Raw genomic sequence first — 72,089 nt, forward strand, 5'->3', positions numbered from 1 at the left:
TTGTTCTGCGAGTTTTTAGGAGATGATGAAGCGGTTGAATCGAAGATGGGTTAAGAATCCAGTGCTACTTGAGATTTCAAGAAAATTATTGTTGTTCTAAAATTGTATAGTGCTTTTTTAGTGACTCTCAAGAAAACCTTATGTGCTTTTTGGAATGTAGGGTTTTTTTAGCTCAGGCGGCTAGTGATGTTAATTAATTACTATTAATCGGTAACCATAGACCTAGGAGTTAATGATGTATATACAGAGCTAGAGTTAGGAAATAGAACGATAAGTTTTTAGGTGTTTTTAAAGATTTTCTTAATATCAATCGATAAATATCTAATAAAAATCTTTAAAATCTTCAATAATTATCATAAAAGACATTCTATGAATTTATTTTAGACGTTTAATAGTCAAAATATATATAAAAACAATATTAGATTGTAAAAAATTACCAATTAGCACATGTTGAACCGATCGGCTCTGTGGAGAGCTGATTCAGCTCTACGCAGAGCCGATTAGCTCTAGAGAGCAAAAAAGTTTGAAATTTTTGTAATTAAGTTCTTGATTTTGTAGAAACTGTCATTTTACCCTCAAACTTAATTTTTTCTAACAATTAAATTCAAATTAGTAATAGAAAAGTGATTCTAAGTCTTCTCATATCATAATCTCGGATTCGCCTGCCCTCAGTCTCCGAAACTTGAGAAAAATAGTAACTTTTCTCATAGAATTTATCATAATTCTCTCAATATCTAGATCCGGAAAATGGATGTTGACATTAATATTTTTAGAAATTATTAAATTAAAATTAAGTAGATAAAATGGACTATCTTTCTTTTATTTCTTTTTATAATTATTTCTTTATTTAAATTAAATTAAGAGCGTATATTCTTTTTATTTATTCTTATAATTATTTATTTTATTTATTTAAATAGATTAATTGTATATGTTGTATTTTTTATTTATTTATTTTTATAATTAATTAATTTATTCATTTATTTAAATTAAAATAACAATCATAATTATTGTATACAAATTGTTAGGCTAATTAAGAAAATGATACAATTAAAAATGAAAAAATTAAATAGACCTAGGTGATTTAATATTATACCTTTTATACATAGGCTATAATTATGCTATGATGTATTAATAGTGAATAAATTATTAAGTAATAAAAATAAAAAAAAAATAAAAATATATTATTAAAATTATTAAATAATAAAATTATAGGTAAAATACATCACAAATAAAATTAGTTTTAAAATTATTTCTAAATGTGGCCATATTTTCTAGAAAATCCAAGAACAAAGATATTAAAAATGTAATTATTCAGGTGGTAACTTTATTGTCCAAACCAGGGTTAAGGTGTTCCCATTTAAGATGGAAAAATCTTTCTTTTTTGAAATGTTTCCTTTATTTTCTTTTTTTCTTCTTTTCATTAGGTTGTTGTGTAAACTTTAGAAAAAGTTTGGATATTTATTTTTTCAAGGCATAAACATCCTACAAAGTCATTTTGGATACAGAAATGGCATTGGTCCTGAGAGTAACCGCTGCAACCCCGTTGTCTTCTTCAAGACTCTCCACCAAAATGGCTCTGAGGCCAACTTCCTCAAACAAGACGACTTCCAATGTTTCCTTCACTTCAAAGAAAGGTGGCGGTAGAAAGCTCCCCATCCTCCTTTTTGATATAATGGACACCATCGTCCGCGACCCTTTTTACCATGACATCCCTAACTTCTTTGGGTACTTTCTCCACCTCTTTTATTTTCTTCAATCTCGCTCTATGATCATCAATCTCGAGTTCTTTTAGTACCCTGTTCTCTTTTTTTGGTCTTTTTTTATCCTCAGGATGTCTTTCGAAGAACTGATAGAATGCAAGGACCCAACCGCATGGATAGAGTTTGAAAAGGGGTTTATTGATGAGGTACTCTTCACTGGTTCAGAATTTAAATATGTGGGTTATTAGATCTTGGTATTGAGGCATCTTAACTGTTTTAGTGAATTAAGGGCTCAATATTAAATGTTGTTGAACTCTAATCTGTAATTAAACCACCAAAAGTGAATGTTAAACATCACACTTTTGGTCTGGAAAGTTTTAAATGTAACTCTGTTCAGTAATTTGCAAATTGCTCATCTTGCATTACTGGCATTATATAGCCTTTTTGTTTCTCTAATTTTCAAGATTCTGTTGGAAATTATGATTTGATTTCACGTGGTCCTTGGCAAATGGTTGTTTGACTGGAATTAAGGTTTATGTGCACAATTATGGCATAAAAGACTGAATAGGAAGTTGAATGGAGGGTTTCGAAGTAATTTGAAGGAGACCTCTCGTTAGAGTTTAGAGGATTTGTTCATTTATTTTGAAAATGAGGGAGCTTTATTGCAAATGCAGTTTTCTGTGAAAAATGCTGTCAAACATGGTAGAGGATTACTAGAAATGAATGACTTGTTGTGTCACCTTCGGTTGCTTGATGGCTCCCATAGACAAGCTGATGAATTTAAATCTTAAATATATTGCGTGATCTTAATGAATCCCTTAGTTGAACTTCCTTGCCAGTACTATTATTCCTTTTAATTATTTCATGTCAATCTTTGAGCAAATTTTTTTACTTTTTCTCCTTCAGATTGAGCTGTCCAAAAAATTCTTCAAAGATGGAAGACCTTTTGATTTGGAAGGTTGAGGACTTGGCTTTAGGAGATTTTATGTTTTCATTGATCTTGTTAGTGTTGGTTAGCATTTTATTTCATTTATCTGACTTTGCTGACTATACAATTGCTATTATATTTTAACCAAAAGTTTTGAGTTAGCAGATGTCCAAGTGATTTATTATGCTGTTTGGGTTTCTGTAATACAATCTACCACTTGTTTGTAATTTTTGCCAGTATCCTTTTTTGCATGATTATGGATTTTATGTCTACGACTAGTGCACATGTTAATACCGATCACTGATTTAGGATTTTGTTTGTCATGGTCACATATTTCTAAAAGTTCCACTCAGTGTGCAATATTTATTTAGGATTTTGCTAGCCATGGCCTCACATGCTTGTAAAAGTTCAACAATGTGCTATGCTTCAAACGTTGCTTTCCCACTACTACTAAGAGCACAGTGGTAATGAAGTCAAATCTTTATTTCATGCTCTTTCTTCCAATTTAATGGTTATTTTCTTTTTAGTCATTCACAGAATTATTATGATTCATGATGCATTCTGCTTTTGGCTCACTGGCTGTGGTTGAAGGTGCTATAACATTTGCAGAAAATCACAATTAATTTTGTAATATGCAATTTACAGTTTATATTTAAACTACTTAGCCACTTCTTCTATCTCATTCATTCTAGCATGCAAAATGAGCTCCGATCTCCCCATTAAATACAAAATGGAGGTTGTGGTGCAACATTTTTGTTTTCCTATATTTACTTTGTGATTTTAAATATGCTGCTTATACATGCTGCAAGTTTTAATATCTCTGCCTTTTCTATAGAAATTCGAACTTCATTGTCTTCATCATTTGTCTTTACAGGGCTCAAAAATTGTATGAGCAGAGGATATTCCTACATGGATGGTGTTGAAGACTTGCTTTGTGATTTAAAACAAAATAACTATGAGATGCATGCTTTTACAAATTATCCCAATTGGTAGGATGAAATAGATTTATCATATTATTGCTCATGTGGTGAAATGGCTCATCATTTTTTTCAGATTGTGATTCACAGGCACACGATGATTGAGGAGAAGTTAAATGTTTCAACATACTTATCCTGGATGTTCTGTTCATCTCTATATGGTATGTCCGTTGGCTTGATGTTTCTCTGCCATCTATGTTTGAGTGTGCACATGCATGTTTTGGTTTTGCCTCTTAATTACAAGTAGCTGAGACAGAAACTTGGTTCAATTCCATTGATCTGTGAAGTTATTCCTTTTGCTGTTGTTCAAATATGAGTGTAGATGTACATTCTGGCAATCTGCTATCCTTGTTAATTGGCAGTTTATTACTTCATTGATTTGCTACTTTCAAGGAAGATAAAGAATGCTATTTGACTTGGTCAAAATAACTATGATTGAATTTCATCTAATTAGACACCATCAAACTTTGATTATTGCTTCATTTATAAAATATTGCCTGCATTTGCCCTGTAGTGCTGCTTATATCATGGTTCTTGCCTGGACCAGGTGCATGATTGGCTACACTTGCATGACTGGACCTCACTTATAGTGTGAGATTCACTCCATGTGAGCATGGTGCAGGAAGACTCAGTCCAGGATAGAACTTCTCGGGTGTTCGAATCTAACTTTGTTTATGAATGTGATATAAATGCTTATTTTGAAGATTGTTTGTTTGTTTGCATGCGCCCTTTTGAGAGGCATTACTTCAATGTAGATTTTCTATTCCTTCCTTTTGTTGCTTATATGTTTAGTGGTTACATTTTTATTTATGACTCATCCTTCAGAAAGTTGAAATTAACTGAATTAACTGAATAAAGTGATCTTGATCTACTTTCCATTTCAGGAAAGAGAAAGCCTGACCCTGCTTTCTATCTAGAAGTGCTGAGAAATCTTAAAGTTGATCCAACAAACTGCATATTTGTTGATGACAGGTATTTTTTTCCTCTCTTTTGACTGAAATTTATGTTATGGATGATCATACAAATTGCAATTTCATGTTTAGGCAGGTGTCTTTTCCAGTCATTCTTACTAGTGCTACAACTAGTACGGCTAGGTAAGTATCTTGAAGTAAATGGTCATGAAAGAGATTAACAAAATGGTGAACAAGCTTCACCCTTCTTTCTCTTAGAAGTCAAAAGAAAAAATATACATATATATATAGTTCATGACTTGTAGGAATTCCTCAATTCATATAATCACAAGCCTTCATATTCCAGTTAAAGTCAAAAATGGTAGATATCCACATTTTTAGTAAGGCTCCACTGCAGGTTTTACATAATGGTATTTTGTGCCGTTTCGGTATCGAAATCACTATAACAGTATCAATCTCTATCAGATTGTATTGAACTGTATCGTCCACTGCTATCGTGAGTTTTGACAAACAATTAGCAAAATGTTCTAAGTCAATAGGACATGAACAAAACTAGTGCGAGTTATGGAAGTTCAAAGAGCTCATATGATAACTCCTGCATATGGTAAATTTAGTCCAAGTTTAGTTTTGAAAATTTTGTGCTAACCCGCAAATTGCAATAGTTCATTAATTCGTTTTCAAGCAATGACAACAATATCACCTTACACCCTTTATAGCAACTCCATTTTTTCTTGTTTTACATGAGTGTTTCAAAAGCAATTCTGGCTAGTTCTCTTTATTGCTTCTGTGTGAAGTTTGAATGTAGCTGCCTTCAAATAAACTCTTTAGAGGACATGTGTGTCTTTAATTCCTCATATACACGAATATCCTTAGATGACCTAACATGTAAGCTAATTTGCAAGCTTCACCAACTAATGTACAGCATATGATCAATACAGGCAGAGAAATGTAGAGGCTGCAACTGAAGTTGGTATTATTGGCCTACATTTCAAAAATGCGAAGGTGCTGCGAGAAGATCTCTTTCGGATGGGGATTGACATTTCAATAGAACATCGGAAAGCACATGATTAGCCCAAGCTTCAGTAATGCATAAGTTGATCTCTGAATTCATCCATAATTTTAGCTTTTCCTCGACAACTTTTGCAGTATCACTCTTTTTTATTAGCATTCTTTTCTATGAATATGCTGGCTGAGGTTTAGCAACACTTAAAAAGGAATAAATAACATAGTTTTATAGAAAATGCCAAAATGTCAAATTTATAGTCCCTTAATAAAAATTTCAATGTCCTTACTGAATAAGTGGAATAAATTTTTCTTTTTCTGAGCTGCTTTATATATTGGATATTTTTTCACTTAGAAATACACAAATGACTGTAACACTTGAGGTATTATCTCAAGGGATAACTACAAATATCTCAGGAGTATAGCTTAATATAGTACTCACCTAATAAGAGGTATCTAGTACCTATTCCAAACTCGTTTAAAAATTTAATTTCGTTATTAGTATCTATTTCATATCTAATTAGTGCTATCTGCATACTATCTGAATTGGTTCAGATTGGATTATATTTTAAATTTATAAATATATTTTATAGGTATTAACCAAGTAAAGGATATTTTATCTGTTAAAAATCTATTTACATAAATAAATTTAAGTAACTAAATGGATATCCGCTTAATAAATTTATATATTAATAAAATTAAAAAATTAAATTAATCAAATATCCTATTATAATAAAATAAAAATATTAATTGGATAAAAGAACTTTATAAAAACTTCAATCAAAGAAAAATCTAAAACTAAAAGTAAAATATTAATATTAAATGGATTCTTGCTATCGGCGAATAGAAAATTCGAATTCTATTTAAATTCATCACGGTTATTAAAAATTAAATTTAAACTCGCCTTATATACTTTTTAAATCCATTTTATTACGTTTGGATAAAGTAGATACTTTAGAAGTATTTGATCTATTGCCATCCCTAGGTCTATAAGAATTGGGAAAATGCTCATTTTTGCCCCTAATGTTTGGGCTGCGGAATAAATATGCTTTTAAACTAAAACTCGGGACATTTAAATCATGTTTTTTTTAGGGAAAATGAATGCCAGATGCCCTAACCTTTGAGCATTTTCGCGAATCAACCTTCACCTTTAAAACTTATCAATTTGGTCCGCCATGTTTGCATATTTTATCATATCTACCTACAAGCGTTTTGGCGCATGCCACTCATGACATGGCGTCCACACGTGGCAATAAATGTTGGCCTACATGACTCAGGACTTGAAGACCTCAAAACTCACAATTTCTTACCAAGATTTTCTCAATTTTTTCCCCAATTCTAATTTCTAAAGGGAATTAAAACTTAGGGTTTTCTTCTTCCTCTCATGACCACTTCGATATTATTCTTCTTCACTTAGAAACTTTAACCAATTAATGCAAAATGCAAAGGGCATCATCAAGATCTTCTGTTGTCAATAATCGATAGTATTTATGTGGGACTGAAGTAGCATCTTGTGAATGTGAGAGACCAGCGAAGCTAATGATATCAGGGACAACGAAAAATCTAAGGCGTCTGTTACGAGGTTGGTCGTACAGTGAGGTAAGCTTTGTTAGTAATGTTAGGGTTTAGTTGTTTTACTTCGGAAGATTGAACAATATATGCTGATTTCATTTCAATTTGCTCATGTAGGGGCAGAGCTGTGTTTTGTTTAGCCGTCCTGACAATTGGGTGAATAAGAGGAAGTTTGACAATTGGGGCGGAGCTGTGCTCTTACACTAACGATTGAACAAAATATGAAGCGAAGTTTGATGTTTTTCAAGTTCGGTTTCTATAGTATGGTTGAACATTGTAATGAATGATTGAAAAGCTGGAAAATATGAAGGGAAGTTTGATGTTTGATGATTAGTTTGTGGTGTCTCTGCCAGACAGGAGTTGCACTTGCAGAGGTTGGCAATTGACTAGAATTCCTTGCATTCATGGTCGGTTACAAGCTTTATGGTTGATGTAGCAAGGTGTATGATTTGTTTTTGTAGTAGACGGGTGGGGTTGAACCTTGTAATGAATGGTGAAATGAATTACCAACTTTTGTAATTGATTATGCAATGAAGCTCTTATTTTTTCTCTTGTATTTTGTTTTTTTATAGATATTTTGCATGTATTTCTTATGGCTTTTATGAAGTAAAATGAACCTGTAGTTATTATGACAGACATGTGGAGCCATATGTTTATTGGTTTCACATTTGGACACATAAAATAGGCAATAAACAGCCTTTTAACGTTACTATAATATAGAATCCTTACAAAAATCATGAGGTTTAGAAAACATACGTCTTTGGAAAAGACAAACACATAAAACAACTAATATTAAGGCAAACTAATTGATAAAAATAAAATGACATTTTTGTTCCGTGCAACTCTAAAATTACAAAAACACAATAATGCAACTTCTCTAAGGCAACTTCTTAAACTTCTGCATTAGCTTTGACAATACATGTTGCCCTTCTTGAATCACCAAATTTGCATTCTTACTAGCCTTTGCCTTTGTAGCTACCACCTTCTCTTTGCCTTTCGAACTAACTGATATATATTAGTTGCTGCATTTTTTTGAGACAATCTTTCAAACACAGTCACATTCTCTTTTGCCTTTATAGCTGTTGAAGTCTGGCTACAAACTTTCACACTTTGTTCATGAGTAGCTGTAGTTGATCTTTGGGTGTCAGACCTCTTTCTGGAATGCCTTGCTGCAGTTGCTGCTTCTGTATAGAGCTTAATGGTCTCACTAAGATCCTATTGGATTTTACTTAAGTTAATTAAATGCTCTAAATCTATAGTGCTTCACCCACCTAAGATTAATAAGTCAACACTCATCTCTAAGTGTAGAACTCCTATCTTCAATCTCCAAGAGGATTCACTCATTCTGTTGAGGGAATCTCTCACCTATTCACTCAAAAATACCCATAATCCCAAGAATTTGAAAATCCAACAATTGCAATTAGGTTTAGAGGTGACACTTAGAGTTGAAATGCATCTCCACTTAGCAAACCTATAAGGTTGGCATTTCATCAAGCACCTAGTGAGCAAACCTCTTAATTCACAACACTAGTAAGACATACATTCTTATTTGTTGGCCAAACAAAAGAGAGTAGCAATTATAACAGAAAACTTGAGTATAAATACAAAAGGATTTCAAATTAATTAAACTCAAAGTAGAACCCACAGCCCCCATCAATGATTTAGTTGTTCCTCATCAAAAGTGCAATCTCCAAAAAAGAAAACAAAGAATTTAGAATCATTACAAGATTATAAGATCACAAAGCACAAGGATTCAACCAAATTAAAGATAATAAACTAAAAAATAACAACTTTGCTTTCCAACTTCACTTGTAGAGCTGTTGATTTGATAAGACATGATTCTTTTGTTTTGATTGCCTTCTGTTAGTTTATGAGATTTAGGGTTTTGATTGGCTTCTGTAACTTTTATTTTAATTTTTTAATCTATTTTATCTCATTCTAATTAATTTTTAACATTTATATATGTAAAAATCGCTCTAGGGATGCGAGATTGTGCTGGCGATCGAAGAAAACTCGATGAAGCTTGCCTAAGGACCCTAAAATCGATCAGTTGTTTGTGCCAAACAACTTTTTTGTACTTTTTGATGTACTTTCGACCTCTGTATAGTTTTAGGTCTTTTTATTTTCGCAATCGTAGTTGTACGTCGGGTTGTAATATAATTAGGATTTTTCTTTCTGCTTTATTTTGTTTATTTTTGTTTATTGTATGTTAACTAATTACATGATTATATGAGTGAATGATTAAAATGGGCCATATAAACTTAGGGCTAAAAGTAGATCCAATATGAATCTGGTAGTCTAATAGGCTAATCAATCTTAACCGGGCCTGAAACCCTAAAATCCAAGTAGATTAGGGGACTTTGGCATGTTTACTTAGGGTTTGAGCTTAGTTAGGATTGAGATCACAATGAATGGGCCTTCTCATAATAATTAGTCCACTAGGTCTAAAGACTGGAATCCAAACAGCATAATATATAATTGGGCTAGATCAGGTGGGCCTTACGTATAATTGGTTAGTAGACTAAATCAACAACTCTAATGTGGGCTGGGTTTGACTAAACTAGGCTAGACTTAGGTGTATTTTCTGTTGTTTGGCATGCTTGCATATAAAGTTTTTGCATTTATAGGAAATAATTTGTTAAATAATAAAATTAAAGACTAATATATACAAATAAGGAAGTTGGCTTCCAGATACATCTCTAGACTATGTGGCGTAAGCTTCCATATGAAATATGAGAAATGCCACTCATTAGTAAAAGTGTCCCGGTGATTACCCGGGTGGCAACTCTCATCTTCATGCTAGTCTCAGTGATTAGTTAGCGTATTCCCGATTAGGTTGAAAAGCCTTATACTGCCATAGTCAACCACATCAAGGAAATTAGCTGTAACTTGCTTAGTAACCTCTTCTCGTATTTTCTTTGCCCATTTTTATTTTCTTTGTCCTTTCATTTTTTTTTATTTATTCTTTAGTATTGTATTTATTCTTGTGTTCTTTGGTTGCTGTTTATCCATTTCAGGTAGTTTAAAAAACTTGATAAGCTAATTGTGTAGCTAAAATCTAAGGCAGTGAACCTATCGATGTAGACTAGCACAAATGGTGAGTATCAAGGTCGTATTCTTGGGAAAGAGTGATCCTAGACCTACTGCAGCGTCTTATGTTTTCATCTAACTTTAACAAAATTGATGAAGTTATTATGCTATGATTAAATATGAACAAATGATTAACTAGGTGTCAAATAATCTGAAAGGATTTAGGAAAACAATCGAATGAGAAAGCAAACCCTAGGGGACCTAAGCTAGTTGGATTTTAATGAAGATAGAGATTATATTGTTACCAATTGCAATTACCTGTGGACGAATTCTTAACTGAATTTGGTCTCCCTCTCGAGATAACTGAATTCCTAAACCTAATAACCTAAAGTTCGAATCTCTTCCTAACGATTGATTATTCAATTAGCATTAAGCTTTAACCCGTCTATATTAAGCTTTGTTAATTCTTAATCCGGCTAGTCAATTACCCTTATCTCTAAGTGATCATTAACCAGCTCTTACTATTCAAATTTCCAATTAATAAATGAATTTCTCAATTATATAAAGCAATCTGAATACCACAACTCACAACGTCTCATGAATAAAGTGATTTCTCATTAATAATGAAAGCAATAAGAGACAAGCATTGATAATCAAAATCTCATAAGCATTAAAATCAATCCAACAACACAAGAACCCCAATGGGTTTGACAAATTTAGTTACTCATACTAATAAGCAACACAAAGTAAAGAATAGATTCAGAAAAGTAAATTGAAGGCATGTACACCCTTCTTCTTCAAGTTGGATGAAAAACCCTAAATTCCCAATTCAGAATGATAAACCCTAATTTGCCTCTTGAATGCTCCCAAATCTTATCTTTATCTTCAGTTTGATGTTAAAACAATTGTAATCATTTCTTCAATAGATGAAATGATCTTCTAAGGTCGAGCATTGAAGTCTAGAAGAAGATGGTTTAAGCTTGTATATATAAAATCAAGTCAGAAAATCGAACCCTAATTCAGCAAATCGTTTTTTCCTATATAATTCTTTCAGCATGGTCGTGGTCAAGCCTGTGCTGATCAGCACGGGCGGAGTCCAGGCCGTGCTGGACCTCCGCGTTCCGCAACTCGCGACTTTTTCCTGGTCATGCCCTAGCCGGTGCTGAGCCACCACGGGCCGTGGTGGCTTTGGAAACTGGCCAAAATGGCACTCTTGAAAGGCAACTATTTGATAGTTCAGTACGGCCAGAGTCCAAGTCATGCTCAACCTTGGAATGCTAGTCCTTGCTCAATTTGATGGATTCTGGTCCGTAATTGCACATATTTCCCTCGATTACTGATAATGTCCCTCGATAATGACCTGAAACGTGAAAGGAACCAAAACACAGGTGATTCTGGCATAAAACAAGATAACTATGCACAAAGATGTAAACAATTGGGCATGTAAATATGTATAAAATGATGCATATCACTTAGTAACCTCTTCTCATATTTTCTTTGCCCATTCTAGCCTCAATCTCCTCATCTTCTACTTTAGACCTGGCATGTCGTCATAGGACCAAGCAAATACCGCCTTTCTTTTTTCTATCATTTTCTCAAATTCTCTCCTCTCTTTAAGAGTTATATTTTGAGCTATCAGAATGTTATGTGGATTTGCATCTGTGCCTAAATTAAATGAATCAATTTGTATGGAATTGATATTAAACATGCACATGTCATGGTTATCAAAATGCACAATACCATGAGGAAGAACATCATATAAGTAAGCAAAATTGTTCATATCATTGATCTTAAAGAGAAAAGAAGCATTGTCCTTATAAATGTTAGACGCTATTACATCATCATCATAAAAAATATCAATGATATTATTCTCAATAAGAGCAGCTAGTTCCTCTTGGCTTATCTTTTCTAGTTGAGTGGCGAGCTCTTTTAACTTCAGTTCTTCTATCTTGGTGGTAACCTTCTCTCGGACTTCCTTAATACTCAGGTCAACCATCCTATCGATAATTAGGTTCTTGAAAATCTCAAACCCTAGTATCTCAGTCCTAGCTACACTAACAGGTTCGGGCTCCCTAGAGTAAGGCTTGTACTCTTGGACGAATACATCTTCTAGCATCCTACCCTTCGATTTGCCCTTGTCTTCCTCTTCATAATATCCCAAACCTCACCGAGTGTTCTGAACTTTGAAGTCCGGCGGCTCCGCAATATCCTACCGATTCTTTTCTAACCCCATTCCAGGCATGAAGTTCATTCTCTTGAACATGCTAGCTATTTTAGGATCCATGTAGTCCTCATAGAGAACTGCCACTTGGAATCTAGTAGGGGCATCCACCTCTTTAACGATTTCTTGGATTGTTGAGACAACCTTACCACCTTCGGTGTTGATGGTGAAAATTTCACCTTCATGAGAGGCTTTTACCTTATGATATACTGTGGAAAGGACTCCTCCTAGAGCATGGAACTATGACCTTCCAATAACAATGTAAAAGTTACTGAGATGTCTAGGACGGTGAACTCCACCCAGGATTCAATAGGACCTGTCTTCACCAGTGCTAAAACGTTCCTTCCACATCTATTTTCGTCTCATCTAGGCCCTTATGACCATGTCTGGTGATTTTAGCTCTTTCGCAGTCATCCCTAGTTTAGGGAGTATGCGAGAAGGACACACGTCGATAGCTGACTCATTATCAACCATGACAGATGGGGTTCTCTTCCCTTTTACTTTTGCTGCTATGTAGAAAGCCTTATTATGGTCTCTTTCCTCAAATGGTAAGTCTTCATTCAAGAAGGTGATCATCCCGATGGTCTTGCTAATTACTGTTTTGATAATCTCCTCAAGGTTAGTTATTGTGCTAACACTTATACTAGATAAGGCCTGAATCATAGCCTTTCTACTATCTGATGAATGCATCAACGGTTCCCAGATGTCGGTTGTCTTCTTCTCCTTTCTCCATTGTTCTAGTAACACGGTATCCCTATCTTCAGGTGCTTGTTTTTCTTGCTTCAGTTCTTGTACCCTGACTTTCTTGCCCTTACCTGCTGGCTCAGTTTCAGAATCATTGTCAGCCTAGATGTCTTAGCCTCAGCCTTGAACTTCACACTCATCCTCGGAGCTATACCAGATGTCGATAGCCGTGACTGACTTCTTTCCCCTTCTTTCTAGACCTATAAGAGACAAGGCTCACAAGTGGCTTGATCATCATCTAATCCTCAACCACTTGGCACAATATCCTCAATTTGAATATCGAAACTTGAAGTCATATTTGCCCAAGGACTGCCCAAGCAAGTCTTTACACTCATACCGAGAAAATTGCTCCACCTCCTATTCTCTAGAGTCGATTATGTCATGAACCTCATGCTTGAGATGGTTGCACTAGTCCATCACATGCCCGAAGGCCTAGTGATACTCATAATACTGACCATTTAGAGGCTTAGGACTGTCTTTTAGTGATTGGGGCTTAAGCTTCCTGCTCCATTTTAAGTGCCGGAACACCACGAATAGTGGTGTCCCCAGCTCGATAAAGGTTCTTTGTGGGCCATCTCATTTGGCTTTTGGCTCGATTTGAGGTATATCTATGAAAGTGTTCATGATCTCCTCTTCGCTGAAATCAGAGTTGATCATGGACACTTGATTTGAGGGTGTTGTGTTGTTGTAGTTTGGTAAGGGGTTTCTTCTAGTACTGGATTGGTCAGGGCCAGTGAGCTTTCTGACATTGATAAGGTCTTGGATTTCATATTTTAGCCAGACGCAGTTGTTAGTGTGGTGAGCGGGTTCTTGGTGGAATTTACAATAGGTGTTGGGTTTGTATCTGAGTGTGTTTCGATTAGGTGGGTTCTTTAGGGTGGTAGGTTAGAGCATGCCATTCTGAAATAATCTCTCAAAGATCTTAGAAAGAGGTTATTTGAAGTTGGAGAACTTCCTCGGTTGTTGCACAACATTCACATCTAGGGTCCTATTTCCTCCAGCCTGGTAGTTTACCCTTCCACTAGTTTTTACAGTCTTTCTTTTGTCGCTCTCTATCTCCTCGACCTGCAGCCCATCATCGTACAAATCCATAAAGGTTTTTGGTTCATCATCTACAACCTTTTAATCCATCTTGGAAGAACATTTCAGACCACCATATGAACTTGGTCCTTTTTAGAGGGTTTGTGCTTCATCAGTCCTGCCTTATTCCTCCATCTGATCATGAAATCAGAGAAGGACTCATTTGACTTCTACTTAGTGGATTCGAGATCCCTGATTGATACTTCTAAATGAGTGTTGTAGTCATACTTTTTGATAAAAGAATTGCATAAATCGTACCATTCAACTTTGGCAGACCTTTCCAGACCATGGTACTAGTTGACAGCGAGTCCTTCAAGTGACAGCACAAACAACTTGACAATTTGGGTCTTGCTTAGTTGAGTAGTTCCATTATGATTACATATTACTTTAGATGAACCTTGGGGTCACCAGTCATATTGAACTTGTTCATCTCGGGCATTTTCAACTTTGTAGGCAGCTTGTCTTCTCCCGTCATAACTAGCTCTTCGAATTCATAAGTTGGGTCCAAACCTTTGATTTTCAGCATATCCTGCATCTTGTCAAGCCGGGCGCTTAGACCACTCACAGCTTTTTTGGTGGCAAAGGCAGTTTTTCTCTTACTTTGGTCTAGCATGAACTTATAAAAGTCTAAAATATTGGGAAGCACTCCCCTTCTAGCTGGGTCTTCAGCATTAGCATTAGTCACAGCAAAGTAGAAGCTGTAGTGGCAGCAACAGTCTTAACGATAACCACAACCGGGTCAACAACAACAGGAGCATTAATCGGTGCAATGGGAGCAGCATGTGGGGCTTGGTTTGCAGCCATCCCAAGCAAGAGTTACTAGAGCTCTTTCCAAATGACACTGCTCAAGTGATCGATGACAGCATTCTTGAGGATCTCGAGGTCATGTTCGTTAGCTCTTTCATTGGCCATCCTTCAATGACCTGGAGTCTTGGTCTTTCTAGGTGCTTTAACACAACTCTGATTCTTGGAGAAAAAGACACTCTTTCCAACCCCCCACTGTCTTATCTCTTCCAATCCACATGAGAGTCTATATGGCTAAAAAATAAAGGTTAGTATGATCCATGCGATGCATGAGACGTATGTTGCACATGCAACAATTAGCACACACAGTAGTGTGCAGTTCATCCTTCCAACCTTATTACTCCCGCACATAGTTCATGGTAAGTCTTCTTTTCCTAGAATTTTGGTCTGGACTTTCTATCAATAAGGGATAGTAGGCTTGATGCGCATGCCATAAGCTCTCAAAGCAAATTTAAACAAAGAAACTGATATCTTTCGATATAATTATAAAAGCCTGCATATTTTGGGCCTGGAGCCTGGTTCCACATTTCTAGGCCAAGACCTTTCGATATTTGGGCTTAAGATACTTATAAAGAAAAACATCTCATATAGCAAGCAACAGGGTTCCTAAGGGAAATTACTCCGGTCATTACCATGAGCTAAGTCTTGGGTAAGGATAAAGGCTCCCACAAGTAAAAAGTGTTCTTCCTTAGCTTGCCTCCCCACTCAAGGGTCCATACGACAAAGGAAATTCACTCATTACTTGTGAATGATATTTAGCCAGTGTCGCAATTATAAGATTCGAGTGGAACCAAAGAACCACTATCCGAAGGTATCGAGGCTATAGAGACCAAAGTGTACAGTGTGTGATAATGCTGTAGTGATGCAAGAATAATATGTTAAATAATAAAATTAAAGACAAACATACACTAGAGTCAGCTTCTCTTATCTCTAGCAGAGTTGCCAGTATGGGCGGCCGTTTCGGGCACGCACCCAAGTGTCTTTAGCGACTACGACACTGTAAGGCTTTTCAACCTAATCGAAAACATGCTAACTAGTCACTGAGACTAGCGCGGAGATGGGAGTCGCCACCTAGGTAATCATCGGGACACTTTTACTGAGGAGTGGCATTTTTTAGATTCCATAAGGAAGCTTATACCACAAAATTCAGAGACGGATCCAGAAGCCAACTTCCTTATTTGTGTGTGTTAGTTTTTAATTTTGTTATTTAATAAATTATTCCCTATAAATGCAAGCAATTTATATACAAATATACCAAAATAATATATATAATTCACTATAGTCTAGCCCATTTTATTCAAACCCAGCCCATATTTGAGCTGTTAGCCTAGTATACTAGTTAATTATCATGTAACTCAACTAGTCTAGCCCAATTATACATTATGCTTTTGATTTCTAGCCTTTAGACCTAATGAACTTCTTATTATGGTAAGGCCCGTTCATTGTGATCCTAATTCTAATGAAGCCCAATCCTAAGTAAACATGCCAAGGCCCACTAAGTCTACTTAGATTTTAGGGTTTTAGGCATAGTTAATGTTAATTAGCCTATTGGACTATAATATTCATACTGGATCATGTTTTAATCTTAAGTCTATGTGGCCCATTTTAACTAATCAATTACATAATCACATATTTGATAATCATACAATAAACAAAATAAATAAAATAAAAGCGGAAAATAAACTTAATTATTACAACCTAGCATACAACTAAATTGCGAAGGAAAATACCTAAAGTTTAATACGGAACATCAAAATACATCAAAATAGATTAAAATCCAAAAATCTAGGACTAAAGAATGCACAACCAATTAGCTCAACACAGAGCTAATTAGCTCTGCATTGAGCCGATCAGCTCTAGGGTTCCAAGTATGTTTTCTACCGATTCATCAGTGAATCTCGCATCCCCAAAGCTGAATTTTACATGAACAGAGAGTAAAATTAATTAGATATCAAATAAAAAATTTGAAAATAAAATTAAAAACAACAGGAATCAATTGAACTATCAAAAAAACCTAAAATTGATAAAAACCCTAAAAACACTAAAAGCACAATAATAAAAAAAATAGTAAATCAATCATGCAATCCTATTAAACATATTTAACTACTGATTCTCAATGGAAATATAAATCTAAACATTAATCTTATTGCATGTATCTAATCAGATTCAAAACCCTAATTGGAAAAATTATCAGATTCAAAAACTTAGAGTTTTTATTATCAGATTCAAAATCCAATTAACATGTAGATTCAAAGAAACCCTAATCATAAATAATAACAATGGCCTTAATCATGTTTCTAAAAATAAATAATGAAAGAAAATATAAAAAAAAACAAATGAACCGATTTTAGGATGATAATGGATGTATGTTTGGAGGAACCCTCAGGTTGTTACCGTAGTTGATGGTTCTGCATGTCTCAGGTGATGAGAAGGCAATAGATTCAAAGATTAGGTGGGAATCCAGTGCTGGATCTGGTGTAGAGAAAACTTCTGTTGATTAAAAAAATAAGTTTCTAAAAAACAGTCTTTCTTGAGTGGCTTCTTTTTTAGTGACTTGAATCTTCTCAAGAATGATAATCTTTTTTCTCTCTAGCTTTTCTTCTGTTTCTGGTTATTGTTCTCTCTTACTGTCATATGTTGGTACTTATTTCCAGTTGCTAGTTAATCCTAACCCTAATCACCTCTTTCTATTTATAGAGGTAAGGTTTCAAGGGAAACCCTAAAGGAGACGATATTTTTAAAAAATAATATTGATAAATGTCCAAATTAATTTTTTAAATTTAAATAATTATCATTAAAAATGATGATTATCATCAAAAAAATCTTCTAGAATTTGTATCTACACGTAAAACCATTGAGAAAAATGACGTCGAAGTGTAAAAAATCCAATCAGCTCTATGTAGAGCCGATTGGCTCTCTGTAGAGAAAGTTAAAAAAACTTTACAATTAGGTTCCTGAATTTATGAAAACTGTTGTTTTGACCCTCGACTTTTATTTTTCTTGACAGTTGATTCTAGATTGATTTTGAAAAAGTAATTCCAGCTGGATTAACCTCAATCCTAGCCTCAGAGTCGTCTGTCCTTCATCTCTCGAGAGCCGAGAAAGCAGTAACTTTCATTATAGGATTATTCATATTTCTATCGATATCTAGATCTAGAAAAGGAGTGCTAACAATTGAGTTCTACTTTGAGTTTAATTAATTTGAAATTATTTTGTGTTTATGCTCAAGTTTTATGTTGTAATTGCTGTTCTCTTTTGTTTAGCCAAAAAATTGGAATGTAATTTTTGCTTGTGTTGTGAATTGAGAGGTTTGCTCACAAGGTGCTTGATGAAATGCTTGCCTTATGGGTTTGCTAAGTAGAGATGATTTTCAACTCTAAGTTTCACCTTTACACCTAATTGCAATTTTTGGATTTTTAAAATTCTTGGGATTACGGGTATTTCTTGAGTGGATAGGTGAGAGTTTCCCTCAAGAGAATGAGTCAATCTTTTTAGAAATTGAAGATAGGAGTTCTACACTTAGAGATGAGTGTTGACTTATTAACTTTAGGTGGGTGAAGTATTATATATTAGGAGCATTTAATTAACTCAAGTAAAATCCAATAGGATCTTGGTGAGACCATTAAGCCCTAATAGTACTTAAACTTGAAATTCTCCTTTTATCTCAATTATATAGAATTACTTAAGAATTTTAAATTAGTGTTAAAGTTGATTTTTATTTCTTTAATCCAATATTGATGGTTAGATATTAGTTAGCTATTTAATTTCAGTACTCATAAATTCAATCCCTGTAGGATAATCCTCACTTTATTATTTTTATGTGATCTATATACTTATGAAATTTCACAACAAGTTTTTAATGCCATTATAGGAATTAGTATTCAATTCTAAAGATTTAGGTGCATTAAATAGGTGTAATTTGTAGGTGAAATACCTTACATCACCTTTCCAAATTCCATCCACATCTCTTATCCTTTTTATCATTTTGCTTTGAAATAAAAATAAGGAAAAAAATGAAGGAGATTAGTGAACTTTACAAAAGGCTATGGACACTTTAGATACTTACATTTCTTTCAGTTTTTGTTGTTTGGTTTCCAAATAGAGAAGTGATAAATTAGGTATGATGAGTACGGTGAACGTGCATCTGACATAATCTTGGTTTGATTATTTTAAAATAACCTATATAGAACATATATTGCTTTGTTAGTTATTACAATTTTCTTTAAACTTTTTTTTTACTAAGGTTTAACTCTTACTCAGAAAGGTGTGTAACTGTTTTGGATTTTGAGTTGTAGTATTATTTTATTTTTTATTATCATGTTTAATTGCGATTATGCTATATGTTATAATTTTTTCTAGAAAAACTTATAACAATTTCGTATTTAGTTATTTTAATATAATTTATTTAATCTTTTTTAATATTATTTTAGTCATATATAAATTTTAATGTATGATATTTATTTTGAAAAAGAACTTAAGATTTATAAATAACTCAGACGGGAAAGCACGTAATGAGAAAGTAAAGAAACACTTAATAGATAAATTCAAATATTTAATTACAGTGGTGATGTGTCTTTTTTAGTACTCGCAAGTGCACGAACCGTTCCTATAGTAAGGGTAAGTTCACCACGAAGTCGATCTCTCAAGGAATTATGATGCCACTTATTATAAAGATTAATTATCAACACAAAACAATAAAAGTAAATCTAAACACTCTAAATTGTATGTTTGAGAGGATAATGATCATAAAGTAAAGTAACTAAACAATAAATAAATATGCAATGCAATACAAATGCAAATGCTTATGATCTAAAACTATATGCTAAAAGTAGTATTTAATCTAGCAATTTACTTAGTAATCTCCTTATTTTACTTTAAGCCTAGATCTAATGAATGAGATGGTGATGTGCCTTTTCTCTAAATCACTCAAGCTAATGATGCAACTTAGGTTTCTTATACCAACATAGATTAAAATAAAGATGATGTTTCTAATACTTTTAAACCTAAAGATTTTCATAACAATTACTATTGCTAAATTAATATGATGGTTAACTAACAATAATAACTGAAACTAATAAAAATATGAAGGTAAAGAAATCATTCATTAAATAAATAAATAACAAGTTTCATACAAAAGTAGAAAGACTAAATTAAACACTTATGAAAACTAGCCTAACATATTTAACCCAATGATCATGGTATTAAATAGAAAGACAAAAAATAAGAAAGTAAAAAGCTCCCTCAAGATCTAGAATTTCTTCAAGTAGGAAGAAGATTGGTCATCAGTCTCCACTTCTTGAAAAGCTCCTTAGATCCTAAAACAACAATGAAAACTAAAACTAAAGTGTTTATGAAGAACTGTAGAGAATTATGGAGAGAATAATGGTGGCAGGTGTAGAGAGCAGGTAGGAGAAAACTCCCCTCCTTCTTCCTTTCTTTCTCTTCTTCCTTTTTTAGGGTTTTGTAGAGATTTATATAGAGGAGAGTCCTCCTCTAAATAATTCTCTCTAGAGATGAATATACTAATATAAGTCTATCTAATAGATAAGACTTTAGGTATCTTAATATCCACCAAATACTATCTCATAAATAACTTTTAATATAAATCCTAATAATTATACAAAATAACTAAAATATCCCTTGGGCCTTATAATTAGCAGTCCATGCGTCTTAATCTTGGGCATTGACACGAATATATCCCATTAAGCTTCTTTTAGCTCCATATTTTTCTCTTTTTGCTAATATTCCTGAAAATAGACAACTAAGCTTAAGTGAGGCAAAAACACATATTTTTACCATTTTATATATAGAAATATATCATTAAAGCTTTAAAATATCCTTAAATATCTATACATAATTTGGACCGATCAATTGGAAGAAGAATAGGATGATAAAAAAATTTGATATTTTTGTAACAGTGAGAATATTTATTGTTTCGAACGAAGTGCCAATAATATTTTTTAAATTTTATTATCCTTTATGTTTAGGAACGTTAATAGTGGGGTGGAGCAGGGTTTGACACCTATATATATATATAGCCTAGTTTTAATAGGGATATTTTTTTTTTCAAAATTAATTTTATATAGTAAATCTATATGTTGTTTTCTACTCTAAAAGGCATGAAAGTTTCTGATTTTCAAACGAAAATCGAGAAAAAAATTTGTGTATTTCAAAGAAAAAACAAAAAGATATTTTTTGCTTTTCATAGAAAATTTGCAACTAGGAATCTCAGTATTTTAAAAGCATGTTCTATTTATGAAAATGAGATCAATATGCTGATAAAAGGGAAAGAAATTGAGTTATTATTTTATTAAAATTCAGTGAGATTTGAACTCTGATGCCTACAGTTAAACGGATATCATATTTAAAATAAAATATTAAATTTTCATTCTCATTTTTGTTATCCAAATTTTAATAAAGTTTTGCTATTTTGATCATTTTTTTAAAAAATTATCAATTTTGCCACGATTTAGTAAATTGAGTGCAATTTTAGCCTAATTAAGTTATTCATCAAAATTAAGTAATGTGAGCAATTACATGAATGCAATTAGGAAATAAAAAATCCAAATTGATGGTTCCTAATACCACATTAGTTATGCACGCTACTTAATTTTGAATTCTCATTTTCTAAATTGTGTCCATGTTACTATCCACGTTGTTTAATTTTGACTAGCAACGTAATTTGATCAAAATTACAATCAATTGGTCAAATCATGAATAAATTGATAATTTTAAAAGAATTGGCCAAAATAATAAACTATCGCAGAGGTTTGAATTTTTTAGATTGTTAGGCCAACAATATAATATATACTACTATTACCTGTCGAGCTCATTTACATGTGTAAATTAGTATTATTATAAAGTCAAATATAAAATATTTGATAAATTAGTATGTAATATAATTTATTAAAAATATTTAACTATTTTATAAGTTTTTTTATTGTACAATTAGAACTCATGTGTTATTATATATGTTATAAATTTTTAATGAATAATTAGACTTTAAATAAATTTATTTAAAATCATAAAAAATTTAAATTTTTTCTTTACTTTGATCTATGATTCTTTATCAATGTTAAATTTTATATTTTTATTTTATCCAATTTTTTATTAAAAATATTATTTTTCAAGAATAATTTATTCTGATTAAATAATTATTTAATTTATTTTCTTAAAAAAATTTATTATATAATTTTTATTATTTAATAAAAATATTGAAATAGATTCTCCATTTTAATAAAGAAAGAATATGAAAAAAAGTTTAATATTTTAGTTTTAATAATTTTTAAAGTTTTTAATTTTATAATATAACACTTTTAATAGTAATATTATTATAATTAAATAAAATAAAAATTTTATTTTTAAAGAAAATATTAAAAGAAATATAAGAGATGATTTCAAATTTTTAAGATAAAAATAAGTAAAAAATTAATAAAAATATTAAATAATAAATAATCCTATAAATGAAGTATTATAATAATAATGAACACATAAATTAATATATTAATAAAACAAAATTAAAATTATCATACATTTGTTCTGATTTCCTTATTTTTAGTTTTTATGAAAATTTATATTAAGTATTACACATATATATATGTATATATAATTTATTAATTTTTATGAAATTTTAATAAAATTAAAATTAAATTAGATTAATCACTGATTCTATTATAATTAAGAAATTAAATTAATTCTATATAGAATTAGAGTAAAATTAATAATTACTAATTAACTCTGATGGTATATATATGTGAACTCATTAAAAAGTAATAGAATTAGAATCCATTGAAGTCATACACACTTGCATTATCTCTCCAATGTCAATATTCATCGTAAATGAAGGTATAATTCAGTCATCTCTAGAATATACCTCAGAGTATTAGTAGATTTATTATGAGGATACCAATATAAAATAACAGTTTTTTCTTTTCGGAGAAGATCTAAACAACACTTATTGATATCATAGGCATAAACATAATCCTTCAGATATCTCAGAATAGCTGTCCTTCATATATGTAAATCATTTAGTATATAGGTGGATGGAAACATTTTCATTTACTGTTGGTTGTCAACACATATGTTCAAAGTCCTCTTCACAAATCTACTGCTATCTAAATGTATGGCTACTCTTTTTTCCTAATTTCTAGCACTCTATCTCAAGGCAATTAGAGTTGTCAAGATGTATTATTAAATTTCTAAATTTTTCAGTTTTATTTAAACGAGTCATATATTTTTTTTGTTTTTAATTTTAATTTTATTAAATATTTTAAAAATAAAAATAAAAATTTAAGAGCTGAATGAAAATAAACAAATATCTCATAACAATATATATATAGAAAATCATTAATCCAATTAAAATAAAAATATAACAACTCAATAAAAATAAAAAATAAAATTTAAAAAATTTAAAGACTTAATAATAAAAAAATTTTAAGGAATTTTTATAACAACTAATTATATTATCCGGTATTATTTCCTCCAATAGAGCTTCAGATTCCATATTTCACAACCCTCTCTTATTGCTTCTTTTTATCGGTTATAAGAAAATATTATAAAAAATTATAAATAGTACAAAACTGTATGAAAGAAACAGAAAAATTAAAAAATATTTACTGCAAGTGATATAAATTTACTATATTAGGAATATTAGTCCAACCGACATCTACCAATGCCCATTAGAATCTAGTCTTTCCTTGCAACCCAGAAAAAGAAAAGAAAAGAAAGATATGCTACTTCCCTAGTGCTTCTTTGTTTCCTTTTCAAATTTCTTAAAAATTATTGACATCCACTTGAGCAAGATTCATGATCCAAATCTTAAGTTGTAATTAAATTATGAGTTTCTTCCAACTAAATTAGTATTCACTAAATCCACAATACTAGAGATATAGAAAAGCCAAATGTTTGAAAAACCAATACATTAAAATAAGGATGTGGATAATTAAAACGAAAAAAATGTGGATACAGGAAGTTTATTTAGATTACAAGTTCCCCAAACATCGATATAAAATGCACCAAACAATTTAAAACTCCCAAAGAACAATAAAACAAAGTGAACCCTAATCTCCAATTCAAGGGAAAAAGGCATTAGACCAAAGAGAATTATGATTATGATCCCCAAAAGGAAGCATCATCTCATCCCCTATAAACCCCATATTTTCATGGGGGTTGATCAAGTCCATTATCCACTGCTGCCTCTGCATGGCTTCCATATTTACCTCAAATGCTTGCCTCTCTGCTGCCTGCTGTGATGGTGCAACCTCAGCAATGGCTTGAGCTGGCCCAGATGGTGGTGGTAGCTGTTGCGGTGGTGGTGATGGTGGTGGTGGTGCTGCTGTCACCTGGCGATTAATCTCTTTGCTAACTGTTTCAACCTTCTTATAAATATCCTTCAAGTATTGATTTATGATCCATCCAAGATCATTCAAATCCATCATGTTCAGGTTATTTAGGGTCTTTCCAGTCAGGCTTTGGAACATGACTTGTGTTACCTCCTTTTCACGGTTGTCCTTGCGCTGTTTCTTGAGCTGTTCGTTGGCTTTTCCAATCCTTTGCCTGAGAAAACTCTCTTGATTCACCATCTTTTTGCTTTGCTCCATTTCAGGCATGTTCTTGAACTGAGATAGCACGCGTTGGACCTCAATAGCAGAAGGCCAAACCTCAGGTTGAGCATCATAAGGGCTATATATAATTGCACAAGCATCAACACCACAAAGGGTACTTAGCTCGCTCACCTTCTTCATTAGACCCTTCTTCCTTTTCTTGAAGGTTGCTTTTCTTGCAGTGTCATTACTGATGTACGCAAGCTTCACCTTCTTTCTAGTCATGGTGTGATAGGCCAAGAAAGCAAAGAAAGGCCAATAATATGGAAGTTTTCAATCTTGTTCGGGTATTTTACTTTTCTCCAATTAGAGGCCATGCTATATATAGGACTAAAGAGATTACTCGGTTACTATAATCGAATTTTTTTTTACCTTTTTTGGATCTCGCCACCTATATACCTGACAGGTAGATAAATGATATATTATTAAAATGATTGAGATACTTATAAATCATCTACCGTTTAAATATAAATCACTCATAACAGTGTCACTCTAAATACTAAGAATTAAGTAGTTTTGGTGGTATTAAATTGACGATCCTTTTAATAAAAAAATTGACGACCCTAAATACAATATAATCATTGAAATTCTCTAAAATAGGTTAGGGAACTATCATTATTTCTAGATGTTTAAGCAAGACAAATAATGATTTGAAGGGGCAATTTGGGAAATAGTTAGTGGGTTGATTAGAGGTGCTATAATCAAACATGGTCTTAAATTCAGGATATGATGAAATCTATATTAATAAATTTGATGAGTTGGTATGAGGGTGCATTATATTCTTTTCACATTTGATTTGGTAGGTTTATATTAGAAGAAAATACAATCCAAGAATGAAATGGTTAGTAGTATAAAAATGCTTCACTGGTGCTTACTCATCGTACTTTGAACTGTATTTACTAATATGATCCTTTGCCAAAACTAGTTGTGCTGTTCTTGGTAAACCTGGTTATATAGTCCTTCAATTCCATTTATACAGATGGCAAAAATCTAAAGTAAATCTATATATATATATATATATTTATTTATTTATTTATATTTATATATATAACATTTGAATTTCTTAAGATTCAAATATGGAATTTAGGCACAACAAGAAATATTTTCATTTATGTCAGCACCAAAAATGATTTGGTAGGATAATAACATATTTAAGTCACTTCCTTAATCACAAGATTCACAACATATGGTTTTTATATATATTTATAAATTTATGATCTATGATATCCGATTATCGAATCTTATGATTTATGATGTTAAATCATCAATATGAACCATAAAAAAATTTGTATTGCACATTAATATTAATATTTTTAGGAATATTCTAAAAGTAGAAAATATTTATATCCATTACATAGAATCAGAGTTTGATTATAAAGACAAAAAATAATACGTGAGATAATGTCATCATTTTAATAGAAAAAAATAAAAAATATGAATTATGATTTATGACTTTGAATTTTAAAAGTTTTGAAAGAATATAATTTTTTTTTAATATGTGTACTTATTTTTTATATATAGAATTTAAATCGATGTGTGATTTTATAATTTTTAATTTATTTATTAATAAATAAATTACTTCCTAATTAATCAATAATTTTAAATCTAAAAAATAATATTTTAATTATATTCTAAGACTATATTACTTAAAATTAGTTTTCTAATTATTTTCTAATTATAGTCAATAATACGATATAAAACATTTTTAAAATATGTACATATGTTTACATATGGATTATATATATATATATATATATATATATAAGGGGACAGATCAAGGGGACAGACTAACAAGTTTTTAATGTGCAGGATCCTCAGACGAGGCAAGCACAGAGCATACACTTGTTATACAATAATGTAGATTGAAAGCTTTAAACAAATGAAAACATGAAAATAACAAATTCTTATTGATAAACAAATATACAAACTTTAAAATGAAAGCTTTAAATAAAGAAATATAACTTACAAGAGTAGTAGAATATAAGAGGAAGAGTTTTCTCTCTCTTTTTCTTACTAACACTCTCTTCTCACTATATTTCTGATAGTAGGACTTGAAGAATATAAGAGTTTCTTGTGATTTTTCAGTCTGCCTTCTTCTTTGGTAGCTGCTCTATTTATAGAGGTCTTTAGCTTTAAACCTCAATAATTCTTTCTTTGGATGCTTTTGATAATGGAGTGAGGGGCTCCATTTCTTTTCTGAAAAGAAGCAGGAATTGTCTGCCATGCTTCATTATTGAGGAATCTTCATCATTTTCTTTTAAAAAAGTAACGGTGCAAAGTCTTTTGTCTTTTTTTTCTCTTTTTTAAAAGACTTTTTTTACTTTTATTATTGGGTATTTGGCCCATTGCAGAAAATTAACCTGGGCTGCCATTTCTAGTTTTCAACCCAAGGTCTTTACAAGGATATCACTTAATGGGCTTAAATATCCCAAAACAGTCATCTTCATTCGAATCACCATCTAAATCAATTGCTGCCGAGCTGGTGTTGGAAGAGGAAGATGAAGCTTTAGATTTTCCTTTTGAAGAGGCGGTTTCTGATAACTGTTTGATTAAATATAGGAAATCTTCTTCTGTTTGAGCTGCCGCTAGCTTTGGAAGAATAAAAGACTTTTGTGCCAGGAAGGTAGTTTGTTCTTTGGCAAGAAGCTATTTTTTATAAGAAAACTTTGTACCATCTTTGAAGATAGTTTTTCTTGATGGTTGAATTTATCCCACCATTTAACTTTGAACCTTCGGGCAAGGATGATTTGTCCATCTGCTGCTTGGTTGAAATGGAAATACCATAAACATACCCATGGGAGGAAGAAGTTTGAACAAAATAAAAGCAAGGGAGGAAAACGTCTTTCTATTTTGTTGGATTTGTAGTGAGCTTTGAATAGATTAAACAAAGGGAGAACTTCTGGTATTTTGTTTTCTGGAACGTTACCATAATAATTCCACCATTGTTTAAACCAATATGGAATTTTTGGAAGTTTGGATTGTGCTTGTATCGAAATAGAAAAGCCAAGAATGGCTCTGTCCTTCATTTTGTAAGAGAAATGTATTAAAACAAGCTTGCTGGTAATCCCAATAGTTAAAAATTGTATTTAGGCTTGAAGGGTAGGTGTTTTGGAGGGAGGTTGGAAAAGATCTTGACGAGTGTAGATCCATTCCCCAATTAGAAGGGTGAAGGATTCTTTGGATGGTGCATGTGGAATAAGCTGGGTCTTTGTGGTCTTTATGCTTTTTGAAGTGTTTGAATTTTGCAGAACTAGTTATCTTTAGGATAGACTGGTAATAAGATTGGGGTTTTATTTTATTCCAAGGTTTAAAGTACCATCCTAGAGGAAAAACTTTTGAAACTAATTTTGAGGGATTTTCTGTACAGAATCCTTCCTTAATAGTTAAAATGCTTTGAAAGTTTTGCTTTTCTATGTATTCATTGGTTTTGAAAAGTTTTGTTTGAGACAAAACTATTTCTTGTGAGTTAGGCTTTGAAATACTTTAAGAGTTTTGAGATAGGTTCTGAGGAAAAATTACTATCTCAGATTTTGAAACAGGGATAGAGAGTATACCTTTGCCTTTATTTGAAGAGGAGGATGACTTTGGAGAAATTTCTGGCTGGACTTCAGCCACAGGTATTTTCTTTGAATATTCTTCAACCATCTTTAAAAACTCGGGAGTTTATTGTGCAAGCTACTCCTGAATTTGGAATTGCTTTTAGGCTGCGTCTTCTTTGCTTTTGTCTATGTCTATTTCTTCCTGGATGATCTCAGTCCAGGTTCTGATAGGATTTAAAGAGGAGGGAAAAATCTCATTTTTTGGGCTTTGAACAGCTTTTGTATTTGCTGTTGGCTTTTCTTCTTTATCTTTTGCTCTCGTTTTTTCTCGGCATTGTCACTCCTGTTTTTGAAGGAACTCTCTGGTTAGAAATTCTGGTATTGAATTCGAATCTCCTCTTATGTATTCGATTTCAAAATCAAAAACGGAAAGAATGGCTTGCCATCTGGCAAAAATCTGTTTTGAAGCTATATTTTGTACATCTTTTTGCAACACTTCTTTTGCAGATTTACAATCAATCCTTAAAAAAAATTTTTGATTTAAAAGGTCACTTTGAAATTTTAAAATACATAATACTATTGAAAGAATTTTTTTTTTTGATAGTTGAATAATTCTTTTGAGTATCATTCCAGTGTGCAGATGTAAACTGGACAATGCATTCTTTTTTGTTGTGAATTTGTTTGAGAATTCCACCATAACCTAAATCTGATGCATCAGTTTCAACAATTTTGAATGCAGATGGATAAGCTAGATGTAAATATGGAATTTCAGAAACTTATTTTTTAATGCTTTCAACAATCTTTGTATGCTCATCAGACCATATAGGGGGATTTTTCTTTAATCTATCATGGAGGGGTTTAGCTAAACATTTTAAATTTGGATAAAATCCATGACATAATTTAAACTGCCAAGAAACCTTTGCAATTGAGTTTTTCCCAAAATTTTATCTGGAAACTTTGAAGTAAAAGCTAGAGATCTTTCAATTGGGGTAATAGTTCCTCGGGAGATGTAGTGTCCAAGATATCTAATTTTCATTTGGAATAAAGATACTTTGGATTTGGAAACAACTAGACCATTTTTCTTAACAACATAGAAAAATGTCTCCAAATGTTTGAAATGTTATTCTAGAGAATTTGAAAAGATTAATACATCATCGATGTAAATAATGAAAAACTTTGAATAAGTATTAAAAATGTCATTCATAATTTTTTGGAATTCAGAGGAGCATTTTTTAATCCAAAAGGCATTACATTCTATTCGTACTGGCCAAATGGAACTGTAAATGCAGTTTTGTACCGATCTTTAGGATGAATCTGGATTTGCCAAAATCCTGATTTCATATCAAACTTTGAAAAAATAAAGGCAGAATGAAGCTTTTGAAGAAGATCTTTTTTGTTTGGAATAGGATATCTAATCCATTTTAGAGTTTATTCAAAGGTTTGTAGTTAATTACTAATCTAGGTGTTCCCCTTTCTATTTCACTATTTTTGTTGACATAGAAGGCTGCACACGACCAGGGAGATCTTGATTTGGTAATTAAACCCTTTTGTTCTAAATCTTTGATTTCTATTCTACAATGTCTTTCGAGAGTTTCATTCATTTGGATAGGCCTGGCTTTGATAGGGATTTGTTTTTCACTAAATTCTCTTTTATATGGTAAATCTACCATATACTGTTTTCTTTTCCAGAAAGCATTAGGAAGATCAGAACAAACTTCTTTTTCGATTTTCTTTTGCAAATCAGAAATTCTTTTTTGGAAAAAATCATTTTGCAATTGGCTTTGGATTCTTTTTAAACTCATATCTTATTTTAGATGGAAAAAGTGGGTTTGTTTTCCTTTAATTAAAGCATTTATCTTAAAATTATAAATTGAGTGAGCCTTTATAAGATTGAAATTTCTTTTCTTAGGTTTTTCTAAAAAAGGAAAAAATAATCTTTGAATCTTTGACTTTGAAAATGATACCAGTAGTAGTTACTTTGAAGGAAGTAATTAAATTGATAAAAGGGGTTCCCAAAATAACAGTTTGTTGTAAATCCTTTGTAAGAATAAAAATATTTTTTAAAGCAATATTGTTGTTTAGAATTACGGCTTCAGTTTTTTCCGCTATTCTAATCTTTGAATTATTTGCAGAGGTGAGTCTTTCTTTTGTTTCTTGATGATATCTTTTAGGAACCAGCTCATAATTGATACAGTTGAGGTATGCTCCTGTATCAAACAAGGCTATGGTTTCTATTTGGAAATCATCAGGGAAAATGAATTTTATCTGAATCAGATATTTTCTTGAGGTTATTTCTTTTAAAACATTAATAAAGTTTTCTGGGACGTTCTCATAAACCTCAAGATTTTGAAAATCATTTTCTTCTTCAGAATCAGAATCACTTTTTGTTTAAGAATCAAGCTTTGGAGCAAAATAGAATCATTTTATTATTTTTTTTTTAATTTTTTGAGTTCTGTTTTAATAGTTCTAATTTCTTTTTGGAGTTCTTAGATAGTAGGGAGAGGGTTCTTTTGCCTTTTTTCTTTTTTCAAGATCATAGTAAGATTATAGGTGTTCTTACTAGAAGAAGGTATGAGGGTTTCTGTTTTTAGAATTTCTTTCAAAACTTGTTTTTGAATTTGAGGGTCATTAATATGCTTGACAGCTTTAAGAAGAGCTTCTTGTTGTCTAGTGAGCATATTAATATTTTTTGGGATATCTTCTAATTCTGATTCAGAATAATCGGATGAGGTTTTAATTTCATCAATTTGAAATTCTTCCTCATCATTTGAAAATTCTGATTCAGAGGTATCAACTAGAAGAGCTGAAATTTTGCTCAAAATTTCTTCTTCTATTTAGAGCTCCTGAAGTTTTTTAGAAAACTTACAATACTTTGAAGTGTGTCCCTATTTTCCACATTTGTAGCAAGTAATTTTGCTAAAATATTTTTTGGAACTTTGTTTTGGAAATTTTGAAGAGGATGGTATTTTGTAGAAATTATCTCTATTTTTTGGCACCTTCCTACTTTTGAAAAAATATTTTTTCTTAAAAGGTTTAGAAAAATCTTCTTTGCATTTTCCTTTGCAGGTGGTGGAAGGTTCTATGGGATTATACTCAAACTGGTTACAAAAGCTACCTAGCTCCTGTCTAGTCTTCTTCATTTCCCATTTGAGCTGTTTTTGAAGTTTAAGGTCATGGCAAATTTTTAATTCTTCTTTCTGAGTAAGGCTAACTAATTCACCATAGGTGTAGAAATCATAAGGGATCTGGCTATTATGAGCTTCTCTGATGGTATTCCTAACCCTTTCACCTAGTATCTTAGGTAAACCAGCTAAGAATTTTTCTTTCCAGAAAGGTTGGTTTGAATCTTCCCTAAGCATGACTCTGGTCAGGAAAGTGTCTTTATAAGCTTGGAAATTGTTAAGTTTTTTGCAGGTCAGATTGCTGAGGAGCTCAGCATTCTTATCTTTTAGAAGAGATGGGTCTCATATGAAATGGAAGGAAATCGTTAGAATTAAGGTTGACACAACATCCTCAATAGGATTTCCTAGCTCATCTAAGATGGGGGTCTCTTCTATTGTGGTTTGGATGGCACTTAGGATTTGCAGCTACTGTGTTTGAGTGAGATGGTAATCCCACCATCCTTTAAGCTAGCCAGAAAATCCAGCTATAAGGAGCTCAGCTATAGCTCTATCAGAGGTACCGCTTTGGGTTTTGTAGGCATTAGCTGCCATGGTCATCTGTTGTAAGAGACCAAGAATGTTGTACTCAGACATTCTATCTATATTCCATTCATAGACGGAGGAAGCATTGAACCTAGATTGGATGAGGACATTATTTCTATTTTCTATACCTAAATCCGGGGCAGTATTCCTAAGAGTATGCCGAGTTAATCTAGGGGCTTGCCATCCCAATCTGCTGATGTGGGAGGGTTTTTCAGTGACACTTTCAAGCTCTGAATCATTGGATCCATTGCTTTGGGCTTGATCTATAGCACTGATATTTCTACTGCTTTGAGGAGTATTAAGTATTAGGTTTTTGGAAGATTCGGAAGTGGCTAATTTGCTAAGTTGTTCCCTAACTGCTCTAGCAAACTCAGTTTGCTTATGAAATTGGTCTTGACTAGGCTTTGAAATCTGGTAGGGTTTGAAGACTGGATTTTTGAGCTTTTCTGTTTGACTTATTTCTCTTGGATGACCAGTGTTGGGGATTACAAAGGTCAAGACTGTAGGAGGTTTTTGAATTTGGCTTTCTATCCTAACAAGCTGTTTTCCTATTGTGTTAAGATAGGTGTTTGAGAAATTGTTCAGCTGAACAATAGTTTTGACATTTTTCTCAAGCTCTTCTTCTACTAATTTGTAAGGTGCGGCTTCGATTTCATTTTCTCCATAAGAAATGGTTATCTTCCTAAGGGGAGGATGTCCAGACTAGATGGTTTGTTTTTCTCGGATCTTCCATTTTGGAGCCTTGTTCTTGACAGTGATAGGACTAATGAGTTCATCTTTGAAAGGATAAGAGATACTATTTTCTTTACAATAAATCTGAAACCAATCAAAAAACTTGATTTTGATTATGTTTTGTATGCAAAATTGGTAGTATCCTTCTTGGATACTGTTTTTTTCTTGTAGAAAATGCTTAAAAAATTAAAGTTTTTTGGAATGGTTTTTCTTTGAATAGAAATCTTTATGTAAAAGCTTTTTATTGATTTAAAAATCTTTTGAAATCATGTTGATTTCTACTTCTAGATTTTGGGTTATCGCAGATAGTGATGGTGAAGAAGGGGTAGAGACAGTTTCTATATCATCATCCTTCTTTAGTTCATTGTAAACAGGTCTAGAGACATTGCTTTGATAGTCAACATTTTGTAATATGGTGTTTCAGCTTGGTATACCAGATGTTGAAAATCTTGGTAATGTTTGTGATGAAGTTGGTTCTTTGTAAGGGGCATAAATAACAGAAGGTATATTTGATGCCCTTCCAATATCTATGGTCGAGATTGAAGAATTATCATCAGAAAATCTAGAAGAAGTTGATTTCCTGTTGAATGTGAGCTTTACTCTCCCATCTAGAAACTGAGTTATGTTTCTGAGACTGGTGTTTGATTCTGTTTGCTTTGGTGATTCAGGTTGGGTTGCTCCTTCAAGGATCCATTCTTCTGGAAGAGTGATAAAGATATTGAATAGTTTTTGGAATAGTTGCATTGGCTTTAGAAAGGTCTGTTTAGAGGAATAAGGTTTCTCCTTTCGGTGAGTGAAGTTTGTGTTTCGAACCAAAAGCAGAAATCATGGCTTTGTAATGTATTTTGAAAATCAAAGCTATCGGAATAGATCCTTCAAGCATTTTGTAATTATGTGTTTTTATTTGGAGAACAATGCTTTTTAAAACATTTTTATCATTTAAAGAAATTGTAATATTTGGAAAACAATTGAAAAAAATTGGTCATTTGTTAAGGCTTAACTCAACGGTACCTAATAAAGAATTATAGAAATTTATAAATCTAGCGTTTCTAAGGACTGTTAAGATGGAAGTATCTAAACCTTTTCTGGTAAGGGGTTTTATTTCTAACTGGACAAGGCCTACATGGATGTATTTATAGTTTTTTTCTTTATGTTTCTGGAGGGTTTTTGGGTTCAGAAGATATATTTTTTCAAAAGGCTTTGAAATTTGGATATCTCTTTCTTCAGTTTTGATAGTAAAATCAGTTTTGAAGATAGGAAACTTTGAGAACTGATAGATTTGCTTCTTTTGAATCTTGGGTATTTTCCAATCATCAATATACTTTGTAAAATCTTCAATAGTGATTTCCTCACTATTTACTAATCTTTTAAACTTTGAAGATTCAGAGGTAGAAGAGTTTGAAAAAGAAGACGATCTACAGAAAAAAGGTTCTAAATTTATTTTAAAATAAATCAAAATAACTTTCTAAACAAACATGAACCAAGCCACCAGTTTTACTACCCTTAAATCGAACGAGACTTACTACTATGTATAAATGAACAAGTTTGTTTAACAGAGATATGATGCAGTTTAAAATGATTCTAAAATCTCTTATATGCAAATAACCTTCTCTTCTTAGGAACTCTGTAGGCAAATAATATATATATCATATTTATTTGATTTTTTAATACTGATTAGTTATTTTTCTAATTAAATAATAATTTTTAATCCTAATGGCATTTATGGTATTAATATTTATTAATGAATATTTTAAAATAGTTTTTGTTTATTGCATTAATAAATCTTATTAATATTAATAATTTTATTAAGGAAAACACTTAAAAATATTTTAAATTATTATTATTTTTTAAAGTGTAATAAATAATTATAAAATATTAATAGTTTTATTATTCTCTTATAAACTTATTTTATAATATTTTATTTATAATCACGATAATAAAATCATCCAAACATGTAAGTAAATGACTGATTTTTAATAATGTTAGCATTGATATAAGTGAATACTATTCGAATGGTTCATTTTCTATTTATGTCAGTTGTACTCGATATCATAAATAGATATAAAATTCTGTAGAAAGCTATATCAAGAGAAGAACTAGAAACTAGTCCAATGAACAAACAAAGATTCAACATGAAAGGAAGGACTAAAAAATAGGGACCAATAATGGAGACGTATAAAGCTCTCATTTAAAAGAATAATAATACAAATGGTTATTAAATCTTTTATTTATGTTATGTTTTGTTGAAATCATAAATTAATTCATTTATTTGAAAAAAAAAAGTATGAGAGAGGAAGTAAAATAGAAATAATTAAATTGAAATGAGATTATTTTGTATTATGAAATATATTGACTTACTAATATGGAATCCACAAAAAATTTCTACCTATTTTATTAGAATTTAGTTTAATTATAACCAATTTTACCTAAATTTGATTATGTAGAATTTTCATCTCATTAAGAGCACATAAATTTTAAATTTTTAAAGAGATTCTATAAATTTTATAAATTTCAACAAGACACAATGTTAATTTTATTTTGGTCATAAAAGTTTAACTTTTTTAGTTTCAATAATTCAATTTCATTTTTAGTAATAATTTAATCACCATGTTAATAATAAAATTGACACATCTCATTTTTTATTTTAGTTACTTTTTCTTTTAACTACTTTGGTCACATGTCAATATTTTATTTGTGAAGTGACTAAATTGAAACATAATTAAATTAATATTGAAATTAAATAATTTAAAATTTTATAATCAAAGCAAAATTAAGTGACTATTTGTATTGTTACTCTCTCATTGAGAATGTAACACCCGGAATTTTTTTTTTAATATATATTTAATAGTGAGTTTTTATTTAAGTTAATTTTAGCTTTATTTTTATTCAAGTAAACTATTTGAGAAATGATTATATTTTGGTTATTCAAATTTTCCCAAATGCATATTTATATAAATAAAATTATATATTGGAAAATTATGATAGAAATTGTAAGGGATGTTTTTATAAAAGAATTTTGAGAAAATTGGTATTATAATTGATTAGTAGTATTAAATTTTGAGTTGGAAATTGATTATTTAATTTAATTGTGTGTAGGATTTAATTGGAGGATTATTTTGGAATAAGGATTAAAAGTATAATGTTATTTTTATGGGGTTTTAATGGAAATTTGTGAGTTTGGTATTTTCGTAAATAAATATGTCGGTCGGGTATTTTTGTAATTGTGTATTTTCAATAATTCGGTTTTGGCCCAAATTAAATAGTTAAGGGCTAAATTGAAAGGCTAAAAAGAAGTTTGGGGGTCAAATTGGAATTCTGCAGGATGAAATTGTAAGTAATTAAGGAAGTTGAGGGACCAAATTGTAATAAAGAAAAGTTCAGGGGTCAAATGTCGATATTGAAGGGAAAGAAATCGGGGAGAGAGAAAGTAGATCGGAGAGAGAGAGAGAGGGCGATGGCCAGAAGAAGAAAGGGAGGAAGGCGGCCGGCCGTCGGGCGTGGGCGGTGTGGGCGGCTTCTTGTTGGCGCAGCCCTCCGGCGGAAGAGCGCGGCGGCTTCAGCGTGTTCCGGCTTCCGGCGTTGTTGGCGGCCGAGTTGGGTGGCAATCGGCTCCTCTACGGCGAGCTTTCTTTTGGCGACAGCGGCCTTTGTGGTGGCCGGGAGACGGAAGATCCGGTGGAGAGAGATAATGGGGGCAGCCGCGTTTTTGGGCTTTTCCGGCCGAGCTCCGGCCGGAGGATGGATGATCGGAGGACATATCCCGACTCTCCTCATCTCAAGCTTCAGCGATGGCACCCGATTTCGTGGCGATCGGGCTTCGTTTGCAAATCGACGGCCGTGATCGTTCGCAAATCTCTCCGGATGGTCGGGTGTCGGATCGGAAAATCGGGCGAGGGATCGTCATCGGTAGCGTCGTTGTGAGTCCGATGGTGTGTTCGGATCGTCGATCGAATCCGTGGTGCGATCGAGCGTCTCGGTAATTATCTTTGGCCCGTTAATTTTAGAAATTCTTGGTTTAATTGTGTCTAATGGTTTATATTGAGTATTTGATGATTTTTGTGAGTCAAAAATAATTGTCTGTCGGTTACTGCCCTCGTATTTTGTCTTTGTGTGGCGGGGTCGGAAATAGTGAAGTTTGGGGACTCGACTCCCGTTGTTTAAATTGTTGGATATTTGGAGTGTTTTTCCGGCAGGTCCTGGACCCGTTTTACGGGGGTAATGTTCGTGTTGTAGGGGAGGTTCACGGGATTTTCGGTAGAATTCTCCGAGTCGAGATTCTTAGACAGTCGATCTAGGAGTCTAGACCTAGGATTAATGATCGATTGTCTCGGTATTGATAAATTGTTTTCCGTGATTAGATGATCATGCATTGGCTCGCTCCTACCGAGGCACCGGAGGCAGAGCTAGGAGGTCGCCAAACCTCATGAGTTAAAGTCATTTAATCATTGCACTATTGCTAAGTCCGATTTAATATGCTATTTTGAAAGTTTATGCATAATATGGTTATTAGTATCGCAGCGTAAATGATTTCCTTTGGACTATTAATTATTGAAAATAATATAAATATTATTATTAGTAACGTTATAATAATACGGATATTATTATTCACGAATTGCACGTTGCCTTATCCTAAACTTTTAATCTTTATTTTGATATGTGTTGAATGATTTCATTAGACAATGATATTTATTAAATGTGGTGATTGCGATTTGGGAAATGTGGCTTGTAGAACATGCCTTTGATGGGTTACATCGGGACAGCGTCTGCCGGTAATAATCATGGATATGTAATAAGATATTTATGGGTTTGCCACTGGTCGAGCATGGCTCTGGGCTGATTTGTGTAAATTGCCTAAGGTAAGGTCCACGGTCGAGCATTGCTCTCGGAAGCCGGCTTATTTGGATACTTAAGTGACCGGAGGTAAGGTCCCCGGTCGAGCATTGCTCTCGGGGCGCCGATCTTATTGGATTAAGAGAGCCGAATGGCTACTAGATTTCTTATTTGGATATTTAAGTGACCGGTGGAGGTAAGGTCCCTGGTCGAAACATTGCTCTCGGGGCGCCCGATCTTATTGGATTAAGAGAGCCGAATGGCTACTAGATTTTGGGGTTTAGGGTTCTACCGAGCCACTCGTCCCGTAAAAGTAAAAATATATTTTTATTTATTCATTTATTTATTTATTATGGTATGATTATAATATGGATTGTATTTACGTGCATGGTTGATATTTTGATTCGAATGATTAATATTTTATGTGAAGGAAATAGTAGGGTATGATTATAGTATGGTTTGATATCTGATTTGAATAATCTATGTTTTCCGAGAAGAATGCAATAGTCCCCAGGATTATTTGATTTTAACTCACTCTAGACCGAGTCTCCATTTATATTTTTGATTCGTATTTGTTAGTTCTCCATGACTCTTATTCAAGTATCCGACTCCTTCATCATCGGGTGATGTATTTGATTTGGTATGTAAATTGGTAAATCTTAGATTCTCATGATAGTAATAGTAAATGTATAAGTTGTAAATTTTCTGAGCTTCAGGTCTCGCCTAGTTTTTCTGGCAAACCGAAGTATTTATGTAGAATGTAGCTATTAAGATAATTTATGGTTTTAATAATATTAATTTGAGATGAGATTTGTTTAAATCAGTGAGTGTCAGGCTTACTACGGGTTTCGGTGGCCTTAAGCCTACCTATTCCCTAGTGCCGGTCACGGGCCCACGGGTGGGGTCGTGACAAAGTTGGTATCAGAGCTTAGGTTTAGATTTCCTTCGACCTAAGTTAAGATTTTTCTTGGTACTGCGGAGTTAGGATCATGTCTGTCTTGTTGTTTTCATTGACTCCAGTGTCTCAGCCTTCACTGTTAGTGAGTCAGTCTTTCCTTTCTTGTAAGCTTGTCCTTGGTGCTGTGCTGAGAATGTGCCTTGTAGCGATGGGAAGATCCGAAGCGCGATAGACTCGTGCTGTTTCTTCAAGTGATTAGTGCAATCCACTTTTAGGAGCTTTGATTGTGGTTTCGATGGTGGGCACCGCAGTCAGTTTTAGTGTAGAGCGTGGTTGCAGTCGTGTCATGGACTGCCTCGTCATCGCATCAGGCATCGCCTTATTGAGTAGCGCCTAAGGTAGTGCCTGGGAAGTCGAGCGGATGTCAGCTATTATGGTTGAGTTTTGTGGTTGTAAGAAGCTTAAGAAAGGTGGCAGGAGTGTTTTCGGACGCTCGAAAATCCAGAGAAACTTAAGCGAACATTGTTTATTTTTCTAAGTAGAACAAGTGTTTTAAAATACAATATGCTTGATCCCGTAAGAATGCATATGGCATTTCACTGTTAGGCATACATAAATTCATTTTAGGACGTGCATCATACATTGTGCATTGCAACCCTTGGTGATAGGGGCATCATCACCCTGGTGCGCGATATTGTAGAATTTTATATAAAGAGAAATGGCTAGAGATTTTATGATTTTACAAAAGTGTTCTTCCAAGATGATAAAGTTTTATCAGTGATGATTATAAAGTAAGTAAAGATGTAATTTTTCAAAGTAAATAGTGTTAGCTTGAGAATTCTCTGGATGACGAGTTGAGTTGTTGAGAGAGTGAATATGTGGAGCTGTAGGCCCCATGTTAGATCATAAAGGACGCTTTTGGATTTTAGTCAAAGAGGAATCTTGTGTCAGGATGGCATGGTTTATATCGGTTGATGCGATCAGATGGATGTTATATCGAGGATGATGTGATGTAGATGTTAAGGATTTTTACATGCGTGCGAGGGCACGTCATCAGGAAGGAAATTTGGTGAGTGAATTTTTGGCAGGATCAGAATTGGCCCTTCTTGTGTGGAAACCCTTGGTTTTGTCGGCAGGTTGGTGAGGTGGCATGTAAGTTGGACTTGCCGCCAAGTATTAGTAATGTTCTCTGAGGTTAAATCCAGTTGTTTGTAAGTTTGAGCTGAGGAAGTGTATTTTCGATCTTTGCTCGTGTTGGATCCTCAGTGTGCGGAAGCAAGTGAAGATTTGGTTTCGGGGTTTTGTTGATGAGTCTTGTGGTTTAGTTTAGTTTCTGCAGAGGAAAAGTTTCCAAGAAGCCGAGTTGGAGATGAGAGGTTCCTAATTAGTTTCAGTCTTAGAGTGTAGCCCTTTTCTTTTAAAATTCGAGGTCGAATTTTTTTTAAGGGGGGGAGAATGTAACACCCGGAATTTTTTTTTTAATATATATTTAATAGTGAGTTTTTATTTAAGTTAATTTTAGCTTTATTTTTATTCAAGTAAACTATTTGAGAAATGATTATATTTTGGTTATTCAAATTTTCCCAAATGCATATTTATATAAATAAAATTATATATTGAAAAATTATGATAGAAATTGTAAGGGATGTTTTTATAAAAGAATTTTGAGAAAATTGGTATTATAATTGATTAGTAGTATTAAATTTTGAGTTGGAAATTGATTATTTAATTTAATTGTGTGTAGGATTTAATTGGAGGATTATTTTGGAATAAGGATTAAAAGTATAATGTTATTTTTATGGGGTTTTAATGGAAATTTGTGAGTTTGGTATTTTCGTAAATAAATATGTCGGTCAGGGGTATTTTTGTAATTGTGTATTTTCAATAATTCGGTTTTGGCCCAAATTAAATAGTTAAGGGCTAAATTGAAAGGCTAAAAAGAAGTTTGGGGGTCAAATTGGAATTCTGCAGGATGAAATTGTAAGTAATTAAGGAAGTTGAGGGACCAAATTGTAATAAAGAAAAGTTCAGGGGTCAAATGTCGATATTGAAGGGAAAGAAATCGGGGAGAGAGAAAGTAGATCGGAGAGAGAGAGAGAGGCGATGGCCGAAGAAGAAGGGGAGGAAGGCGGCGTCGTCGTCGGTGGCGGCCGTCGGGGCGTGGGCCGGTCGACGAGCGGCGTCTTGTTGGCAGCAGCAGCCTCCAATGGCCGAAGAGCGGCAAGCGTGCCTGTTCCGGCGTTGTTGGCGGCCGAGTTGGGTGGCGATCGGCTCCCTCTACGGCGAGCTTTCTTTTAAGCGGCGCTGTGGTGGCCGGGAGACGGAAGATCCGGTGGAGAGAGATAATGGGGGCAGCCGCATTTTTGGGCTTTTCCGTGAGCTCCGGCGGAGGATGGATAATCGGAGGACATATCCCGACTCTCCTCATCTCAAGCTTCGCGATGGCACCAGTTTAAGTGGCGATCGGGCTTCGTTTGCAAATCGGCTACCGTGATCGTTCGTAAATCTCTCCGGATGGTCGGGTGTCGGATCGGAAAATCGGGCGGGGATCGTCATCGGTAGCGTCGTTGTGAGTCCGATGGTGTGTTCGGATCGTCGATCGAATCCGGCCGGAAGTAGTCGACCGAGCGATCGAGCGTCTCGGTAATTATCTTTGGCCCGTTAATTTTAGAAATTCTTGGTTTAATTGTGTCTAATGGTTTATATTGAGTATTTGATGATTTTTGTGAGTCAAAAATAATTGTCTGTCAGTTTGCCTGCCTCGTATTTTGTGCTGTGTGGCGGGGTCGGGAAATAGTGAAGTTTGGGGACTCGACTCCCGTTGTTTAAATTGTTGGATATTTGGAGTGTTTTTCTGGCAGGTCCTGGACCCGTTTTTACGGGGGGTAATGTTCGTGTTGTAGGGGAGGTTCTGCCGGATTTTCGGTAGAATTCTCCCGAGTCGAGATTCTTAGACAGTCGAGTCTAGACCTAGGATTAATGATCGATTGTCTCGGTATTGATAAATTGTTTTCCGTGATTAGATGATCTGCCTGTTCGGCTCGCTCCTACCGAGGCACCGGAGGCGAGCTAGGAGGTCGCCAAACTACGTGAGTTAAAGTCATTTAATCATTGCACTATTGCTAAGTCCGATTTAATATGCTATTTTGAAAGTTTATGCATAATATGGTTATTAGTATCATAGCGTAAATGATTTCAACGGACTATTAATTATTGAAAATAATATAAATATTATTATTAGTAACGTTATAATAATACAGATATTATTATTCACAATAAACACGAATTGCACGTTGCCTTATCCTAAACTTTTAATCTTTATTTTGATATGTGTTGAATGATTTCATTAGACAATGATATTTATTAAATGTGGTGATTGCGATTTGGAAAATGTGGCTTGTAGAACATGCCACTTTGATGGGTTACATCGGGACTAGCGTCTTGCCGGTAATAATCATGGATATGTAATAAGATATTTATGGGTTTGCCACGGTCGAGCATGGCTCTGGGCTGATTTATGTAAATTGCCTAAGATAAGGTCCCTGGTCGAGCATTGCTCTCGGGGCGGCTTATTTGGATACTTAAGTGACCAGGGTAGGTAAGGTCCACCGGTCGAGCATTGCTCTCGGGGCGCCCGATCTTATTGGATTAAGAGAGCCGAATGGCTACTAGATTTCTTATTTGGATATTTAAGTGACCCGGTGGAGGTAAGGTCCCTGGTCGAGCATTGCTCTCAGGCGATCTTATTGGATTAAGAGAGCCGAATGGCTACTAGATTTTGGGGTTTAGGGTTCTACCGAGCCACTCGTCCCGTAAAAGTAAAAATATATTTTTATTTATTCATTTATTTATTTATTATGGTATGATTATAATATGGATTGTATTTACGTGCATGGTTGATATTTTGATTCGAATGATTAATATTTTATGTGAAGGAAATAGTAGGGTATGATTATAGTATGGTTTGATATACTGATTTGAATAATCTATGTTTTCTGAGAAGAATGCAATAGTCCCCAGATTATTTGATTTTAACTCACTCTCGAGACTGACAGTCTCCATTTATGTTTTTTTCAGATTCGTGACTGTTAGTTCTCCCGCGACTCTTATTCAAGAATCTTGACTCCTTCATCATCGGGTGATGTATTTGATTTGGTATGTAAATTGGTAAATCTTAGATTCTCCGCAGTAGTAATAGTAAATGTATAAGTTGTAAATTTTCTGAGCTTCAGGTCTCGCCTAGTTTTTCTGGCAAACCGAAGTATTTATGTAGAATGTAGCTATTAAGATAATTTATGGTTTTAATAATATTAATTTGAGATGAGATTTGTTTAAATCAGTGAGTGTCAGGCTTACTACGGGTTTCGGTGGCCTTAAGCCTACCCATTCCCTAGTGCCGGTCACGGGCCCACGGGTGGGGTCGTGACATACACATTTTAAGATAAATTATATTAGGTGTACCCACCTTCACTAGACTCTAATATAATTCCATAATAATGTTTTGCACATATTTCATCTTAAAGATTTTATATATAACGCCTAAAAAATGTGTTTGTGCACGTTCTATTTTCATTAAACAAAAAAAAAATTAGTTGACCGTTGTGAAATGAATTTTTATAACTGTATTTACTTTTTTTTCTTAATAATAACGTGAATACACGAGTTAGAGATATAATACTCTCTTTTACAAAATTATAACAATTTTGTAATGGTATTGTTAACCTATACAAGAAACTGTATTCATAATACATAGCTAATGGAAAAAATAATTTATTTTTTATTAATGAAAATTGCATGAAATATAAAGGACAAGAAAACGCCATTCAAAAGGGAAAAAAAGAAGGAAAGGTCTATGCCAGAAATGGATAGGGTGGTTCATGGATTGCATGTCAACGGTCATATATTCTGTAAGATGTAACGGGAGACAAGAGGTTACATTGCTTCATTCTGAGGACTAAGGTATGGGGATTCATTGTCTCTCTGTTTGTTTATTATATGTGCAGAGGGCCTTCGTTACTTTTTCAGAATGTAGAAAAGGCAGGTAATCTTTCAAGAACTAAATTTGCTCAGAGTAGTCCTGTAATTTCCCATCTCCTATTTGCATACGACTCATTATTCTTTTGCAAGGCATCGGTGGAGGAAGCACAAAATATAATGAGCTAGTTCATTGCTTTTGCCAAGGAAGTGGTGAATTGGTCAACAGGGCAAAGTTAGCTGTATTCTTCAACAAGAGACCGCCTGACAATGAAAGATTTCAATTTGCAAGAATTTTGGATAGTACCAATGTAGGGTGTCAAGATTAATACTTGGATCTTCCTGCTGTGATTTTAAAATTAAAGCGATACTCTTTTGGAAGTTAATAATGTTATGGATAATGATCACACTTGATATCTTTATCTTTGTATTTATCTTAATAGTGTAGTTTATATTTATTTTTGGGTCTAAAGGTGAATTTACCGCTTCAAGTGAAGTTAATGTCTAATTTATTTAGATTTTAACTTTTTGACCTATTTTATAAATTAATAAAAAATTAAACTAAATAATAAAATTAAACTCATGCAAGTTTAAATTTTTATTAAATTAGAATAAAATGTTTAATTTTTTTAAAATAACTAATCTTAATTTCTAATAAAATAAATAATTAATAAATTTTTTGCTTTAGTTTTTATTTTTAGCATAATTTAGTCAAGTGGATAAGAAAATTACTAATTAGTTATCATTATTTAATAATTTCATTTTAATTGAGTTTGATATTTAATATGAAGTTGTAAGGACTAAATTGAATCTTACTTATGGATTAGGTTTTTTAACTGAACTTTTACTTGCTTTGTATGATGTATGGAATCCAATCTCTTAATTTTGTAGGAAGTTTGGACGGAATGGACCGCTTTTACAACGTTGGTGAATAAAGTGGGCCAAAAAGTTAAAATATGAGTAAATTGACTATTAATTGTAAGTTGAGGTGGCAAATTGACCTTTAAATCTTTATCTTTGTAAGTTATCTTGTAGTTTCTCTTATCTCAATTACCTCGTGTATGTATATAATAGAGGAACTCCTGAACATTTGGCGATCTCAGATGTGTCGATATTAATGGTGGCTCATTAATTCGATGAATCATTATATATATGATGTATCTCTCATATCAATAAACAAATGAAATACAATTATCAAAACCTTTACATGGTATTAGAACATTCTCAAAATGAATGACCAAATCGTTCCTATTGTAAACCCTACCTCTTTTTCTTCCTTTATTCATCATACTTTTGCTGTTAAACTCAATAATAAAAATTGTCTAGCATTGAAAGCTCAGTTTATCCCCCTTCTCAATTATCAAAATCTTCATGACTTTGTCAATGGCACATCCTTATCTCCACCGGAAACAATCTCATCATTCATAAATGCTAATCAAACCATTCTTAATGTGGGTTATGAAACCTAGTTTTGTAAAGATCAAATGCTTCTTTCTTGTATTCTATCTCCTTCAACCAAAGATCTCTTCTCCTATATCATTGGTCTAAATTCTTCTCGAGAGGTCTAGCAAGCTCTAGCCAATGCCTTTGGTTTGATATCATAAAATTGTCGACTTTAGATCTATATTGAACTACAAGAGCTAAAGACAAATGATTTGTCCGTTTCTGCATATTTACAATGTGCAAAAGCACTAGCAGATGAACTCCATGCGGTAGGTAAAGCCCTTTCTCCAGCTAAATTTAATGCAATAATATACCGAAACATTAGAAGTATCATAATATCATAACAGCCTTAAACCTACGGGCTGAGCCAGTTTTATTTATGAGCCGCATACAGCTCAAATGAGATCTTGTTCAAGGAGACTCAAGATTTATCTTTTACAAACATGGATAATAAGCCAACATCAATAACCTCATTGTTGCCTACACCAAACATAACTCCACAGTCAAGTCGCTCCTTCAACAATGCTCCTGGTGACTATGGTTTTGGCAATAGTGTCCATGTTAAATTTGTGGGTTATATAATCATACTGCAGACAGGTGTAGGAAGAGATACCAACCTAAAAATAATTTTGGAAATTAAAATCAGCATGCTACCTTTCCGCATCAAGCTTATTATGCCTATAGCAATAATAATTTCTCTATGCAGTCAACCTCCGAATGGTGGAAAAGCACTATGGTTCCTTAATGCTGGAGCAAATTTTCATATTACTCCGGATATCTCATCTCTCACTATTGCTAATCCTTATAAGGACGGTGATCAACTCCATGTAGGTAATGACCAAGGGTTATAGATTTCTCACACTAGTATTGCTTCTCTTCCTTCTACAAATGGTAACTTGCCATTAACTAATATTCTTCATGTTCCAAAAATTGTCAAAAACTTATTATCTGTCCAAAAATTCACTTTAGATAACAAATGTTATTTTGAGCTCCATCCTAATTATTTTGTGGTAAAGGATCAAGCAACTAAGAAGGTGTTATTGCAAGGCTTGAGTGAGAATGGATTATACATCTAGCGTCCTCCAATAGAATCCGCTCATGTTGTCGAGAAATTGACATTACATGATTGGCATACACGTCTTGGCCATCCTCAAATGCAGATTGCTTCTAAGATAGTTAGAAATTTTAATTTACCTTGTTCAAGCTTTAGCTCGTGTCCTTGTTCTTCTTGTTACATAGGAAAAATTAGATTGTCTTCCCCTAGCTTCGGTTGAACATAAAAGTAGGGCATCCTTTGATATAGGGCATTCGGATGTTTGAGGACCTGCTCATATGTTATCCAATTTAGGTCATCATTTGTTGTCCTTTTCGTTGATGATTTTACAAGATACTCTTGGGTGTATTTCATGAAAAATAAAAGTGATGTTATTGGTCAGCAGTTTCGAGAGTGCACCTAAGTGCCCTAGCGACTACGACATTGTATGGTTTTTCAACCTAATTGGGAATGCGCTAACTAGTCATAGATAGTAGTGCGGAGAAAGGGAGTTACCACCTAGGAAAATCAATAGAACACATTTACTTCTTACGTGACATAACTAGATTTTATACGGAAGCTTTGCCACTGTAGGTGGCGGTTTCGAGCACGCACCCAAGTGTCTTTAGTGATTACGACACTGCAAGGCTTTTCAACCTAATGGGGAACACGCTAACTAGTCATAGAGACCAACATAGAGATGGGAGTCGCCACCCGGATAATTCACTGGGACACTTTTATCAATGAGTGATGTTTCTCTATTCCATAAGGAAACTTATGCCACAAATCCAGAGATGGATCCGGAAGCCAACTTTTCTATTTATGTATTTTGTTTTTAATTTTATTATTTAACAGGCTATTCCCTATAATTGCAATAATTATATTCCTACACATTAAATATTACAACATATGAGGTCCACCTAAATCTAGCTCATTTTATTAAGTCTAGCCCATGTTTAAAGTTATTAATCTAATTTACTAGTACATTATGTACAAGCCCCACCTAGTCTAATCCAATTACAAATTAAGCTTTGGATTCCAGCCCTTAAAACCTAATGAACTACCTTTTATGATAAATCTAACACAACCCAATTAACCTAATTAGAACGTGGCAAAGCCCACTAGGTCTATGTTGATTTAGAATTTAAGTCCAATTACCATTAATTAACTTAATGGACTATAATTTTCATGCTAGGTCTAATTTTAAGGCTTAATTTCTATATGTCCAGTTTTAATTAGGCAATCACACATCATATATTTGGCATCCATCCAAAATAAGGCAAAAATAAAGTACATAAAGTAAATCTAGCTATTACAACCCGTCCTACAACTACAGAAACGGAAGAAAAAAGCCTAAAATCTAAGGATAGTGTACAAATATATCAAAAACATAATAAAAATTTAGGAATTAGGGCTAAATGTTGATCAGCCGATCGGCTCAACGTAGAGTTGAATCGATTGTAGGGCTTTGATTAGCAGTTTTTGATTGTTTCTCCTCGATTCGATGCCCCATAACCAATTCCTCATGCACATGAGACAAAAGATCAATTAAAACGTGTGAAACTAAATAAAATATATAAAATTAAGTGGAAATCCTAAGTGAATCATACGAACCCTAAAAGTAATATTGATTGTAAATGAAAGTGGCAAATTGTAGGTTTTAATGGAACCTAAAACCAATTTTAATTTAAAAGAAATTATAAATCTAGCATACAACCCTAATTATTTGACTAATATGATCTAAATGCCAAAAGCAAACATATTAACAGATTTAAAACCCTACATATTTTTATTATCATATTCAATTCCTAGCATATTTATATTAATAGATTTAATTTCCAGCATATTCATATTATCATATTCAATTCCTAGCATGTTATAAACATATTAATTCATAAGAAATCCTATCCTAATCATTTTAAACACTTAGAAAAACAATAAATAAAAAAACCTAGTCATATTTCTAGAACCATAAAAGAATACAAAAAATTGATTTAATAGAGAAGATGATGTTGATGATGCTAGATGTAAGGGAACCCTTAGGTTGTTACCATAAGTTGTTGCTCTGTGAGTCTTAGGAGATGATGAAGCAGTTAAATCAAAGATGGGTTGAGAATTCAGCACTGCTTAAGATTTGAAAAAGCTACTGACATTCTGAAAATGTATAGTTCTTTCTTAGTGACTTCCCAAAAAAACCTTATGTGCTTTTTTGAACGTAGGGCTTTTAGCTCTCTTTCAGAATGATTGCTAGGTTGCTAGTAATCATTGATAATTGCTAATAATCGGTAACCCTAGACCTAGAGAGTTAATGAGGTATATATAGAGCTAGAGTTAGGAAACAAAATGATAAGTTTTGGGTTTTAAAAGATTTTCTTAATATCAATCAATAATATCCAATTAAAAATTCTTAAATCTTGATAATTATCATAAAAGACCTTCTAGAAACTTATTTTGGGTGTTTAATAGTCGAAACTTATTATGGGCGTTTAATAAGACTTCCTTATTTGTGTATCTTAGTCTTTAATTTTATTGTTTAACAAATTATTTCTTATAAACATAGTAGTTCATATACAAGCATGCCATATAGCGCATAAAAGTCCAGCCCATTTTTATTAAGCTTAACGTATGTTAAGGTCATTAATCTAATTTACTAATTAATTATGTACAAGGCCTTTATAGTCTAGCCTAATTATAAGTTATATTCCACTAAGCCTTTATTCTTAAATGGACTACTTATTATGATGAGGCCCAATTATGTGATCCTAAATCTAATATAGCCCAATTGTCTTAACTAAAGCATGGCAAAAATCCACTAGGTCTATATCGATTTAGATTTTAAGTCGAATTACCATTAATTAGCCTAATAGACTACAATCTTCATGTGAGGTCCAATTTTAAGGCCTAAAGTCTATGTGGTCCATTTTTAGTTAGTCAATCATATTACACTTATTTGATCACTAAGTAAACAAAGATAAGCATAAATAAAATGCAGAAAAATAAATCTAAATATTACAACCCACCTACAACTAAAAAGAGAAATAAGAAGGCTTAAAATTAATTACAGTACATGAATAACTTAAGAAATACATCAACAATTCATAGAAAGATGAAATTTAGGGTTTTGAACAGCAGAGCCGATCGGCTCAACGCAGAGCTGAACCGACTTTGCACTGAGTCGATCAGCTCTAGGGTTTTGGCAGGTGGTTTGTGACAGTTCCTCCCTCGATTCGATGCCTTGGAGCCAAACTCACATGCACATGAAACGTGAAATCGATTAGAACGTGTAAAATCAGATATAAAATATATAAAAAATATAAAATCAACTAAAAACACTAAATGGAACATGCAAAACCTAAAATACTAGACTAGCAGTAAACAAGAAATGACTAAATATCAGATTTGAATTATTTGATTTCTAAAGCATTTAACTTATCAAATTATTAAAATTATAGCTCTAATCTAAATCCTAAACATGTTACTAATAATTAAAGAGAATAAAACAATCAAAACCTTACAAATGTTCCTATTATCAAATTCAATTTTCAAGAAGTTCTTATTATTAGATTCAAATCCCTAGCAATATCATAACATGCATTCATCCAAAAACCTATTCTATCATATAAAAACACATAAATCAATTCAAATAATCCTAATCATGTTTCTAGAAAAGCATAAAAGAACTAGATTTGAAAAGATGACGTAGATGATAATGCTTGGGAACCCTCAGGTTGTCACCATAGATGATCGTTCTGCGAGTCTCAAGAGATGATGATGCAATTAAATCGAAGGTCGGTTGAGGATCCAGTGCTGGATGAGGTGTTGAAAAGCTTTAGTCGTTCTTTTAAGATTTCCTAATGTCAGTTCTTTCTTAGTTACCTTGCTCTCCAATTACCAAAACACTCTTTGCTTAATGAATGTAGGTTTACAATAACAATAGCCTCTAATTGATGTTGCGAGTCCCTTAACCTTAGGTCATAATTTTCTATTTATAGAGGTAGGTTTTACGAAAATCTAGAGGAGTAGACAAACTTCAATCTCTTTTAAAACTCTTCTTAAAGAATCAATTTTTTCTTTATTAGATAATTATTTTCCAATATCAAATCTTTAAAATTCAAATAAATAGTATTAAAAAACTATAAATTATGGTTAAATACTTTCTAAAAAATGCCAAAAAATGACGTCGAGCCATGAAAAACACGAATTGGCACTTTGTAAAGCCAATCGGCTCTATGATGAGCTGATTAGCTCTAAAAGAGGAAAAGCTTGTAAAGATCTTACAATTTAGTCCCTAAACTTGCAAAATTCATCATTTCGACCCTCAAACTTCATTTTTCTTGAAAATTAACTCTAAATTGATTTCAAAAAGGTGATCTTGGTTGCATTAACCTTAATCCTAACCTCAAATCCGCCCATCCTCCATCTCTCGTGACCTGAGAAGGTAGTAACTTTCATCATATAATTTTCTGTAATTCTTTCGATATCTAGATTCGGAAAATGGGTGCTGATAGCTGCCCCAGGTTTGTCAAGATTTATAAGCATGCAATGTGTTTAAATAAATTGAGACAAATCATAAATGTCAAGGATACGGTAAAAGGATATCTTTATGAGTTGTAAAAGCTACGACCCATAAGCTCGAACTTTGATTGTTGATTTATTTTGGGGACCACACCCGCTTGAATTTCTTAGGAATTTGCCTACTTAGGTTAAGGACTTCGCCTACTCAGGTTGAGGACTTCGCTAGCTTGTATTGAGGACTTTGCCTATTTAGGTTGAGGACTTCGCCTATTGTTTAAGAACCATGTCTAGTGATTTCGGAACCACGTCCGTTGATATAGGGACCATCCTTGGTGACTTCAAAACCACGTCCATTGATATAGGGACTACGCCCACTAATTTGATATCTGTAGAGACTTTCCTCTAGCTATTTTCCATTTCAGGAAACAATTCACCACTTCGGGTCAATTTGGTAATTTTCTACTACCAAGTGCTTTGGGTTAGAATTTCCCGCCTCGGGGTGTGATATGATTTCTTTGACGCCTTGTGTAAGCTATACTGGTAACTGGCCCGCTCAAGGACTAAGTGTAATTTTTATGGGTCAAGGACCAATTTGTAATTTTTAAGAAATTTTCACTCGGACACCAACTGGCCTTCTATATGTCTTCTAGGGACTTGTATCAATAAATGGCCCATTTAAGGACTAAATATAATTTCAAATAATTAGGGACTAAATGACATTGTCGCCCCTTTTTGGACATATATACATTCATCCATTTGTTTTCTTTCAAATCCTTTTTGCTCTTTCTTTGATTTCTTAGTTAATTCTTAACCAAATTTTATGAAATCGGTTTCGAAATGGCGGGCTCTTCATCAAGACTTGCTGGATGTACCCCAATTGCACTAAATTGGGAGTTATCACCTCCAATTTCTCACCAAAATGACTTAGGGCTTGTGAAGGGATAGGAGATCCCCCTGTTGGCGAAATTGAACACTCACAAGGCATTTTCGGCCATCGGAGATGTATTTTTTAGTCTTAAACTTTGTTTCATGCCACTAAAATACTAGATACATGTGTTATTTGCTTAAGATTCATGAAAAATTATGAAAAATATCGAAAATTAGCATATGCCCTAGCCTGTAGAGCCGATCGACTGTGCGCATAGCCGATCGGCTCTGTGCTAAGTGGATCGGCTCTATACAGTCCAAATCGACCATGCATGGGCTGAAATAAGGTTTTCAGGGCATTTTTATATAAAATATCAACAAATAACATATACTTACATGTTTTGAGTCTTTTCGTGCGTGAATTATATTTAATACTTGTGCCTTTGGCTTTTCAGGGTGACGTTATATAGATCCAGTTCACCGGAAACTCTTACAAGGCTTATGAGTGGTTTGATGAGCTCCCTAGCTCTATCTAGGCTAGGATTGCCGATACAAGCTTTCATCGATTTGTGGCTACACTTTCGTCAATCACCGGGAGGACATACCACACCTCTATCTACACTGTGCTCGAGAGGTGGATGGATACTTCTCACACCTTCCACAATCCGATCGGTGAGCTAACACTCTCCCCTCTCTCATTTGCTGCCATCACGAGCATTGACTTCACCAGCGTGCCCGTGCCCTTTGATGACATGATCCATGATTAGTGTTCCGACGTCCGAGAGCGCTTCATTACTGATTTACTCGAGTTTTTGCTGGAATGCAAGAATACCTGCTGTATTACTTACCAGAGCATACCTCTCCATTACTACAGTTTTGTGCCTCGGAATGCTCGGGAGGCGAATCAAATGGCCCGACCCTTTCTGGTGTACCTCTTTAGTATGACTTTGTTCAGTGACTCAGGGAATTCACTAAACTTCCACTATTTAGCCCCACTACGGCTTTCGCATACTTGTATACCAAATGGACATTAGTGTCCGAGGTAGTAAGAGGATCTGTGGCTTTTGGCATACGATCCATGTAAGTTATGCTCTAAATTTGCTTTTCTAATTTCTTTTATTGGTATTACAAATGTTGATTCTTATTTTGCAAGTTTGGGCCCTAGAGATCGGCCTTCTGGTAGGCTCACAGCCTATCAGCACGTTGCGGGCTTTCCCTCGCTTGAGTTGTTAGGGCTCTAGAAGGAGCATCCTATTAGAGTGGGCCTAGATTCATGCACCTCATGTGGATCAACACTCTAACCTGGGACAAGATAAACAAATTTATTAATCATATTCGTGATTTACTTATATAATTACTTACCTTTTCGGTTTACAGATTCAAGGTGATAGGTTGGGGGAGTTGTCACTAGGACCCCTACATGCTTTCCGTAGCTGACCTTGAGCAGAGGAGGATTCTACTGGCTGGACCTGCCTATTGAGCGTGGTAATTAGGCGAGAGGATTTATAGGTGCGAGCGAGGCCTTAGCTGACGCTGAGCTCCCTTGCCTCATCCTCTCTCTATGTTTTGGATAGCGGACCTTGCTAGGGAAGAACTAACAGAGTGTTTAGCGAGGTACGATGAGCAAGAGGATCTCACCGTTCGGTCTTGGAGGATGGATTACACTTCCTTCATTCCTCAGTTGCTGGGGAAAGTGCCTTTCAATGATGATATCATGGCTCAGATATCTTTTTTAGCCTACTTGGAATTCTTGACTTTTTTATATTCCACACCATCTTCACGAGTATTTTCTTCAGGTTCTTGTTAGTTGCTTCTACCGCTCCATTCACCCAAGGTCTTTACAGAGTAGATCTATGATGCTTGATCTTATATTCTGCTAGCAGGTCTACTATCTCACCTATGAACTGCACCCCTTTATCCATTACGACATGATGTGGGACCCTATATCGGCATATCATGTTCCTTTCTATAAATCTGACCATCTGCCTTGCCCCTACGGTGTGAATGACTCGACTTTAACCCACTTAGAGACGTAGTCAATTATTACAACTATGAACCTGTGACCATTCAAGGGAGGTTTTATTTCTCCAATGATTTCGATCCTCCAAGCTTCAAAGTGCTAAGGAGGTAATAAGTTGTGCAACTCGGTCGGAGGTATGTGACTCAAGTCACTATACATCTGGCACTCACGACACTTCCTTACCAATGTTATGCAATTCTTTTCTATTATTAACCAATAATAACCTTGACGCATGATCTTCCTGGTTAACACTATACCGCTCATATGAAACCCACATACTCCTTTATGTATTTCTTCTATCACTACTTGAGCTTCTGTTTTAGTCACACATTAAAGCTGTACAACTGACACCAGCCTTTTCTATAGGAATCCCTTATGGCTGATGTAATTCCTAGCTTGAATTCGTAACGTGTATCTTTCCCTGGCATTCGCTTCCTCTAGATATTCTCTATTTTCTATAAACCTCTTTATATCATAAAACCAAGACTTCTCTTCCACTCCTATCTAGACGTGCATTACCCGATTCCCTTAATAACAAGGTGCATCCGATTTCATAATCACTAAAGGCTTCATCAAAATTTGTAAAGGGTTGAACCACATAGACGATAGGGTAGCCAACACATCTACCATCTGATTCTAATCTCGAGGTAAGTGTATAAAGGAGCACTTGGAAAAATTACATACTATAGTCTTGAGATAGTTGACATATGGTTTCAACCTCTCTTCTTTTACTTCCCATTCCTCGAGGGCTTGTTGGATTACCAACATGGAGTCCTTGTAAACCATCAACTACTTAGCTTTCGCTACCATGGCCGCTTCTAATCCAAATAAACATGCTTTGTACTCCGCTATATTATTGGTCACTTTAAAGTCCAATCTCTTAGCCATTGGCAGCATTTCTCCTTCTAGTGTGATCAAAATTACTCCTAACCCTACACCTCTTGCGTTTACAGCTCCATCGAAGTACATCTTCCATTCTTGAATCTCAATTGCCCCTAGATTTTTATCAAGGAACTCTAGATCCCAAGGGTTATCTCGTTCAATCGCATTCTGAGATAAAAAGTCCGCTACGGCCCTACCCTTAACTACCTTCTTGGTGGCGTACTCAATGTTAAACTTTATCAGAAGTACTAACCATCTAGCTAGCTTCTCCGTAACAAATGGAACTTTGAATAAATAGTTTAGTGAGTCCATTTTTGAAATTACCTGCATCCTATAAGATTAGAAATAATGCCTTAACTTTCTTGTAGCCCATATCATGGCTAGACATGTCTTTTTCACGAGGTTCTACTTCAACTAGTAATGCAACAACTTCTTACTGTGATAATAGACTTATGCTCCATGTCATTAGGTCTGCCTTGTGCTACCAATTCCCCTATGGCCTCCTCTTCCAAGGCTAAGTATAGAATCAACGGTTTGCCATCCTTTGGTGGCTTTAGTACAGGCAGCTTTATTAGATACTCTTTGATTCTGTCGAAGGCCTTCTGACATTGTTCATCGCTCACAATAGGTTGATGTTTCCTCAAAAGCTTGAAGATAGGATCACAAACCATTGTGAGCTTAAAAATGAATCTGCTGATGTATTGTAAGTGTCCCAAAAAACCTTTGACTTTTTTCTCCATCTTCGGTGTTGGCATCTTTTGAATAACCTTGACCTTATTTGGATCGATCTCTATGTCTTGTTGACTCACTATATGCCCTAACAGCTTCACTGATGTAACTCTGAATACACTCTTCTTCTAGTTAAGTCTAAGGTTATACCTTTTCACTTGTCCTAAAAACTTATCAAGAGCCTGGAAACGCCCCTCCATTATTTCAGACTTTACCATCATGTCATCTACACACACCTCCACCTCCTTATGCATCATGTCATGAAACAAGGTAGTGGCTACTCTTTGATAAGCTAGTCCTATGTTCTTTAGTCCAAAAGGCATAACTTTGTAGCAGTATGTTTCCTGTTCGGTGATAAACAATGTCTTCAGCTTGTCCACTACTGCCATCATGATTTGATTGTACCTGAAACCCCATCCATAGAGGAGTACATCGCATTTGAGGTGGTACTATCGACTATTATGTCTATGTAAGGAAGAGGAAAGTCATCCTTAAGGCATGCCTTGTTCAAGTCCTGTTATTCCATGCACATGCGGACCTTACCATCCTTCCTTCGGGACTGGGACAATGTTTGCCAACCATTCGGGGTAGTTAACCACGTCAAAGAAATTGGCCTTAACCTGCTTAGCAACCTCTTCTCGTATTTTCTTAACCCATTATGGCCTTAATCTTCTCATCTTTTGTTTGTACGGTTTGATGTGCGGACGAGTCAGAATATGGTGCTCTGCTGTTTTCCTGTCTAGACCTGACATTTCGTCATATGACCAAGCAAATACCATTTTTCTTTTTTTCTATTATTCTTTTGAATTCTTTCCTCTCCTCAAGGGCTATATCGTGAGCTATCAAAATATTCCATGGATTTGCATATGTGCTTAAATTAAATGAATCATTTTTAAGGAATTGATGTTAGACATGCACATGTCATGATTATCAAAATACACACTATATCAGGAAAAACATCACACAAGTAAGCAAAATCGTTCATATCTTTGATCTTAGAAATGAAAGAAATATTTTCCTCACAAATATTGGACATTATTACATCATCGTAAAAGACATGAACAATATTATCTTCTATAAGAGTAGCAAGCTCTTCTTGACTCATTTTTTCCAGCAGGGCGGTGAACTCTTCCAGCTTCAACTCCTTTATCTTGGTGGTGACCTTCTCTTGGACTTCCTTGATACTCAGTTTGACCATCTTGTCGATAATCAAGTTCTTAAAGATCTCAAACCCCGGTACCTCAGTCCCAGCTACAATGATAGGTTCAGGCTCCCTAGAGTAGGGCTTGTACTCTTGGACAAATACGTCTTTTAGAGTCTTACCCTTTGGTTTGCCCTCGTCTTCCTCTTCGAAATAACCCAATCCATGTCGAGTCTTTTGACCTTTGAAGTACTGCAGCTCCATGATACCTTGCTAATTCTTTCCTAACCCCATTCCAAATATAAGTTCATATTTTTGAACATGCTGGCTACTTTAGGATCCATGTAGTCCTCATAGAGAGCAACAACTAGGAATCAAGTAGGGGCATCTAGCTCCTTAACAGCTTCTTGGATGGCCTAGACAACCTTACCCCCTTCAGTATTGATAATGGCGATCTTGCCTTCATGAGGGAACTTTACCTTTTGATGCATAGTGGAAGAAACTCCTCCTAGGGCATAGAACCATGGCCTTCCCAATAATAGTGCAAAAGTTATTGGGATGTCCAAGACAGTGAACTCCACCCAGGACTTGATAGAACTTGTCTTCACTGGTGCTGAAAAAGTTCCTTCCATATCTCTCTTTATTTCATCGTAGGCCCTTATAACCATATATAATGGTTTTAGGTCTTTCGCAGTCATCCCTAGCTTAGGGAGTATGCAAAAAGGACACAGGTTGATGGCTGACCCATCATCCACCATCACATGGAGTTCTCTTCCCTTTGACCTCTACTTCTATGTAAAGAGCCTTGTTGTGGTCTCTTCCCTCAAGTGGTAAGTCTTCATCCGAGAAAGTGATAATCTCAGTAGTCTTGTCAGTTATCATTTTGGTCATTTTCTTGGGGGTAGCTGTTGTGCTAATGCTTATACCAGACATGGCCTGGATTAGAGCCTTTCTATGATTTGATGAGTGCATCAACGGCTCCCAGACATCGATTGTCTTTTTCTCTTTCTTCCACTGCTTTAATAACTCGGTATCCCCATCTTCAAGTGCTTACTTATCTTTCTTCAGCTCTTATACTCCAACTTCCTTACCCTTACCCGCTGGCTCAGTTTCCTTATCAGAGTCACTGTCTTGCCAGATGTCCTTGGCCTTGGTGTCTTGGACTTCACACTCATCCCTAAAGCTATATCAGATGTCGATAGCCATGACCGACTTCTTTTTTCCTTCTTTCCAAATCTCTAGAAGACAAGACTCACAAGCTGCTTGATCATTGTCTGACCTCCCAACCACTAGGCACAATATCCTCAATTCAAATGTCGGCCGAAGGAGGCCTCGAACACTAGCAAGTCTTAACACTTACACTGAGGATGTTGCTCAACATGGTCTTCACACTCATACCAAAGAAGTTGCTCAACTTATCATTCCTCATTATCAATCAAGTCCTGAATCTCATGGCTGAGACAGTTGCACTGGTCCGTCACATGCCTGAAAGCCTAGTGATACTTATAATACTGGCCATTGTGAGGCTTAGGACTATCCTTTTACAGTTGGGACTTGAGTTTTTTGCTCTATTTTAGATGATGGAACACTACAAATAATGGCACTCCTAGCTCGGTGAAAGTTCTTTGTGTGTGGTTTGGTTCTGGCTCTAGCTCGGGTTGGGGTATGTCCTCGAAAGAGTTCATGGCCTCCTCTTTCCTGAAGTCAAAGTTGATCATGGACACCTAGTTTGAGGTGGTGTGTTACTATAGTTCAGTTAAGGATTTCTTCTGGTGCTGGGTTGGTCAAGATTTGACAGTTTTCTGGCATCAATAAGGTCTTGAATTTCATGTTTCAACCGGATACATTTATCAGTATAGTGGCCGGGTGCTTGGTAGAATTTACAGTAGGTGTTGGGTTTATAACCGGGTGCGTTAGGGTTAGGTGGGTTATTAAGGGTCCTAGGTTGGAGCATGCCATTTTGCACTAACCTCTCAATGATTTTAGAAAGAGGTTGCTTGAAGTTAGAGAACTTCCTCGATTGTTACACAGTATTCACATCCAGGGTTCTGCTCCCTCTAGCTTAGTAATTCGTCCTTCCACCGGTTCTCACAGTCTTTCTTTTATTATTTTGATTTCTTCGACTTGTAGCCCATCGTCATACAAATCCATAAAGGTCTTCAGGTTCATCATCTACAACCTTTCAACCCATCCTCGAAGAATATTCCGGAGCACCATACGAAATTGGTCCTTTTCAAAGGGCTTGTTCTTCATCAATCCAGCCTTTTTCCTCCAACTAGTCAAGAAATTGGAGAATGACTCATTTGGCTTTTGCTTGGTGGAATCGAGATCCATAATCGATACTTATAAACAATTATTATAATCGTATCGCTTGACAAAATAATTACATAAACCATGCCATTTAGCTTTGGCGGATTTTTCCAGACCATGGTACTAGTTTACAGCGGGTCCTTAAAGGGACAACACAAATAGCTTGACAATTTAGGTCCTACTCAGTTGAGTAGTTTCCATGATTGTTATATAATCTTTCATATGAACTTTCAGATCACCAGTCCTATAGAACTTGTTCATCTCGGGCATTCTGAACTTCGCAGGCAGCTTGTCCTTGCTTGTCAAAATCCACTCTTTGAAATCATAGGTAGGGTCTAAACCTTTGATTTCTAGCATGCCTTGCATCTTGTCATGCTCAGCACTCAAGCCACTTACAACTTCATTGGTGGCAAGGGTGGTCTCCCTCTTAGCCTGGTCTAGCATAAATTCTTCAAAGTCCTAACTCATGTAATGTGATTAACCCCTTTTGGTTAACTCGAGAAAAAAAATGGGACACTAAAAGAATTGACTGTCGAGCCGTATGAGGTAGGAAACTCTCAAGTACGGTTCTAATGGAAGGAATTTGCTTGCCTATTCTGATCGAGGAGAACAGTTGGGGCACCTTCCCTCCTAGTTGGGTCCTCAGCATTGACACTAGCAACAACAGCAATTTCGACAGCAAGTACAGCCGGGTCAATAACAGGAGGGGGATTAGCTGGTGCAATGGGACCAACAGGTGGGGCTTGATTTACAGCCATCCCAGCCGAAAGTTGTTGGAGCTCTTCCCGAATCACACCATTCAAATTGTCGATGACAACATTCTTGAGGATCTCAACATTTTGCTCGTTAGCTCTTTCGTTGGCCATTTCAGATGTAGCTTTAGTAGCTTGGCCCCTTGGTCTTCCAAGATGTTCTAACACAGCCCAGATTCTCGAAGAAATGTGTACTCTTTCTAGCCTCCTACTATCTTGCCTTTTCCAACCCATAAGAGAATCTATAGGGCTAAAAAACAAGGGTCAGTATGATGCATGCAATGTGTGAGATGCATGATGCACGTGATATGCATAAAGAAAGAAAAAGAAAAGGGTTAGTACACACATTAATATACAATTCATCCTTCCAACCTTATTACTCCTACACACGGTTCGTGGTGAGTCTTTCTTCCTAAGATTTTGGGTTTGGGCTTTTTATCTACAAGGGATAGTAGGCCTGACGCGCATGCCAAAAACTCTTAAAGTAGATTTAAAACAAATAAGGTAATGTTTCTCAATATAAGCATAAAAGCCTACATATCTTCGGCCTAGGGCCTGTTCCTATATGTTTTGGGTCAAGGCTTCTAATACTTGGGCTTTAGACACTTCTAAGGAGAAACATTTCATATAGCAAATAATGGGGTTCCTAAAGGAGATTACTATTGTCATTACCATAAGCTCAGTCTTGGGTAAGGATAAAGGCTCCCACAGTTAAAAATGATCTTCCTTGACTCCTCTCCCCACTCAAGTGTCTATGCAATGAAGGAAATTCACTCATTACTTGTGAGTGATGGTTAGCTTGTGTCGCAATTCTAGGGTTCGAGTATAACTAAAGAACCACTAACTGACGCCATCAGGGCTATAGGGACCAAAGTGTAAAATTTATGAAAATGGTGTAGTGATGCAAGAATAATCCGTTAAATTATAAATTAAAGACAAACGTACACTGGAATCAGCATCTCTTATCCCTAGTGGAGTCGCCACTGTGGGTGGCGGTTTTGGGCACACACCCAAGTGTCTTTAGTGACTATGGCACTGCAAGGCTTTTCAACCTAATCAGGAACACGCTAACTAGTCAATAAGACTAGCATGGAGATGGGAGTCGCCACTCGGGTAAATTCACCAGACACTTTTACTAATGAGTGATGTTTCTCAAATTCTATAAGAAAGCTTACGCCACAAAATCCAGAGATAGATTTGAAAGCCAACTTCCTTATTTGTGTAACTTAGTCTTTAATTTTATTGTTTAACAAATTATTCCCTATAAACAAAGCAGTTCATATACAAACATGCCATATGGCATATAAAGTCCACTTAAGTCTAGCCCGTTTTTATTAAGCTCAACGCATGTTAAGGTTATTAATCTAATTTACTAATTAATTATGTATGAGGGCTTCCTAGTCTAGCCCAATTATAAGTTATGTTCCACCAAGCCTTTAATCCTAAATGGACTACTTCTTATGATAAAGTCCAATTATGTGATCCTAAACCTAATATAGCCTAACTGTTTTAATTAAAGCATGGCAAAAACCCACTAGGTCTACATCCATTTAGATTTTAAGTCAAATTACCATTAATTAGCCTAATGGACTACAATCTTCCTATGAGGTCCAATTTTAAGGCCTAAAGTCTATGTGGTCCATTCTTAATTAGTTAATCATATTACACTTATTTGATCACTCAATAAACAAAAATAAGGAGAAATAAAATGCAGAAAAATAAATCTAATTATTACAATCCGCCTACAACTAAAAAGAGGAATAAGAAGGCTTAAAATTAAGTACAATACATGAATAACTCAAGAAATATATCAAAAATTCATAAAAAGTCAAAATTTAAGGTTTTGAAGGGCAGAGCCAATCGACTGTTGATGTAGAGCCAATCAGCAGAACACAGAGCCAAACCGGCTCTGCATTGAGCCGATCAGCTCTAGGGATTCGGCAGGTGGTTTGTGACAGTTCCTCCCACGATTCGATGCCCTCGAGCCAAACTCAAATGCATAGGAAATGTAAAATCAATTAGAACATGTAAAATCATATAGAAAATATAAAAAAAAAATCAACTAGAAACCTTAAATGGAACATGCAAAACCTAAAAAATAGACTAGTAGTAAACAAGAAACGACCAAATATCATATTTGAATTATGTGATTTCTAAAGGACTTAACTTATCAAATTATTAAAATTACAGATCCAGTCTAAAACCTAAACATGTTACTAATAATTAAAGAGAATAAAACAATCAAAACCCTACATGTTCTTATTATCATATTCAATTCCCAAGAAGTTCTTATTATTAGATTCAAATACCTAGCAATATCATAACATGCAATCATCCGAAAACCTATTCTAATCATTTGAAAACACATAAATCAATTAAAATAATCCTAATCATATTTCTAGGAAAGTATAAAAGAACCATGTGGATGATGATGCTTGGGAACCCTCAGGTTGTCATCGTAGTTGATCATTCTACGAGTCTCAAGAGATGATGATGCAGTTAAATAAAAGATCGGTTGAGGATCTAGTGTTGGATGAGGTGTTGAGAAAGCTTCTATCGTTCTTTTAAAATTCCTAATGTAAGTTCTTTTTTAGTGACCTTGCTCTATACTTATTAAACAAATACTCTACTTAATGTGTAGGTTAACGATAATAGTAGCCTTTAATTGAGGTTGCCAGTCCTTTAACCTTAGGTCATAATGCTATATTGATAGAGGTATGTTTTAGGAACCTTAGAGGAGCAGATAGACTTCAATCTCTTTTAAAACTCTTTTTAAAAAATTGATTTTTCCTTTATAAGAAAATTATTTGCCAATATCAAATCTTTAAATTCAAATAAATATCATTAAAATCTATGAGTGATTGTTAAATACTTTATATAATCTATTTTTAGACGTAAAAGTGCCAAAAAATGATGTCGAGCCAAGAAAAACACGAATCGGCTCTGTGTAGAGCCAATGCAAAATTCATCGTTTCGACCCTCAAACTTCATTTTTCTTGACAATTAACTCCAAATTGATCTCAAAAAGGTGATCTTGGTTAGATTACCCTCAATCCTAACCTCAGATTGCTCGTCCTCTATCTTCCAAGATCTAAGAAGGTAGTAACTTTGATTGTAGGATTTTTCGTAATTCCCTTGATATCTAGATCCGAAAAATGGGTGCTGGCAACTATTAGGGCCCTTGCCTTTTGATGATAACATTATGGCTCAGGTAGTTTTTTCATGAAATGTTATTAACACATAAAGGCAATCATACAGGTTTAGAGAGACCAGTTTGAGCATGTATACCGATTGGTCAGCATTGCAAAGAGGCAATTCTTCAGCCTTGGCCAGGACTGGCGGGTGATGGGCTACTGATGCAACCTACACCTAAGGCAGTGAACCTATCAATGCGGTCTAGCACTAGTGAGTATCAAGGTCGTATCCCTGGAGATCGGGTGAACCTAAAGTTACTACTGTTCGCTATGTTATTTAGTCTGAAATAAGGTGTAAGAAGTCTAAATTAATTAACTAATGAATATGAATGCAAATAAATGAATGAACAGTAACTCACAATCGAAAGACAACCGCAACAAGAGAACAAACCCAAAGGGGACCTAAGTGATGGAATTCTAAGGTTGATTTTATAAATTACCAATCTTGCTTACCCATGCCTAAATCCTGAATCGAACTCGGTTCTTCTCTCGAGCTCACTAAGTTCCTAAACCTGCACTAACCTAATGGAATCTCTTCCTATCAGATTATTACAGATTAGCATTAAGCGTGATTTAGAACTATTAAAAGTTGTTAATTCTTAATCCAGCGAGTAAATTAACCTTATCTCTAAGTGTTAACTACCACTTATTACTATTCAAATTCCAGTTGTAACAAGCATTTCTCAATATCAAGAAACAACCTAAAAGACAATTAATTCAACGTCTCAAATTTACTGAATCAAACTTTATTACTAAACAGCAAGAAGATTACAAAAATGGCAATTAAAAATCCAATAACTAAGCACAATCCATCAACAAAGGTGAACCGCAATGGGTTCGGTAGCCCTAGCTACTCATAATGAAAGAAACAAATACAAAAGGAAATGGAACATATAACCCCTATTCTCTCGAATCGGAGTGGAAATGTTGCAAGCACCGATTCTGAAACCAGCCTCAAGTATGATATCGGATGTCTCGATCAATCCTCTAGAACCTTCAATCTTTGCTTGAATCTCCCAAATCAATCCCTTGAAATGACGTTGGTCTCCCAAAATGTCAAGAACAGAGGTGTAAAAGTGGGGGGTCACGCACGTAGAGAAGTCTAGAAATCAGAAGCGGAACCCTGTCTCATTTTGTGTGCGCCTACTTATAGGTAGAAGTGCCCTAGCCCGTGCCATGGCCCGTGCCACGACCCATGCAATTACCCGTGCAAGAGCCTCGAATTGTGCGCCAATCAAGGAATCGAATCCGACAAACATCTAATATGCGTAAATCATCCACATAGCTTGGTTTCTGCTCGGAAATCAATCAATTTCCTATCAAGGAGTCCAAAAACCTGAAAAACTCAGAAACATACCAAAGTGCGATCAAACAGGAATAAATATGACTCAAATACATGAATAAACGACTGATAAACAGTCAATAAATATGCATAGAATCATCTACATCAAACTACCCCACACTTAAGCGTTTGCTTGTCCTCAAGCAATCAATAACTCACTCCTCAAACAGATACCAAATAACTCAATCAAATACTTTACAGGAGGTTAGCTCAAAACAAGTCTCAAAACTCCGTGACGAATTTCCTCAAAATCCCCAAATCACTAAATCCTTGAGAAAGAGAACAAAGTTAATAAAGCTGCTAAAATTAAAATGATAAACTATCCAAACTGAGAATTTAAGAACCATGCCTTACAAGATGTCACTCAAAACCCACAAGTGTATATAGGCGAAGGAATATCGCCAAGCTCTCAACGCAAAAATACAGAAAAAGGTGCTTACCATAAGCTTGCTTATAGATCCAATCTCCACTAATGCGAAATAATCAATAAACATGATCAAAGGGTCTTGAGCCAGGTTGTAATGGGGTTAAGGTAGGGTATGGAGAAATATGGAAAGTAAGCTAAAACTTGCTGGAAAATTATACAGGTAATGCAAGAAAATGGCCAAGGATCAAATGTTGTACCAAAATTGAACACTAAGTTGCTCTAATAATAAGATGATGCTTGAAATGGACTAAAAGAAAATTATACATATATGTATTATTATTATTATTATTTTTATTTTTTTAAAACTACTCCTGCAACAACATATAACGCTGGGTGAAGTAATCTAGTGCTCAATCAACAGTAGAAAAGCGATATGTACCATTTGGATTGAAGGAAGCATCTACAAAAAATCTAGCAATTTAGTGAATATATGCAAATTGATCCAAAATGAAATGCAGCATAAACGTACATAATTTCCAGCAACAATGGTAGAAAGAATAGTAGAATGAATAGAAGTGATAAAATGAGTGTCAACGGTAAATTACAATGAAAGAAAAAGGCTAAGGCTCAAAATTGGTTCACTAAGGGAAAAACAGGGTTAGGCTTTTGGCCAAATTGTGTAATTCCTAAGTGCCCAAATCATCTCATGACTATCAAAAATTCATGTAATCTCAAAATTCCTCACAAAGCAAGTTCTAGAAATAAAAATTATGTACAATGCTCACTTATAAAAAAAAGGAGCATAAAAACCTCACCATTTGAGTGGATTAAAATTGCATGAATTCTCAAACCAAAGTTTAAATGATCAATTAATCTAATAAGCATCAAAATTAATAGTGTTCTATATCCAAGATAAAGTAAAATGAAAAAAGTTAAGGAAAAACACCAGTTTTACCTGGCTTGATTGAAATTAAGAGATTCGTTCATTGCCTTCTTTCTACAAGATTAAAAAAAAAAACTATAAGGGTATCCATTCAAAAGAGAAAAATCATCAACTACTTGATTAAAACAAAACTCAAGATAAGGATAGTAAGAATGAACGAACTCAATCAATAAGGGAAATGAAAGCAAAATAAAAATAGCAGAAACAAAATTGGTACCTGCATAAAACTAAGGTACCTACCCCACACTTGAGAGAAACATTATCCTCAGTGTGAAATAAGGTAGGCACTCTAAAAAGAAAGATAAAATACGCACAAAGAAGCAAATATAGGAGTCCAAAAAAAAAACTAGAAAACTAAAAGAAAAACAAGACAACATAAAGAGATAAAAACTAGAAATAGTCTACTTGATACTGCCTTTGATGTGTGCTTTAACACTCCAAAATATGTTAGTCCTCAAAATTACGTATGAGCATCGAGTAGGCTAACTCCTGCAAAACTCAAGAATAAACACATCCCAAACAACATCTAGTAAAAGGTTTAATAAAATGAAATCTTCTCAAAATAACGCAAGCTAAAAATAAACTGAAATCTAACTAAAAAAAATAAAGAAATAAATAACAAATGTCCAAAAAATCAAAAAGCATAAATAGATTCGGGAATGCCTCCTGAAGGCACTTCTTTTTGTTCGAGTCATCTAGCTGGACTCTGCAGCAACATTCCCACATCACGGGCAAATTGAGAAGGTGGGCTCAATGTAAGTTGGGGCTTGAGGCATATAAGCACAAAGAAGGGGTCCAATGTGTGCGGTAGATGACCAAGGAGGTGCTCTCTGCACCGAGTTGGGATTCCCATTCATCCACTCCAAATCCTGGTTAAGTGACCTGTCATAAACAAACTTGCAACACAAAGTTTCAAATTGATACAAGTTGTTTTCTTCAAATGAATAACACATATCAACAGGGAGAGAAACATGTATAGCATCATCCATTTGTACATCCTGTGGTTGCTTATTACATGCAGGACCAATTCCATTAATACTACAAATGGCATGAACATGGTCGGTGGGAGAACTATCAAATGGAGGTAAACTAAAAGTAACACTATCATCCCCTATATTAAGTTCTAAAAATACTTATATAAAAAATACTTATATAAAAAATTTTTAGCCAACGCCTTCCAGGTAGTAATCATCTGCTGTGGAAGAGATTGCAACCATCTCTTTGCTTTGTCCCTCAAGGAAAATGGAAACAATCTCAGCCGAATGGTGTCATCGGTTGTTCCATTTATCTTGAATGTGTCACAAATCTCCAAAAAGTTAGAGATATGAGCATTGGGATCCTCGCTGGGCAATCCTCCAAACTTCATGCTCTGCTGGATCATCTGGATAACATTGGCTTTTATTTCAAAATTGTTGGCCGCTACAGCAGGTCTGACTATACTAGTTTTCATCCCATCCAAAGATGGTCGAGCAAACTCGTACATCATCCTCTGATCGTCATCGGCCTGGGGGTTATGGTTCTCCATCATGTCAGCTCCTTGAACCTGAACTGTAACCCTGTCCTCCTCCTCAACTGCCTGCAAACGTTGTCTCAATAATCTGAGAGAGCGCTCCAGGTCAGATAAGGGTTCTATGGGATCAGGATTAGAGCTTCTGGTTATAAACTACCTGAAAATGACAATCCAAACAACCACCAATCAACAAAAACAATAAAATAAAGAATAAAGAATAAATAAATAAACAAATAATGAGTAAAGTAACACAAAAAAAATAATTCACTTTAGTTCACCGTTACAGTTCCCCGACAACGGTGCCAAAAACTTGATAGGCTACTGATGCAACCTACACCTAAGGCAGTGAACCTATCGATACGGTCTAGCACTAGTGAGTATCAAGGTCGTATCCCTGGAGATCGGGTGAACCTAAAGTTACTACTGTTCGCTATGTTATTTAGTTTGAAATAAGGTGTGAGAAGTCTAAATTAATTAACCAATGACTATGAATGCAAATAAATGAATGAACAGCAACTCACAATCGAAAGACAAATGCAACAAGAGAAACAAACCCAAAAGGGACCTAAGTGATACAATTCTAAGGTTGATTTTATAAATTACCAATCTTGCTTACCCGTGCCTAAATCCTAAATCAAACTTGGTTCCTCTCTCGAGCTCACCGAGTTCCTAAACCTGCACTAACCTAATGGAATCTCTTCCTATCAGATTATTACAAATTAGCATTAAGCATGATTTAGAACTATTAAAAGTCGTTAATTCTTAATCCGACGAGTAAATTAACCTTATCTCTAAGTCTCTAAGTGTTAACTACCAGTTCTTACTATTCAAATTTCAGTTGTAACAAGCATTTCTCAATGTCAAGAAACAACATAAAAGACAATTAATTCAACGTCTCAAATTTACTGAATCAAACTTTATTACTAAACAGCAAGAAGATTACAAAAATGGCAATTAAAAATCCAATAACTAAGCACAATCCATCAACAAAGGTGAACCCCAATGGGTTTGATAGCCCTAGCTACTCATAATGAAAGAAACAAATACGAAAGGAAATGAACAACAAAAAAGGAAATGGAACATATAACCCCTCTTCTCTCTAATCGGTGTGGAAATGTCGCAAGCTGATATGCATAGTTTTACACATATTTGCCTACATATTATTGCGTATTTTCTTAGCAATTATTGTGCTTTTATTCCAAGATCACCCGTGTTTTGTGTTCTTTTACATTTCAGGAGAATTTATAGGACCATCATCAGTATTTGAGCAATTATAGGTCAATACATGCGAAAATGGATGGGAATTCATCAAGATCGGACAAGAGCTCGCAGTGCATACATTGAGCACGGCCTAGATCAAGGCCGTGCTGATCACCACGGCCTGAACTCTAGCCGTGACCAACCATGAGCTTTTGGTCTTTAAGACATGGCACTTTGGGCACGGTTTCCGTATCCACCACGGCCTCCAGCACGGCCCGTGGTGGCTAAGCACCGGCGGGGGCACGACCATGAAGAAACCCTAATTGTTGAGATCTGAATGTTCAGCACAGCCTTGACCACGGCCATGCAGAGACAATTATATAAGGAAAACTATTATTTTTAGGGTTAGCTAAGCAAGGAGAGAGAGCCCTGGCAGCTGGTTCGGTTTTTGCATAATGCTAAGTTTGAGAGAGAGTTGCAGAGAGGAAGAATCCCGAAATCGCAAGGTTCCGATTGCAAAATAGTAGTGGAGCAATTCAAGAGGCAAATTGGGAGATTAATCGTAGTGCAGATTCAGATTTGGAGCTGTTCATCCAATTCGAGAGAAAAGGGTGTACATGTTTCAATTTCATTATTCTTCCATTGTAATTGATTTCCTAGATTGTTTTAAACATGAACATGTTTAGCTAGATTGATTAAATCCATTAGGATTTCTTTACTATGTTGGCTTAATATTATATTGTTGGATTGTTTGAGTTAGTTTTGTATTCTTCTTGCTTTTAGTATTAATAAGATAATGCATTATTCATGAGACGTTGTGAATTATGGTGTTTAGATTGCTTTATGTGATTGAGAAGTCCATTTGGCAATTGGAATTTTGAATAGCAAGAACTGGTTAATAATCACTTAGAGATAAGGATAATTAACTAGCCGGATTAAGAATTAACAAAGCTTAATAGAGGCGGATTAAGGCTTAATGCTAATTTAAGAATCAATCGTTAGGAAGAGATTCCAACTTTAGGTTATTAGGTTTAGGAATTCGGTTATCTCGAGAGAGAAACCGAATTCAGTTAAGAATTCATCCACAGGTAGCATAATTAGACTCATCAATCCTTTATCTTTTGTTTGATTGCTAACTAGTTTAGGTTCCCTTTATGTTTGCTTTCTTATCTTGGTTATTTCGTTTATCCATTCATTCCTGCATCTCCTTTAGAACTTAGCTTGTAGTTAATAGTTAGTTTAGAAATTGTTCATCATTCATTTTAGGTTAATATAACAAAGAACAAAGAAGTAACTCTGGCCTTTCAGTTTCCCAAGGAATACGACCTTGATACTCGCCATGAGTGCTAGACTGCATCGATAGGTTCACTGCCTTAGATTGTAGCTGCATTAATAGCCTATCACAAGCACCGATTCTGAAACCAGCCTCAAGTATGGATCTCGAATGTCTCGATCAATCATCTAGAACCTTCAATCTTTGCTTGAATCTCCCAAATCAATCCCCTGAAATGACGTTGGTCCCCCAAAATGTCAAGAACAGAGGTGCAAAAGTGGGGGGTCGCGCACGTAGAGAAGTCCAAAAATCAGAAGCAGAGCCCTGTCTCATTTTGCGTGCGCCTACTTATAGGCAGAAGTGCCCTAGCCCGTGCCACGGTCCGTGCAAGCGGTAAGGGAGGCCATGCAATGGGTCGTGCGAATATGCATGGTCGTGCAACTGCCCGTGCAAGAGCCTCGAATTACGCGCCAATCAAGGAATCGAATCCGATAAACATCTAATATGCATAAATCATCCACATAGCTTGGTTTCTGCCCGGAAATCAATCAATTTTCTATTAAGGAGTCCGAAAACCTGAAAAACTCAAACACATACCAAAGTGCGATCAAACAGGAATAAATATGACTCAAATACACGAATAAACGACTAATAAACAGTCAATAAATATGCATAGAATCATCTACATCAGCGGGTAAGAAAATGATTTATGCAATGCAAGGTGTATGCATGTATAAAAGATATACTAACTAATCTTCTTTTAGGTTTTCATTAGAGGAACTATGAGAGCTTGCAAGGGCAGTTGGATGACCGACAACGTCAGATTGATGCTCAACAACGTAGAATTGACACTTTGACGCTTCAGCTATCTACCTTGAAGACTCAAAGAATGGATACCGATTCCGATGACGGGATGGAGGATTTGGGGAGAACCCTGATTTTTTACTTTCCCGTTATTGCTTGTATTTTTTGCCCTTTTGCTACTTTTTTGTAAAACTTTAAACTTTTAGAGATATAAAATTCTGCACTTTGATGTTTACATCCATGCTTTGCTATTAATTCTTTCTCCATATTGCATATTTTAGACTTACACACGACAAAGGCTTGAGAAAATGCCCGAAAAGCCTTAAAAGGCCCAAAGGAAACACATAATGACATCATCACACAGCCGATTTGGCTCTGCGCACAGCCGATTCATCTCTACAGTTGCATAATCCGAATTGAACTCCACTTTCATGCCTTTAAATTCGCGTGCAACCCTCACACTTCCCCTTACGTGTTTTTTATTATAAAAATAAAAAAAGCATGTCTTAAAAAAGTGCCAAAAGCTTGCAAATTATGCTTTGGATTCTAGCCCTTAAAACCTAATGGACGCCCAATTAGGTGATCTTAAATCTAACATGATCCAATTAACCTAATTAGAACATGACAAAGCCCACTAGGTCTATGTTGATTTTAGAATTTAAGCCCAATTACCATTAATTAACCTAATGGACTACAATTTTCATACCAGGTCTAATTTTAAGGCCTAATGTCTATATGTCCAGTTTTAATTAGGCAATCACACAGCATATATTTGGCATCCATCCAAAATAAGGCAAAATAAAGTGCACAAAGTAAATCTAGCTATTAAAACCCATCCTACAACTAAAGAAACGGAAGAAAAATGCCTAAAGTCTAAGTACAATGTACAAATATTATAAAAAATACATTAATAATTTGGGAAATTAGGGCTAAATGGTGATCAACCGATCGGCTCTAGGGCTTTGATTGGCGATATTGCGGTTGTTTCTCCTTGATTCAATGCCCTAGAACTAATTCCACATGCACGGGAGACAAAAGATCAATTAAAAACGTGTGTAACTAAGTAAGTGGAAATCCTAAGTGAATCATATGAACCCTAAAAAATAGTACTTAAAATAAATGAAAATGGCAAATTTCAGGTTTTAATGGAACCTAAAATCAATTTTAATTTCAAATAAATTGTAAATCTAGCATTCAACCCTAATTATTTAACTAATTTGATCTAAATGCCAAAAGCAAACATATTAATATATTCAAAACCCTACACGTTCTTATTATCATATTCAATTCCTAGCATATTCATATTATCATATTCAATTCCCAGCATGTTCATATTATCAAATTCAATTCCCAGCATGTTATAAACGTATTAATTCATAAGAAACCTATCCTAATCATTTTAAACAAATAGAAAAATAATACACAAAAAACCTAGTCATGTTTCTAGAACCATAAAAAGAATACAAAAAAATTGATTTAATGGAGAAGATGATGTTGATGATGCTGGATGTAGTGGAACCCTCAAGTTATCACCGTAGGTTGTTGATCTGCGAGTCTCAAAAGACGATGAAGCAATTGAATCAAAGATGGATTGAGAATCCAGTTCGACTTGAGATTTGAAAAAGCTACTGTCGTTCTAAAAATGTATAGTACTTTCTTAGTGACTTCCCAAGAAAAATCTTCTGTGCTTTTTTGAACGTAGGTTTTTTTATCTCTCTTTCAGAATGATTGCTAGTTTGCTACTAATCATTGATAATTGCTAATAATCCATAGCCCTAGACCTAGGAGTTAATAATGTATATATAAAGCTAGGGTTAGGAAACAGAACGATAAGTTTTAGGTTTTAAAAGATTTTCTTAATATCAATCAATAATATCTAATTAAAAATCTTTAAAATATAGATTATGACCTTTTAGAAACTTATTTTGGGCGCTTAATAGTCGAAATACATGAAAAACTACATCAAATCATGAAAAGTTGCCAACCAACACTGTGTAGAGCTAGTCGGCTCTACGCGGAGCTGATTGGCTCTAGAGAGCATGAAAGTTTGAAATTTTTTTCAATGTAGTCCCTGAACTCTTGGAGATTGCCGTTTCACCCCTCAAAACTTAATTTTTTGATAATTAAATTGAAATTAATTCTAGAAAAGTGATTTTAACTCAATCATTCTCAATACTAATCTTGGATTCATCCGCCCTCGATCTTTGAAACTCAAGAAAAGTAATAACTTTCATCATAGAGTTTTTCGTAATTCTCTCGATATCTAGATCCGAAAAATGGGCACTGACAGCCACATCTAGAGATGGATTCGAAAACCAACTTCTTTATTTGCGTATTCCTACCTTTAATTTTATTAGTTAATAATCTACTCCCTATAAATGCAACATAATATTTTCTACACATATACAATACAACATGTTAGGTTTACCTAATTCTAACCCATTTTAGACATGGCTCAATTCCCATTTTATTAATTAGCCTAATTGATAACTTGGTCAAGAAAGGTAAGCTATAAA

General features: G+C 34.5%; 2 protein-coding genes and 1 long non-coding RNA gene across 4 annotated transcripts; 2 read left to right on the plus strand and 1 right to left on the minus strand.

The window, feature by feature from the left end:
• The first annotated feature begins 1,341 nt into the window (after window positions 1-1,341).
• Window positions 1,342-5,812, plus strand: LOC8280532 (flavin mononucleotide hydrolase 1, chloroplatic). Of its 2 annotated transcripts, XM_015719751.3 has the most exons (7): window positions 1,350-1,725; window positions 1,831-1,906; window positions 2,607-2,658; window positions 3,503-3,617; window positions 3,696-3,766; window positions 4,490-4,577; window positions 5,455-5,812. In XM_015719751.3, exons 1-7 carry the CDS (start codon window positions 1,508-1,510, stop codon window positions 5,585-5,587), a joined length of 753 nt encoding a protein of 250 aa, XP_015575237.1. In that variant the 5' UTR covers window positions 1,350-1,507; the 3' UTR covers window positions 5,588-5,812. The 2 variants fall into 2 exon arrangements, with proteins under 2 accessions (XP_048227382.1, XP_015575237.1); XM_048371425.1 differs by lacking the exons at window positions 2,607-2,658; window positions 3,503-3,617 and having other exon boundaries at window positions 1,342-1,725; window positions 3,682-3,766.
• A 421-nt stretch (window positions 5,813-6,233) lies between these two features.
• LOC112534973 lies at window positions 6,234-7,646 on the plus strand. The gene is made up of 2 exons (XR_003079180.2): window positions 6,234-7,117; window positions 7,208-7,646. It is a non-coding gene; the product is annotated as an uncharacterized LOC112534973 (long non-coding RNA).
• Window positions 7,647-23,943: 16,297 nt separating this feature from the next.
• LOC8280535 (agamous-like MADS-box protein AGL80) lies at window positions 23,944-24,830 on the minus strand. The gene has a single exon (XM_002520046.3). It carries the CDS (start codon window positions 24,794-24,796, stop codon window positions 24,041-24,043), a length of 756 nt encoding a protein of 251 aa, XP_002520092.1. The 5' UTR covers window positions 24,797-24,830; the 3' UTR covers window positions 23,944-24,040.
• Window positions 24,831-72,089: the final 47,259 nt, after the last annotated feature.

Source organism: Ricinus communis, chromosome 2 (genome assembly GCF_019578655.1).
Source record: "Ricinus communis isolate WT05 ecotype wild-type chromosome 2, ASM1957865v1, whole genome shotgun sequence".
Taxonomy (NCBI): domain Eukaryota; kingdom Viridiplantae; phylum Streptophyta; class Magnoliopsida; order Malpighiales; family Euphorbiaceae; genus Ricinus; species Ricinus communis.

Bases quoted from the DNA above. Each gene is read 5' to 3' on its own strand.
- LOC8280535 (XM_002520046.3), bottom strand. From the start codon at position 24,796: ATGACTAGAAAGAAGGTGAAGCTTGCGTACATCAGTAATGACACTGCA.
- LOC8280532 (XM_015719751.3), top strand. From the start codon at position 1,508: ATGGCATTGGTCCTGAGAGTAACCGCTGCAACCCCGTTGTCTTCTTCA. The intron at 1,907-2,606 runs GTACTCTTCACT...TTTCTCCTTCAG, and splicing joins AAAAGGGGTTTATTGATGAG to ATTGAGCTGTCCAAAAAATT. The intron at 3,767-4,489 runs GTATGTCCGTTG...TTTCCATTTCAG, and splicing joins GTTCTGTTCATCTCTATATG to GAAAGAGAAAGCCTGACCCT.